The sequence below is a fragment of the Halichoerus grypus genome, chromosome 9 (genome assembly GCF_964656455.1).
Source record: "Halichoerus grypus chromosome 9, mHalGry1.hap1.1, whole genome shotgun sequence".
Lineage (NCBI taxonomy): Eukaryota > Metazoa > Chordata > Mammalia > Carnivora > Phocidae > Halichoerus > Halichoerus grypus.
In genome coordinates, this window is record NC_135720.1 from 144,240,299 (window position 1) to 144,310,964 (window position 70,666).

At 46.0% G+C, this 70,666-nt stretch overlaps 14 non-coding genes across 14 annotated transcripts; 7 read left to right on the top strand and 7 right to left on the bottom strand.

Annotated features, from left to right (window-relative positions):
• Window positions 1-1,400: 1,400 nt before the first annotated feature.
• On the bottom strand, window positions 1,401-1,472 carry TRNAA-CGC (transfer RNA alanine (anticodon CGC)). The gene has a single exon. It is a non-coding gene; the product is annotated as a tRNA-Ala (tRNA).
• Window positions 1,473-13,942: 12,470 nt separating this feature from the next.
• Window positions 13,943-14,015, bottom strand: TRNAK-UUU (transfer RNA lysine (anticodon UUU)). The gene has a single exon. It is a non-coding gene; the product is annotated as a tRNA-Lys (tRNA).
• Window positions 14,016-18,619: 4,604 nt separating this feature from the next.
• On the bottom strand, window positions 18,620-18,691 carry TRNAA-CGC (transfer RNA alanine (anticodon CGC)). The gene has a single exon. It is a non-coding gene; the product is annotated as a tRNA-Ala (tRNA).
• A 9,128-nt stretch (window positions 18,692-27,819) lies between these two features.
• Window positions 27,820-27,890, top strand: TRNAA-AGC (transfer RNA alanine (anticodon AGC)). The gene has a single exon. It is a non-coding gene; the product is annotated as a tRNA-Ala (tRNA).
• Window positions 27,891-30,726: 2,836 nt separating this feature from the next.
• On the top strand, window positions 30,727-30,798 carry TRNAA-AGC (transfer RNA alanine (anticodon AGC)). The gene has a single exon. It is a non-coding gene; the product is annotated as a tRNA-Ala (tRNA).
• Window positions 30,799-43,138: 12,340 nt separating this feature from the next.
• On the top strand, window positions 43,139-43,211 carry TRNAF-GAA (transfer RNA phenylalanine (anticodon GAA)). Its single transcript has one exon. It is a non-coding gene; the product is annotated as a tRNA-Phe (tRNA).
• Window positions 43,212-43,640: 429 nt separating this feature from the next.
• Window positions 43,641-43,713, bottom strand: TRNAF-GAA (transfer RNA phenylalanine (anticodon GAA)). The gene has a single exon. It is a non-coding gene; the product is annotated as a tRNA-Phe (tRNA).
• A 1,708-nt stretch (window positions 43,714-45,421) lies between these two features.
• TRNAT-AGU (transfer RNA threonine (anticodon AGU)) lies at window positions 45,422-45,495 on the top strand. Its single transcript has one exon. It is a non-coding gene; the product is annotated as a tRNA-Thr (tRNA).
• A 1,336-nt stretch (window positions 45,496-46,831) lies between these two features.
• Window positions 46,832-46,904, bottom strand: TRNAF-GAA (transfer RNA phenylalanine (anticodon GAA)). The gene has a single exon. It is a non-coding gene; the product is annotated as a tRNA-Phe (tRNA).
• Window positions 46,905-49,116: 2,212 nt separating this feature from the next.
• On the top strand, window positions 49,117-49,188 carry TRNAA-UGC (transfer RNA alanine (anticodon UGC)). The gene has a single exon. It is a non-coding gene; the product is annotated as a tRNA-Ala (tRNA).
• Window positions 49,189-51,585: 2,397 nt separating this feature from the next.
• Window positions 51,586-51,657, top strand: TRNAA-CGC (transfer RNA alanine (anticodon CGC)). The gene has a single exon. It is a non-coding gene; the product is annotated as a tRNA-Ala (tRNA).
• A 3,550-nt stretch (window positions 51,658-55,207) lies between these two features.
• On the bottom strand, window positions 55,208-55,278 carry TRNAA-AGC (transfer RNA alanine (anticodon AGC)). Its single transcript has one exon. It is a non-coding gene; the product is annotated as a tRNA-Ala (tRNA).
• A 5,448-nt stretch (window positions 55,279-60,726) lies between these two features.
• On the bottom strand, window positions 60,727-60,799 carry TRNAR-CCG (transfer RNA arginine (anticodon CCG)). The gene has a single exon. It is a non-coding gene; the product is annotated as a tRNA-Arg (tRNA).
• Window positions 60,800-63,410: 2,611 nt separating this feature from the next.
• Window positions 63,411-63,483, top strand: TRNAK-UUU (transfer RNA lysine (anticodon UUU)). The gene has a single exon. It is a non-coding gene; the product is annotated as a tRNA-Lys (tRNA).
• The last annotated feature ends 7,183 nt before the right edge of the window (window positions 63,484-70,666 follow it).

The following is a 70,666-nucleotide window of genomic DNA, read 5'->3' on the forward strand; positions in this document are numbered from 1 at the left end:
TTTCCACTTAAGTTAACCATATTCAGCGTTTGCTTTTTGCAACCAAGAACACTGACTGATAGTCCAAAACCCTTGAAGAGCTATATAGTCCTACATTTCCTACATTTCCCTATAACATCCTGTGATCCAGCCATATGTAATTACCTAAATTTTCTAACATTGTGTGTCAAGTCTTCATGCCATGTCCATGTTTATTATGACTAGAATCACACTATGATCCTCATTTCCAGCTGCAAACCTCCCACTTATTCTTTAATACACATCACTAGTATCTTCTTTTGTGCAGATTTTCCTGACCTACCTCCTCAAGAAGAATTGATCCTACCCTCTGCTGTGTTCCCAGTGCGTCTCCTACAAACCTCTAGGATGCTAATTATGATAAGAGTCGCAAATACGGTTTATAAACTGTCTCTCCTCCTTTCAGTTGTTATCTCCTGATTTAGCACAGTTACGCAATAATATAGAAAAGCTACGTAACAAAGGCTTTATTAAGTAAATTACTGGATTTCCTTTTAATAAGGGCAGACAAATACATGCTGCCATTTTACTTTATTTTTTAATGTGAACAGAAACAGTAAATTATTGTTATTACATTATCAATATGTCAAAGCACTGAGTTGAATTAAGGAATGAATGTAAGTGCAATTAGAAACCACATAAGCCTAAAACCCCATCTGGTGAGACACGGCCAAGAATGGGGCCTCACTTGGACCTCCAGTGCTGCCAGGCACTCTCCTGCGGGTTTCTAACCGACTCTGCCTTCCATGTCCATGAGCTATTTCTAACCTTAACAATTTTCTCAAACCTCCCGCACTGGACCAAGACCAGCTCTCCTGCACAGAATCCGTCAGGACAGCCAAAGAAGCAGTGAGAAATAAAACGGTAACTAGGTTAGTAACCGTGGCCTATGAAGAAATTCCCCTAATGGTCTTAGGATGGAGCCTTGAATATTGATATGCCAACTCCCACCTCAATACCAAAAATCCTACCCTACCCGCCCCTTAAAACATTACTAGAAGATATTTTACTTTTACTGATTATTTTCCAGGGGAAGTGAGACTGAATGGGCCCTCATTTGAGTTAAATCATTCTGTGATGTGCAGCTGTATTCCCTCTTCGTGGGTGCTTTCAGAGGATGAATTTCTTTTGCATTGTCCCTCTGGCTTTGTCTTCTCTCTACATAATAAAACACCCCAGGGAAATTTCCAGAGAGCAAATTTCCAGGAACATGTGTCGGTTCATCAAATGTTAGAGAAATAAACATACAGACAGCAAATAGCTCTACTGAAAGGGAACGATAACGGTTAAAGATGAGAAAGGACTAACGTGTCTCATGTGGAAATTCTAGAGCAGAGGCCCAACTAGTTAATAGTTAAAAACAACCGGAATAAAAAGGGCTCTGGAGATGCCGGGGATCGAACCCGGGGCCTCATACATGCGAAGCATGCGCTCTACCACTGAGCTACATCCCCTGGCGAGGGGCCCCAGCCGGGCAGCTTCCTGTCCTGTTCAAAGCGCGCAATTATTCGGCGCTATTTCGTCTTGGACCTGCGCGCGGCGGTCCGGGGGGGAGAAGCCCACCTGCAGCCCCGTCGGCCGGGCCAAGCGGCCTCCTTCCCGCCCGCGGCTGCTCTCAAGCCCGCTGCCAAACCCAGCAGCAGGCAGGCAGAGGGCAGGGATCCTCCCGGATCCTCTGGACAATGTTCTACCGGCCACAGGCTCGTGGCAAATGCCACCCCCAATTCCCTGCCGCTGCGTCGGCTGGAGGACTGGCTCAGTCTCGGGGCGGCCGCGCCAACGGGATGCCGCTCAGAGCCCAGCCAGCGCGGACGGACGAAAACGCGCACATCGTGCCCTGATCTGGGTCCCGAGGCAGCGGCTCGGCCCACACACACCGCCGCCGGCACTCGAGCCCTCCCCTGTGAAGCCCGCTCCGGAGACTCTTAGACTCAGAAGCCGCGACTCCTTCCTTCCCTCTTTCCTTGATCCACCGGCCGGCTTCTCTTTGCTCGCGTCCCCGAGGCCCCGCGCGTCCGCGCCGAGGGAAGCCCGCACCGGCCCACCCGGACCCCGCGCGTCCGCGCCGAGGGAAGCCCCCACCGGCCCACCCGGACCCCGCGAGACCGCGCCGAGGGAAGCCGGCACCGGCCCACCCGGGCCCCGCGAGTCCGCGCCGAGGGAAGCCCGCACCGGCCCATGCGAGCCTCCCTACAGCCGCCATCCACTGGAAGGTTGACCACCTCAGACCCCGGGGCAGGCACAGAAGTCATACAGGAGAGAGCAGCCGTGCAGAAGTAAAAATGACAGCACCAAAGGCACACGATCCATAAAAAGAAAAAAAAAAGTCATTGATAAGTCGAACTTCATTAAAATTAAAAACTTCTGCTCTGAGAAAGACATTCTCAAGACAGTAAGAAGACAAGCCAAAGACTGGGAGAAATATTTGCAAGGCACAGATTTGATAACAGAATGGTATCCAAAATATACAAAGAACTCTTAAAACTCAACAGTAAGAAAACAAACAACTGATTTAAAAAACAGACAAAATACCTTAACAGACTCTCACCAAAGATACACAGATGCCAAATAGGTGTCTGAAAAGATGGGCCACACCAAAAGTCATCAGGGAAATGCAAATTAAAATAATGAGATACCAGGACACACCTATCGGGATGGTCAAAACCCAGAATACCAAGAGCACCAGGTGCTGGGGAGGGTGTGGAAGGACAGCAACTCTGATTTATTGCCGAAATAAGCCATTAAACGTGATACTATTAATGGTGGATCCATGTCCTGATACATTTGTCAGAACCCACAGAATGTACAACACCAAAGTGAACATAATGTAAACCATGACCTCTAGGTGATAATGAGCTATCCAGGTCTGTGTTCCTTCTTTCTGTATACCCTTGATTTCTTCTCTTTTGTCTTATTAAATCAGCTAGTACTTCCAATGATATTGAGAAGGAGTGGTGGGAGGGGACATCCTTGCTTTACTCCTGATCTTAGCCAGAAGCCTCCCGTTTCTCACCATTAGCAGTTAGCTGTAGGATTTTTGTAGATAACATATTCTTTATCAGGCTGAGGACACTCCCTTCTATTCTGAGTTTGCTTAGAGTTTTTATAATAAATGAGAGTTGGATTTTGTCAAATGCTTTTCTGCATCTACTGATATGGTCATACGATTTCTCTTCAGCCTGTTGATATAATGGATCACATCAACTGATTTTCAAATGTTGAACTAGCCTCCCATACCTGCAGTAAATCCCACTTGGGCATGATGTATAACTCTTTTTTTATACATTGTTGGATTTGATTTGCGATTTTTTGAGGATTTTTGCATTTATGTTCATGAGAGATATTGGTCTCTAGTTTCCTTTATTGGGAATGTCTTTGGTTTTGGTGTTAGGATAAAGCTGGCCTCATGAGATTATTCCTGATGCTTCTATCTATTGAAAGAGATTGTTGAGAACTGGTATAATTTCTTCTTTAAATGTTTGGTAGATTCCCCAGTGAACCCATCTGGTCTCAGTGCTTTCTGTTTTGGAAAGTTATTGCTTATTGATTCAATTTCTTTAACATAGATTTATTCAGATCTTCTATTTCTTTCAGAGTAATTTTTCCTTTTCCTTTTTATTGTAGAACATCTTAACATATATGAAAACAAAAGGAATACTGTTATGAATTTCCACATATCCATTCTCAGTTTTATTAATTATGAACTCATTACCAATTTTCCTCATAATCAGAGTAGCTTTGATGTACAATTCTGTTCCTATGAATGAGTTCAGGCATCTTTTCATACATTTCATATATTTAAGACCCATTTCTATTTTCCTTCTGTGAACCATCTTTTCATATTTGCCAAATTTTCTGCTAAATTTTTGAAATTTTTCTGATCGATCTGTAGGTTCCTTTTATATGTATAGGAGCATAGTAATTGGTATTTTCCCAAATATGTCCCTTCTCCATTTCTGGATACATGCTCTGAACATGTTTTTCTGCTCCCTTTAAGTTAGGTGTGACCATTTTTTTTTCCACCCCAAAAGCATGTGGCTTCTCACTTGAACTTTAAAAGGCATGTGCATAATTCTTTAGAGCTCACTTTCATAATTCTTGCAGTGCTCGCTTTCCCTCTGAAATAGCAACTGACAACATTCTAGGTAGAAGCTAAAATACAGGGGGGTGGGAGGATGGGTTAGCCTGGTGATGGGTATTGAGGAGGGCATGTTCTGCATGGAGCACTGGGTGTTATGCACAAACAATGAATCATGGAACACTATATCTAAAACTAATGATGTAATGTATGGGGATTAACATAACAATAAAAAAATTTAAAAAAAATGGAAATGACTGAAATGTCCATTGACAAGAAAACAGATGAAGGTATCCAAGAAGGTGTCTGGTACATAGTAAACACTCAATAAACAGCAGCCTGTTATCTCCAAAAAAAAAAAAAAGAAGCTAAAATACGCTACCCCAAAATATGTCACTTTGGCAAAATGGTTATTTTGAGTTGGAGGCAAATGAGAATCAACAGATGCAAAAAGAAGCTTTTCCAGAACTTCCTTTATCTAAGTAAAAGCAAAACCTTCTGAGAAATGAGGACTGTCACAAATTCCCTCTCCTGGGGAGGTTTTATGGCCACGAAGAAGTAGAAAGCTGGTGCTGAGATGGATTCGCACAGACAAGCCTCACTCCATTGGTTTCCCCCATGTATTTACCTTCCCGCAGTTAGCTGCCCTTGAAAGTCCAAAGCCCTTGTCCTTTATTTTGTCACTTCTCTACAAATTCATTGTTCTTTGCTAAGATGCTATATAAGCCCAAGTTTGAGCTACCGCTTTTAGTTACTCATCATGAAGTACTCCCATGTGACTGCATGCATTAGTAAACTTCTGTTCAAATTTCCTCCGGTTAATCTGGTTTTTGTCAGTTTAATTTGCAGGGTCCCAGGCAATGCATTTAAACTAGGTAGAAGAAAAAGACTGTTTCCCTCCCCTACACTACTTTATCGTCCTAAATCCCAGATTGAGAATACTGGGGAGGAAAGCCATCAGCCAACCAGTGAGGAAAAAAATGTCATGTGCTAAGAATAAGTTTTTATTGTTAAGTCACTGAGATTTTGTGGCTGTTTTCTCTTACACTCTGATCAAGCCTACACTGAGTGACACGGGGAATCCTTCTGGTGATATGAATAGCAATTCTATTTTCCTAGCCTGAGATTTCTCTTTGACTTTGCTTGTGGATTTTTACTCTGTCATACAGGAGGTTTTGTTTTACTCCATGATTATTCCAATAATACATATCTATTGCATAAAATTTGGAAAGTAGGAGAAGGGTAAATATACTAAGGAGAAATTCGCTATACTCTTACCACTCTTTCAGAAGTTCTCTTGAAATAAAATTTGTCAATATTTTCCTTTAAATAATTCCGGATTTTTAAAAAGATTTTATTTATTATACAGCGAGATAAAGGGAGAGAAAGGGCAAGCAGGGGGAGGGCCAGAGAGAGAGGGAAAATCCCAAGTAAAGTGCAGAGCCCCATCCTGGGACTTGGTCCCAAGACCCTGAGACAAAATCAAGAGACGCTTAACGGCTTAACCGACAAAGCCACCCAGGCGCCCCTAATCTTATGAAACACCATTTGGAATTCATCCTGCTTTATGTTGTGGAATATGGAATCAATTTTTTCTTCCTACATAACTGATGAGGGAGCAGAAAGCTAGCTGATACCCTGCAACCTTGCCCCACCCCCCACTCCTGGGGGGGACGTGTGTGACGTTCCTCCAGGAATCTCCCAACTGTCATCACGTTACTGCCTTGCTAGAGGGAAAAACAACCTTGACTTGACAATGGCAAGGCCCCTGGTATCTGGTAGGTCCTCTTTTGCATAAGAAAGTCCTTTTGAAAACCTCCCTTTGCCTCAGTATATAATCAGCCTCCCCTCCCAGCCCCGGGGCAGCAGCTCTTCCTGCCCACCGGTCCTGTCTCCGTGCTTTACTAAAACCACCATTTTGCACCAAAGATGTCTCAAAAATTCCTTCTTGGTTGTCGGCTCTGGACTCCACGCCACCAAACTTCACCTATATTCCAAAACCACATCAATACCCAGATTTTTGCCACATCAATTATTAAACAGCCTATCTTTACCCAGAATGGAAGATTATAACTCACTAGGCTTGTAGTTATAAATCTAGCGGACAGAAATAAAGTATGGATATAGAATAGTTGAGCCTAGTTAACTAGTTAATGACAATTAGCTAGTTTGATCGAACAAATGTATGCAGAACTCCTGAGAACAAAGTTCCCTCATGATCAAAATAACATTATACCAATTACAGAGTCTAAAGCCCAACTAAAAAGTGTTTTTACCTCTGTACCTCGTTTTCTTCCCCTAAAAGATACTGTGACTATCTTTTCAAATGTATATCTGAGTTTCCTTTCAGATGTGAATTTTACCCTTGTTTATAATTTCCTTTGTTGCAAATATGTGTATCTGAATCTCTTTTCAAATATATATCTTTTTACTGTTACACATTCTGTTTTTAAAGCATATACATACTTGAATAGCTTTAAAAATATATTATCAACATTTTGAAGGTGATTTTGTGAACACAAGAATTTCTCTCCCCAGTGGATCACAAAGTAATTTCTGGAACACTAAGGGATTCAGAGGGTTGTGGAAAAAGCGCCACAGACTTGGAAAATTTAAATATGGCTTTCTGCCTACAGGAAGTAATGGAGGGAATAACCATGGGCAGAGAGTCAGTTGGCTCCTTCCTTTCTTTTTTTTTTTAATTTATTATTTATTTATTTATTTATTTATTTATTTATTTTTCGGCTCTTTCCTTTCAAATCTTAACCCATCCATTTTGCAAATGAATGATTTGGTTAGAAGACAGTCTTTTGTCATTCACAGAAAAAATATATCAGCCTTTAGGTACCAGAAAGAAAAAAGATGGTAAAAGAATATGAAATATGAAGCACTTTATCAGAAAGAATTCAGATAACTTTTTTTTTTTTCAAAGATTTTATCCATTTATTTGTGAGAGAGAGAGAGCACAAGCAGGGGGAACGGCAGAGGGAGAGGGAGAAGCAGGGTCCCTACCGAGCAGGGAGCCCGACGCGGGGTTTGATTCCAGGACCCTGAGATCATGACCTGAGCCAAACTGACTGAGCCACCCAGGTGTCCCAGATAACTTTAAATCGTGGCAATTTACCAGTGCCTAAGGATCGCCTCACAAAAATGAATAAAAATTTGCCTACAGATTTTGAATGTGAGTTATGGATCGGCTTTCATTTGTGAGCACTTTGCACATTCCATATATTTTCTTCTCTCTGTTTAAATGTGTTAGTTCTTAGAACTCTGCTGTCCAATATGATAGCCTGGTACATGGAACTTCTGAGCACCTGAAATATGACCAGTCCGACTTGAGATGGGCTGTCTGTATAAAATATACACCAGTTTCAGACTTAGTATGAAAAAAAGAATGTGGGCGCGTGGGTGGCTCAGTCGTTAAGTGTCTGCCTTCGGCTCAGGTCATGATCCCAGGGTCCTGGGATCGAGCCCCGCATCGGGCTCCCTGCTCCGTGGGAAGCCTGCTTCTCCCTCTCCCACTCCCCCTGCTTGTGTTCCCTCTCTCGCTGTCTCTCTCTGTCAAATAAATAAAAGCTTAAAAAAAAAAGAAAAGAAAAAAAGAATGTAAAACAAATATCGAGGCAATATGTTTATATGGATTACTTGTTGAAATGATAATATTTTGTATATGTTGAATTAAATAAAATGTTATTCATTTCACCTGTTTCTCCTTTTTTCAATGTGAGTATTAGAAATTTTCAATTCTATATATGGTTGGCATTTGTGGTCACGTTATATTGGGCGGTGCATCCCAAGAAAACTACCATGCTTTTGCTTAATGTATTGTCCAAGGTGACAGAGCAAGATGTTTTATAATCTTTAACATTCAATTTTGCAAATCAGTGATTAATCACACGAGCTCTAGGATGGACCACATTCTCCAGACTGCCCCCTCTTGGCACTGCTGTGGGCCTTGGTTTCTGGTTTCTTTCCTTCCAGAGGACTAACTCCTTGCAGTGACTAACTAGCAAAGGACCAAACACATAGTGTGAGTTCTAGAAAGATTTGATTTCAGGATAACTTTTACAGCTTTTTTTTTCTTATTTTAGAAGAAATACATGTTCTTTGCAAAAAAAATATGGAAAAATGCAGATAAGCAAGAAGGGTGAAATAAAAATCAGGACAGATTCCACTACGTCAAATTCAAATCTGTTAACGTTTTGCTGTATGTGATTCTGGTATTTTTCCCTGTCTGTGTCTGGGTATGTGTTTGTTTCATTTTTTTAATAAACTGGAAATACACTGTCATATATTTTTTCAAATGTATCTAGGTAATTGTACTTTCTGTCAGGCCCACAAACCTGTGGGTTCCTTCATGTTGGGAACTCTGTCTTATTCACCTCTGTATCTTCAATGTCTAGAATGTCATTTTTAGTAGTTGTATAATATTATATTAATGTACTAAAATTTATCTCTGCAGCAGTAAATGAATACAAACAAGCAAGAGTACAATAAAGCAAAATAAAAGCAAGAGGTTTAAATGATTGGGAAACAAAAAACAAGTCATTGTTCACAGACAAAAATAGCCAAGGAGAATTAAAGTCAAAAAAGACCTTCAGCGAACAAATGGAAAATAATGTGAATGACCCGTATCACTGGAAAATCTTTCAATAGGAATTCTTACATAACGCAACTGAATGGCTGTCTCAACTGTCCCTTGTGTTTGAGCTTTCCTGTGTCACAGTGCAAGCTAGTATGCGTATCCTTGTTACAAAGGGCCGCACTGCCTTCCAAGAATTAAAAATTCTCATTTGAAACACTGAGTGTTGCAAAACTTGAACAGTGATGATTACCATCTTTTCATATTGATCAGTAAATGACTGTGATAGAAATACTGGAATGCAGTGTAGATGCCTGGGTCACCAACGTGAAAACAGGAGACCTCACCGTTTGGTGGAGAGTTGCCCATAGTTGGTCAGCTAAGTTCAGTAACATGCAGTTTAGCGGTTGGTCTTACGACTTCCACAGTTTCAACTCACAATGAATGTAAACCACATCTGTGATTTCTCTTGATGACAAAACCACGGATGCTGCCCACACTTCTGTGGGTTGCTGCCTATATTCATTAAAGGAATAATAAATTATGGTTGGAGGTAAGTAAATATAAATTTGTAATTTTTTCCCATCCAAGTTCTTAAGCCCCTGAAATCTATCCATAGACTCCACTGGGGATCATTGGGCTCTGGGTTTACAATCTTTTTATTATTTTATCCTTGTGTTAACTTATTTAACCTTCATAAAGATCTTATGCAGTAGATACTCTTATTATCCTCATTTAACTGCCCAGAAAATGAGAGACTAAATATTCTCTCCAAATCCATATGACTAGTAAATGGCAGAGCTGGGATTTGAACCCAGGATAAGGGACTCCAGAGTATATGTCTTATTTTTCATTTTCCTTTTTTAAGATTTTATTTATTTATTTGAGAGAGAGCAAAGCAAGAGAGAGCATGAGCGGCTCATGGGGAGGGGCAGAGGGAGAGGTAGAAGCAGGCTCCCCACTGAGCAGAGAGACCCTCCCCGGCACCCCTTATTTTTTATTTTAAGCTAAGAGTTTATGTATATTTAGTCCCATATACTTTTAGCAATATCACTGATCTTTCTGTCTATTCCTGATTCATTTCCATTTTAATTATTCTAGATTTATAATATGTTTAATATCTACTAAGGCAAACCGTCTCTTACCATTCTGACATTTTTTTCAATATTCAAACTAATTACATCTGAATTTTGAGGAAGGAATTTTTGATTTATAGGCTAATATGGGGAGAACTGATATTTGAAAATACTAAGCATTCTGACCTAGGAACAGGATATTCCCTCCATGCACTAAGATAGATACATAAGCCCCTCATTAAGATAATGTTGCTTTTGGGGGCACCTGGGTGGCTCAGTCAGTTAGGCGTCTGACTCTTGATTTCAGTTCAGGTCATGATCTCAGGGTCCTGGGATCGAGCCTATGATGGGCTCCACACTGGGCGTGGAGCCTGCTTAAGATTCTCTCTGTCCCTCCCCATCCTCCAAAAAAGATGTGGCTTTCTTTATATAACTGATGTACTTTTAGTTTAACTTATTATTAGTTTATACTTTTATTACAATTACAAATATCTATTTCCCCTATATTTCCTTCTAATTGATCACTGCCTGTCATGGTGTTTTAAAAATGTATACAAAAGGGGCGCCTGGGTGGCTCAGCTGTTGTCCATCTGCCTTCTGCTCAGGTCATGATCCCAGGGTCCTGGGATGGAGCCCAGCATCAGGCTCCCTGCTTCTCCCTTTCCCACTCCCCCTGCTTGTGTTCCCTCTCTCACTGTGTCTCTCTCTGTCAAATAAATAAGCAAAATCTTGTACGTAAGTAAATAAATAAATGTGTACAAAATATTTAATACTCTTCCCTTCAAGAAAAGGAAACTAATTTCCCTTCCCTTGAACACTGGACTTAATGATTCTCTTCTAATGATTGGAACGAGGCAGAATAACTGTACAATTTGAGAGACCAGGTCGTAAAAGATGGGGTAATTTATTATGCAACAATAGATAACTAATACACTGGCATATATTTATTTCCTGCTTAGTCTTTGTATTAACTTTCTTTTATATGGGTTTTTAGCTGCTTCTATCTCTTGATATAGCAAACTGTATTATCAGGACATAAATGTAATATAAATGTAATTGTATTATCAGAAGATAATGTAAGGGGCGCCTGGGTGGCTCAGTCGTTGGGCGTCTGCCTTCGGCTCAGGTCATGATCTCAGGGTCCTGGGATCGAGCCCCACGTCTGGCTCCCTGCTCTGCAGGAAGCCTGCTTCTCCCTCTCCCACTCCCCCTGCTTGTGTTCCCTCTCTGGCTGTGTCTCTCTCTTTCAAATAAATAAAATCTTAAAAAAAAAAAAAAAGAAGATAATGTAATATCTTTCTGATATGATGTCTCTTTTTTCTTATGTCATTCCTGTTGCTCCTGACATTATCCAGACAAATTATTCTTCCAAGTAACAATGACTACGGTTTTTAAAGCATATAATTTATCACACTAAAAATTTTTCTTCCCTTGCTATTTTTCTATGATGGCATGTGTAACAACGGGAATGAAGATCAATTTTAAGAAGTGAATTTTAGCTTCTATGATAGCATTATAAAGTACTGGATAATATAGTCTCTAAAGTAAAACAAAATCTTATTTCAGTCTTGAGTTCAGTATTTACTCTTGGCTACTGTTAAAATCAGATACTCCACGGGCAGCCTGTGAATGCACGACAGGCGACCATGTGTGTGTATGTGTGTGCAGATGTCACTTAAATATCATATGTAATGTTATATATGTATTTTCCTGTAACTGGTAAATAAGGAGAAGACAGATTCTGAAATATTTTCCCAAATAAGTCCAATGAGAAAGTAATCCTTGAGTTAATGACCACGAAGAAGATAAACAAATATGATTTCTTATGACACACTTAGTTCCTGCCTCAGATTTCTCCACCTCAAGTCTCATCTGCACGGCTACTGATTTAGGCAAGAGCAACCTGAAGAACCATATTACCTTCTGTCCTCTCCCAGCTCATTACTTGAATAAAATAGTTTTCAGGTTTCCCCTATATTTCCTCCCAATTACTATTAGAAAGTGTTTTATTTCTTCCTTTAATATTGAAGGCGTTTTATAGGGCGCCTGGGTGGCTCAGTCGTTGGGCGTCTGCCTTTGGCTCAGGTCATGGTCCCAGGGTCCTGGGATCAAGTCCCGCATCGGGCTCCCTGCTCCGCAGGAAGCCTGCTTCTCCCTCTCCCACTCCCCCTGCTTGTGTTCCCTCTCTCGCTGTGTCTCTCTCTGTCAAATAAATTTTAAAAAAAAATCTTTTTTAAAAAAAGTGTTTTATGTCTTCCCTTTGATATTGATGTATTATAAGGGATCCCTGAGAAAATTGGATTGGACAGGCAAGTAACAGAGAGTTCTTCTTCCACTCCCCCTTACAAAAGGGAAGTGAGAACATTCTGGCACAGGATGACCACGTGTCCTAACTGAAAAGGCCTCGTATTCCTCTACCTCAGTCCCTCATGATTACTCTGTTCTTTCTGGTACTTCTTTACTCCAAATAGCAGAAATGAAAAAAGTTACTTGATTTAACTTCTGACAATTGACCTGTGATGTCATAGTGGGGATTTGTCAGTCAAAGATCCTAAGGGAAAGCGGGAACATCATTAAACAAATATTTGAATGCCTTCAATGGGCCTGGACTCCTTCCAAAAAGGCATAAAAGGCTTCTGTTTTCCCTCAGGACATAGATGGGTTAGACATACGCTTTATGTTTGGGGGTTTTCTTTTTTAAGATTTTATTTATTTGTTTTGGACAGCACGAGCAGGAAGGGCAGAAGGAGATGGAGAGAGAGAATCTCAAGCAGACTCCACACTGAGCACAGAGCCCAATGCAGGGCTCATTTCCAGGACCCTGAGATGATGACCTGAACTGAAACCAAGAGTTGGACACTTCACCGGCTGTGCCACGTAGGCGCCCCACATTTGGGCGTTTTCTGAATAGAGTATATTGGTCATGGGTGTGTTCTGTCTTCTGATTAAAATGAGTTCCTCAGTTTCTCAAAAAATTCTGTAACTTAAGAGTTAATCCCACAGCCTTCCATTGAGTAGATGTTTCAGTAACATTGGCAAAGAAAGTTTGGACACTGCCACAAAAATTCAGGGAAAATGTTTGAGGTCTAGCTGGAAGTAAATGGAGAGGAACCCCTCCATGTCAGGAATGTACAACAGCCCACTCGGGGACCAGCTGCAGCCGAGGTGCAGAGTAATGACTTACCAGGAACGCTGGGCATGAGCCTAGTTGCGCTTTGCACCAGGACACAGAACCAAGTTAAAACAGCCCATCTCCCTCAGCTCACGCCTCTCTCTTCCTCAGAGTCTCGCAGCCTGATGAGACAACTGAGAGACAAGCCCTGCAGACAAACAAGATCCTCAGAAGTTCACCATCGACTGCAGGGGACTTCTGGGAACACGAACAACTGTCTCTTATGGGCAGAGGAAGGCAAAGAGGAGATAGCAATAACCTTGCCTCGATTTCTAGGCACTTCCTGGGATTTCTAAGGAAGTTCAGGAGCATTATGCTACCTAGAATGAATCCAGAGCCCAAGATCACTCTAGCTCACAACAGGGTTTTCCATGAATACAATTAATGCGTTCCCAATCTTTAAATCACCATGAACCCTTCTCAATTCTCACTCTATGTACTGTCCCTCTCCCCTGTAGCTACATAATTAATATTTTTTAATATTTTATTTATTTATTTGACAGAGAAAGGGAACAAAAGCAGGGGGGAGTAGGAAAGGGAGAAGCTGACTCCCCACTGAGCAGGGAGCCCGATGCGGGGCTCGATCCAGGGACCCTGGGATCATGACCTGAGCCAAAGGCAAACGCTTAATGACTGAGCCACCCAGGCGCCCCATAATTAATAATAATTTTTAAAGAAAATCTTAGAATCAGAGATTCTTACAGAATAGCAGTTTTCAGGGATCGCTGTGGTTGTCAAATATTTTCACAAGACTGCATCTTAAATGTGTAGGTATCTTAAATTAATCAGGTTCAAATCCAAGTTCCTCTCCCCTTCTGGAGGAAATAGAGCAACCTTCCAACAAGCCGGAGAACATTCTTTTCATATGGTAAAAGGCACCTCCCTCTTACACAAGCAAAGACAGAGTACCCACTCTCCGTGCCAGGATCCAATCCCCTTGACCAGGGAGGGAAGTACCGTTAACACTTTTTTGGACCTGAGAATATAGGAAGAAAAAAAAAAAAGAGGGACTTCTACGCCCGAACAGGGACTTGAACCCTGGACCCTCAGATTAAAAGTCTGATGCTCTGCCAACTGAGCTATCCGGGCTCATGTGCTCGGTTTCCTCTGACAGCCCAGTAAAGGTAAGCGTATTAGGCTATTGTTGACTTCGTTCTGCCCCCTGGATATGTTGAAAGCAATCACTTGCACACGCAACTCATACACTCAAACAAAGCAGCCGCGGACCCCGCTCCCACCCTCACTAAGTGCTCCCACCACAACCAGACTCCGGGGTGGAACAACTGGGCTTCCCTCAAAACCCCAAGCACAGGGCGCGCTCCGAAGGGCTCAGGTCTGGAAAGAGCCTCCACGACGCTCTCAAGTCCCACCGTTTGGGTAAAAATGAGTGGGGTCTTCTCGTGGGACGAAAGTTTTCGTCTCACCTCCCTTAAAATACACGGGACTCCAGCATTTCCTTGTACCTAGCGGATGCAGAGAAAAGATGCAGAGCTGGACACGTCCCTCCTACCCATCTACCCAAATCCGCTTCGCGTTTAAAGATCCATATTCAAGTTCTCTTCTCCCTACTCTGCTAACCGTGTCAGGGTGGGCAGTTAGGGAGGCTCTAGCGGGATGCCCGGAGGCCGGCAAGGAGGCGGCCGTGGCCGGCTGTGGGGAAGCTCAGGGGCCTGTCCCGGCAGCATCCACGAGAGGCCGAGAAGCCGGATCCCACCAGACAGGCCCACGAGGGCGGCGCCACGACAGGAAACCCCTGAGCAAGTGAGCAAACCCTGCTTCCAGCCCCAAGTAATAAATATTCCGCCATGTAGTTAGCAACTGTCAATAAAAGGTAGAAACCCAACCCCCAGGGGCGCATCTCGGCGTCTCTCTCTCACCTGCTCTCACACCACGAGAGTGTACTTTTGCTTTAAAAAAAAACCTTCCCGCTTGTGTCGCTCATCACCCGTGCTGCGCTCTGTCCTTAAATTCCTCTCCTGAGACTCAGAACCTTTCTCGACATCTTCGGGCCGGGCTGGGTGGAGGCCCCTGGGCCAGGGTCTCTCTAGTTCACCCGGCGGCAGCCCCAGCCGGCCTCCTCCCTCGCCCCAACCACCCAGCCTCACCGCCCCCCCCCCGCCTGCTCCTACGGGAGGCCTGCCCAATTACGCGGTCCAAACTACCAGGTTCTGGGTTCCCAGCCCTCGAGGTCTGGGCTTCCCGGACCTGCCAGATTTTCAATCCGGGGAGCTTCTCAGTAGTATAAATTTCTGTGCATCCCCGCGTGACTGCCACACAAGGGGGCCGAAGGCGGAGAGCGTGGCCCTCGGCGCCCCGGGTCTGGCTGCAGACGCGCTCCGGGCGCACGGCGCACCCGGCTGCACACGCGGGACCCGGCGCACCCGGCTGCACACGCGGGACCCGGCGCACGGCGCTCCGGCTGCACACGCGGGACCCGGCGCACGGCGCTCCGGCTGCACACGCGGGACCCGGCGCACGGCGCTCCTGGCTGCACACGCGGTACCCAGCGCACCCGGCTGCACACGCGGGACCCGGCGCACTTGGCTGCACGCACGGTACCCGGCGCACGGCGCCCTCGCGCGCCCCTGACTCCGGGGAGTTCCCTCCGAAAGCCGTTTTGGGTCCGACGAGAGCGTTCTCCCTCCTCCGTCCCCACTCCCATCGGCCCGAACAGACCCTCCGCGGGGAACGGCGCCGCTTCCCCGGGTTGGCGGCACTCACCGTCGCCGCGTCCGTCCCGCCAGGCTCCGTGAAGGCTCCCCGCGCCGCCGCCTCCCCCGGAAGCACCGGAATCCCGCCCCCGGGCGCACGGCGCGGGCCTCGTCCTGTATCCTTCCGCAAGACCCTCGCCGTCCTTCCGACGGCTTTGAAGGCAGAGGAGGAGGAAGCTGGGGGAGAGTAGGCACTTGAAGCCACACGTAAACATCCCCGTCCTGAGACTTGTCCCGGCTGGAATGGAAATGCTTTCCCGAGAATTAGCTGAGGAGCGGGACCTTGCAGCGAGCTGAGAGGAGCAGGAAGAGCCTTGAAGCACAAACGACGAATCCCAGGGTCCAAAACCGGTCGCAAGCCCGCCTTTCCTTTGTTTCCCAGAAATACAAACCAACGATTCCTAACTCTCCTGTCCCAGTGGGTCTCCCTGGGCCCTCACGGTACCCTCACTTTCAACATCATAATACCGCCTTCTCTTTGAGAGCACGTGAAATTCCAGGTCCTGGATGCGAGCCCTCTGCAGAATTCCGCCCAGGGATGACAGTGCTTGGCAGACGTTGTCATCATCCTCCCGAAGACGCTTCATTGACGTTTCAAATTCATTCTGTCCGAAGAGCGCCAGAACAGGGATTGTGGCAGACCCTTCCCCTTTTCCTTTAGTAGCTGAAGATCTTCTGTCTTCTCTTTCCATCTGGACCTAGATTTTCAGAGACAACTTTTTGAGTGGTTTTGGTTTTTGGTTTTTGGTTTTTCCTTTGTGCCCACTCCTCTGCATTTTCCGACAGGTCTCTGGTAGTCAGGAGCAGGGACCCTGGGGTGATGGTGTGGGAAACCCATGCTACCACGGAGATTGACCAGACCAGGTCGGATCTGGAGGTCCAAGCTCAGGGCCACTTGACCTCTGCGGCCATGTGGGGGCCAAAGATGAGGTTTAGACACCCTAGGTCTAGCTATTTCCTTTCCCTGAGAAGAGTGCCCAGCATGTGGAATCCCTTGGATACTACAGTGGCCAGACTCCCAGTGCTCTTTTGAGACTTTCTTTCATGGTTCTGCCCCACTGCCATACTTGAGGCCATGTAGAATCTTCATATTTAATCCAGTGAGAATAGGAAGAGTAAGAGGAAAAAGACACTTTGGTGCTCCTGGAAGGGAAAATATCAAGCTCAGCCTTTTGTTCTCTGCCAAGTTACCACAGGAAAATTCAAGAGAACAGCCAATTCACCCCAAAAGGAATTTAAAAGCAGTGTTTACTTGGCATCTACCCTGAAATAGCCACTGCTTTCTAAAAGTAGTTCTTAGCTGGGAGAGTCTAAAAGCAGCACCCTTGAACACCTGTGCTTTCGGTGGTTCTAGCACCTGCTGTGTAAACAGGGCATCCTGAGTCTGAGTCTGGAGTCCCGTCTGTTCCATTTTCCCGTGTGAACGGCCAATCCCACCCTTTCCGGCCCAATTGCCTTTGAGAAGGGAGATCTTTTGTGTGTACACATGAAGCAAGCCTTGCTCTGTCTCTTGAAGCTCAGCATTTACAGATTTTCTACACCTTTGATACACAAACTGGCATCCAAAAGGAAATGAAAATAGAACTCATTCTGATACCTCCACGCGGCGTAGAATCATGCTTAGAAACAAAGTAGTTCTATAATTTTACTGGCTCCTCGTTTATAGGACAATGTTTGTTTTAGGAAACACAAGAAACTCACACATCTATCTATCCTTACCCTTCCTCCAATCCCCACAACCCCCTCTGCGCCGCCCCCCCCCCCTTTGGGCCGCATCTCTCTCTGGGATCTTTGGTGTAGCCTTAATTCGTGGATTCCACTTTATGACTTTCCTTAAACTTCTAAAAACAAGTGTTAAAAATGATTGCAGAAGAAAATTGAGGTGATGCAAACTTTAACACTTCATGAAGTGGACACTCTCAGAGGACTGCAAAATGGGGTAGAAGGCAGGAAACTTTTATAGGAGAAAGAATAAAGAACAAGGAAGTGACAAATAGAAAATTGCTGATTGGCTGGGGCCACATCAACCCTGTTTGGGGCGAGGAGGCCCAGAGCTGGCTGGGCATTTGGGGAATGACTGGATACTCTGCAGGTCTGGTCACGCAGGTCATTCACAGGGACGTGGAAGTTACCTAAGTCTGGGTTTGCTGACACGGCACCCACACACGCCCCCACCCCCGCAGAAGCTGCTCTGTCTTGGGCCTGGAAAATTATTTCAACCCAAGAGACTAGAATTCAGTGCGCAGAGGGAAGACGTGTGGAAGGGAACCCTAACCCTTGCGATTTTATTTCAGCTACGTCTGGGTACAGATTTGGGTGTTTTCTACCACGTGGCATGTGGAAATCTCCAATGAGACTCAATTTACCATCTACAAGAACAACCGCTCTGCCGAAATCCGGCGTCGAACGAAATGCCTTTAATACCTTAGGCCTAATTTCCCAAATCGAGCTTTTCCTGAGGGCTGAGAACCTCCAATTGTCTTTTCAACGTTCGCGCTGGGGTTGCCCCGTGTTTTCCCAGTCGCTCCCCCAAAAGGTTTGGGATCCGCCCCTGCACCCCAGCTGCGCGCCTGCGGTGATCGGCGGTGCTTGCGCGCGGGGGAGGCGCAGGGCGAGCGCAGGGGAGGCCAGAGCGCCAAGGCCTGGGGGGCGGCGGTCCTCCTCCTGCCGGACACCCAGATCGGATGAGCACAGCTGACGCAGAGAACTGGCACTGAAAGTGTAGATTTCCGTTTCCCCTCGGTCTGTCCTGTTTCTGTCCTGCCCTTTCTGGATAGACCCAGTAAAAGCCACTTAGAATGTGCGGGTTGGAGTGGCTTCGGAAGGAGGAGCTTCTGGTGGCTTGGTTCCTTCTTCTGAGCCCCCTCCCTCTCGTCTTCCTTTTGCAGCTGCGGGTGCCGGGAGGCGTAAGCCCCAGGGGAAGAAATGCACGAGCAATAAAAGCAATCCAGAAGATTTCCTAATCCTGGAGAAAATGGAGGCTGGAGGTGCCGGGGATTGAACCCGGGGCCTCGTACATGCGAAGCACGCGCTCCGCCACTGAGCTACACCCCCTTGCTCCCTTCCGCTTCTCCTGCTTTGTAAAATATTACTTCTATTTTCCCATTTTTCAAGCTATAAGAATTGGCCTGCAGACTGTCTACTGGGCTAAATGTCACTCTTTTTGAAATTACTAAAGTGGGTAGTCTTTACGGGCTTCACCGGGTAACTAGATTGTAATCCGGATAGCGCCTTTTCGCGTTCTAAGACTGCCCGCTTGGGTAACCTGCTCCAGGGTCCGCCCCCCAGCAGTGCTGGGGGAAAGCTGCTTGCCTCCGGCAGGGAAGTCCCAGGACCGTCTGCTGCACGGGCCGCAGCGGTAACGGGTCGGATGGGCGCGCCGCCGGGCTCAGGCCGCCGGGCCTCGGTGGGTGGACCGGCCACCGGACTCGGCACCTGCGGGCTCTCGCGTCGCACGCTCCGCGCTCGGCCTCGCCTGGTTCCGCTCTCCCTCTCTGTCCCTCTCTTGACGATTATGTCCACAGAAGGTTTTACAAACAACAACTGCAACTTCAAAACGCTCTCCACTTTAAATCAAGTGACTTTTCCCCGCGGACTGGAGGAATGAGCAGGGGCGACGGCAGGCGCAGGGCCGCGGAGCAAGGCTGGGGGACCCGGCGAAGCCGGCAAACTGCCTTCGCTCTGAAACCCGCTGACACAGCGAGGAAGCCTGCGATAGATGTGGATGTTTGAAAGAATGAAGTCACAGAGCCCTGGACACCTCCAAGTGGAGCCATCGGTGGGTTGGAAAATTTGGGGTCCTGGACCCTCAAAGCAAGTAGGACGGCTGGTCTGGGAAAGACAGAAGAAAAGCCATTTGCTCTGGAATGCTCGCTTTCAGCTTAGCGTGTCCACCCAGCATCTACTCACTGACTTCAGAACCTAAGGCTTTTCTTCATCCAACAGCCTGGTGTAATATTGACAAACGTATTTTGGGCAGATTTTCATTTAAAGACTTGAAAACGTTAAGTGTTTGCTAGTGAAGGTAAGGAAAATGAAAGAGTCCCAGTTCTGATTCTCGTCCGTGAGTCCTGAAAAATTTACTGGAGACAGTGAATGCAGAAGGATGTTTGCCGTCAGCTGACATGCTGTGGGAAGAAGAATTCCTTGATGTCGTTTGTGGGCCTTCCAAGCTGGGGATCTGGGACTTGTAGACCTGTAGTCTATGGCTTTCCTGACTTATTTCCACCACTCCTCTGACTTCGTGGACACTAATAGTTTTCTCAACTCTGTTCAGAAAGCTCTGCATTCTTGGAGAAAGGTCTTTCCCTTGCTCCCTCCCTCGGAAGTTGGGATCTATATCCTGCCACATTTGGTGATTGATCTGGCCTACTGACATCTCTCTCTCTCTCTCTCTCTCTCTCTCTCTTTCTGTGTGTGTGTGTGTGTGTGTGTGTGTGTGTGTGTGTGTGTGTGTGTGTTTAGACGTAAGGAAAATGAGGGAAGAGAAAAATCAGTGGGTAGGTTTTCTGTTCCTCAGCCTTCACACACATTCAATTGAGAATACAAAAGAAAATTTAACAAACATTGCACAAGGGCCTGTTTTTCTCTCCTTTCCTCTTTCTTTTTTTTTCCTTAAGATTTTATTTTTAAGTAATCTGTACACCCCACATGGGGCTCAAACCCACAACTCCAAGATCAAGAGCTGCATGCTCCACCAGCTGAGCCAGCCAGGTGCCCCTGCTCTTTCTTTCTCTTTCCTGTTCCTTGGTGAACTGTGAAACCCATGGAAGGAGCAGGAGCTTATTCATGTGGCCATAACATGCTTATTCCTCTCCTTCCCAGAGATCCCAAGTGAGCATGATCTTTCTTTCTGTCTCATGCCTTCTTGTCTTTCTTGGGCTGATGCAACTTGGATGTGTACAGCTTTGAAGGGGAAAGAGAAGGCTGTATTGAAGGAACCCAGGAAAAAACCTGGACTCTCCTACGTGTTGAACCTCTGTCCTCCCACGGAGCTGCGCACCTGGAAAGACCCTATACTACAGTAAATCCCTACAACGGATGACTGTCCTTAGTTCTGTACTATTACAGGATCAAACACTTGGTAGAACAAGGCTTACTGTATTTAACTTGCCTATTTCACAAAATTCTAGCCTGAAACTTTTTTCAAACCTATGTCAAGAGAAGGCTATCTGACCAAATAGCGTTTCTGCCACTAAAAGTCCCCCAGCCTAGCCCACTCCACGGTCTGCTCACCAAGAGTCCACCAGAGCACCAGTTCTAATTCTGCACCAGGGAGAATCCCAGCTGGAACATTCACTTGTCTCCAATTTCCTTTTCTTTCAACTTCTGTCATGACTACAAGGCAAGGGAGACCCTGTTAAAATTAAGTACAAAATAGAGACCAGACTGGAAAATTGCCTGAGCAGACAAAACAATTTAAGCCACATAAGACAAACTAAATCTAGCTTATCTCAGGAACACAAGTGAAACTTAGGTTATTTCTCATAAACACCTCTGATGATTGTAAAAGAAACAAGTTATCTTCCTAAAACTGGTGTAAAACAATCACTTTTATTTTATTTTTTTTAAAGATTTTATTTATTTTTCAACAGAGAGAGAGAGACAGTGAGAGAGGGAACACAAGCAGGGGGAGTGGGAGAGGGAGAAGCAGGCTTCCCGCTGAGCAGGGAGCCCAATGCGGGACTCGATCCCAGGACCCTGGGATCGTGACCGGAGCCGAAGGCAGACGCTTATGACTGAGCCACCCAGACACCCAAAACAATCACTTTTAAGCAATCCTCAACCATCAGGAACCCCCCACTGCAATAACCAATCACTATAAAAATTAAACAACTTCCTCATTTTCACGTTATAAGCCATCCTGTAATGTCATGCCCTGAGCTTCCTATCAGCTTTAAATTTGAAAGCTCCCAGTTCATGAGCTATTATTATATGCACAATAAACACTAAGTACTGTTTTATGGATTTGGTGGTTTTAATGTTGCTATTCTGAGTTTTGATAACCCATAAGATAATGCAGCTATATAGAAGATTAGCAGTGTGTTATCTCAGGGAAATTAGGTCCAGGTGGGAGAAGAGAAAGAAGTTGGAATAAAGTAATAATGTTGGTGAGAAATGAAGCATGGTAAGATGGGTGACATGAGCGCTGATCTCAAAATTTAGGCTAATATGGGGGAGATTCGACAGAAGAGGAATGAATTGATCACAAAACTTGGTCATAAACGAAGAACAGTGTGTTTTACCATCAGTGCTCTAGTCATCCCGGTGTAGACCCAGTTAGTGGATGCTTCGGCTCTGGGTCCAGGAGACCCCTTACAAAGAAGAGGGAAGAGAAAAGGAAGGAAAAGCTACAATTTATTATGGAGACTTGTTTGGACAGAATTCTCCCCTAAATAAAGAAAGCTCAAAGAGGCAACATGTGAGCTGGGACACTAGGTTTTGTAAAGCTTTTGCAAAAATCTAAAACCTTTTAAAACCTCCATAGGCCTAGAGAAGTCCTCAACTGCATCACATAAGACACAAAGAGTAGCCCTGAGTTTGGCCAATACTTTGTGTGACAGTCAACTCCCACAGGAACCTTGTTGTTGTTGTTTTTAAGATTTATTTATTTATCTTGAGAAGAAAGAGAGTGCTCATGCCGGGGTGGGGGAAAGGGCAGAGAGAGAATCTCCAGCAGACTCTCTACTGAGTGCAGAGCCCCACACCCCAGGCTGGGCTCAACACAGGGCTCCAAGCGGGGCTTGATCCCATGACCCTGAGATCATGACCTGACCTGAAACCGAGAGGAGAAGCAGTCAATAATGTCTGTGATTTTAAAGTCTCCCAGGTAATCCTGTTAATCAACCAGTTTGGGAGCCACTAGCCTGGAAAATCAAGCACCCAGAGATTGGATTGGATTAATTTATTGGCAAAATTTCATCCAAAAGGAGATGTATCTAGAGGTGGTCCACTGTATCTTTCTCCCTAACCTCTGAACACACACATACACACACACACAAAACGGACAAGGTCTCCTTTCTCCTAGAGAAAGAGAAGGTGCGGGGGACGTTCGTGCCACAGGAAGATCGGACTGGTCTAGCCCAAAGTTGTCATGGCCTTGACAGGGCCCAGCTGCTGGGTACACAAGGTGAACATGTGTGGGCTGGTCCGGGGTCCCCCCGTGCAGGAGCTCTCTTATGGGCAGCTCCCACAAGAACCACAGGAAGCCACTTTTCTGAAACCCTGTGTGTAGTTATGTTGGGAGCAGTGTTGAGTATTTGATTGGGGCTTGAACTTCTCAGGTGTAAATGGGAGCAAAATCAGTGTGGAAACCTGGAATAAAGAGAAAGTATGAGGCAAAAATCCACTTGATTAGATTTCTATGATTTCTTTGCCTATGAAGCAGCATAGCTCCACGAGTGATGGTTAGTCTTTGAATGTGAGATTTCAGAATTTAAGCTCCATGTTAAAGCTAGTCTTTCCTTTCACCTACATATTTCTAATTCTTAGACAGAGGCTAATTGAAACCTGGCTTTCTCTTATAGTGTGCACTTCCTTCCATACATGTTCCTATTTTCTCAACTGGCTTCTAAAGTCAAGACTCTGAGGGAGAAATCCCAGAGTTGCAATCGAGTAAGAAAACCATTGGTCAAACGTAGGCAACCCAGCAGGTTTTTTTTCTATCCTCCCACTGTAGGCAGGAGGACAATTTTAGAGACTCTTACAAGGTTTAGATGGGTGAACACATGAAAAAGGAAAGACAGATATGAGAGTACAAGAAAAATGTAGATTGAAAGTAGATTGACACAGGATTTAGAGCCATGTTTGGATTTGGGGAGTGAGGGATTCAGCTAAGAAAATCTTCAGGTAGCTTACCCAGACTTATATCGACCTAGTAAGTACAGGGGGAAGAATAGGAATTTGTCTAGGTTTTTGTTGTTTTTAGGTTAATTTGTTTTTATATTAGAAGCAAGAAACAGAAAATTCCTGCCACCATTATGTGGTTTTAGGCTTTGTGTTAGCATTGAGAACACTTGGGCATGAATTAACAATGTAGCTTAAGACAATAACGATAAAACACCTAGTTCCCAACCAGCAGATTAAGAGCTCACAACTAAAATTGGAACAACACCCTAAAACCTCCTTATCTTCTGATATGGATGGATAATTTTGAGCCCTTCCCACTATCCATTCTCCAAGGACCCTCCTCTTCATAGCCTCATGAAAATGCAAAACTCAGGATAAGAGTTCCTGACTCAGAGATTAGAGCCTTCTGAAACCTCTATAAATTGTTACTTAGATGTAATAGACTCTAAAATGAAAAGAAGTGTCATGGTTCCTGCCAATAATGCCCACCTCGGTCACTAATAATGATGACTGGGCTTAGGGTGGAGATGTCTGGTCTAGGAGATAAAGTGTGCAACGAGGCGTACGGACTACAATAGAGAACAGCAGCAAGGACAGACAAGGAGTTCAGAAGTGGGCAGCCTATTTCTTGGCATGGGCTTCTTCTTCCTTTTTTTTTTCCCCCTCATTTCCATCTTCCTTTCCCTTCAGTAATATTGCAAAATGGTAGTTCAGGTGAAAAAGCTGATTAATCTAGTGGCTACTTGTTACTCATTTCTCTCTTATGTGGTCCCAATCACCCTGCGTAGGGGCAGTCCATTGTTGTCAAGGAGCAGAAAATAGCAAGAAGAAGCGGGTGAAAGGAGACGATTCTATATTACCAGGGTCATGGGAAGACAGAGCAGCCCTAGATCCACCAGGAACTGAACCCAGAACTTTCACACATGCAAGAAACACAGCCTCCCATTGAACCACACCCCTGACAACGGCAGTTTCTTGCAGCATCCTGCAACATATATACATTTCACCTATTTTCTGTGGGTCTTTGAAAGCCTAACTTTTTAAAGTAAAAGTCATTGTGTTGGGGCACCTGGCTGGCTCAGTCGGTAGAGCGTGTGACTCTTACTCTTGGGGTCATGAGTTCAAGCCCTGTGTTCGGTGTGGAGCTTGCTTACAAGAAAACCCACAAACCTGGATTTAATAAAACTTGTTATGAAAAGAAAGTCCATGTGTTAAGCTCACTATATCTATAACCTCTAAGCTAGATCCCTTTTTTGCACCGACATAAAGAAAGGATAATACTAATTCTAGATTGTATGACACCATTCCTGCCCCTAGAATCTTGCCTGTGTGGCCAGTCCTCTCCCAGATCCTCTCACTGGCCTAAATCCTCTTTTTATCTCATTTTCCAGCCACTTCCACTGAAGTCCCAAGATGGAATTTTCACTTCTTCTCTACAGTTTCTTTCTCTTGTGGTGGAAACCAGTTTCAACCAGTCTCTCTAGACCCTCTCGTCCACACCCCTGAGTTCAAGTATTATCTGTCTGCGGTTAACGTCTGGCTTTATTTGCTGCGCCTGGCCCTGCCTGCTCCACCTGCGACCAATGAAGCCCAAGAACGATCTCCTTGCAAAATCGAGAAGCACCTCAACACCAACACATACAAAATAAGAAGCATCTCCTATTTCCAATTGTCTGTTTCCCTCAATGCTGTGTCTTATGAAGTGGCTACAGCTGGTAAGACCAAATAGTAGGTGGTTACCAGGAAGTCTTGCGGGTTTGAGGTATTTGCCTTCTGACCTTATGTACTCCCAGCTCCTTGAGGTCGGGGACTACTTCATTCACTTTGAGTCAAGTGATTAACCCAATAATTGTTTCATAATAAAGAGCGGATACATGACTTTGATTAAAATTGTTGCCGGGTGAACTGGGGAGCACACCCCCCTCCCTGCCCTGTCCTGGGTCCTCCACCCAGCCAGACCCAAAAGAGTCACCTAAGGTTCTTGGTTGTGTCACGAGAAGGAATTCAAGGACAGACACGCAGCATGGCGGACAAGCGACACAAGAGGGAAAGTTTATTAAAGTGAAAAGTACAATCTCCAGACCTGAGAGCAGGCAGCGAGAGAGAGAGAGAGAGAGAGAGAGAGAGAGAGACAGAGAGAGAGACAGAGAGAGAGAGACAGAGAGAGCTGTGTGTCCTGGGGGTTGGGGTTTCTGTCTTTTATTGACAGTTGTTTACAAGGGGGTGGAATACTCATTATTTGGGTGGGGACTTCTTGGAAGCAGGGTTTGGGGGGTTTTCTTCCTCACTTGCTCAGGGCAGGGGTTTCCTGTCGTGGTGCCGCCCTCGTGGGCCTGTCTGGTGGGATCCGGCCTGTCGTGAATGCTGCCAGGACAGGCCTCTGACCTTCCCCACAGCTGGCCACGGCCTCCTCCTTGCTGGCCTCCAGGCATCCCATTAGAGCCTCACTAACTGCCCACTCTAACAATATGAATGGAAGATAATGTGCACGGCTACTGTTTTTTTATTCTTCTTGAAGGGAAACAATGACTGCATAATATTTTTTTTCAAAACAATAATCACCAGTAATTTCTTTGGTCTAGATTTATAATTCTCCTTTAAGGACTGAGGAATTATGGCTTCAAATCTCGAAAGTGCTAGGATAATTTAAGTACTGTTGAGGTTTCTACCTCTTCTAGAGCTTCATCGGTATCATCTGGCTTCTTCTAAATCTGTGATTGCCATTACCTCCTTCAATGGTAAAGAAATTTCCCATTTATATTGAGAAGTTCTCCCTTTCCTTCCTCTTTCATTTACTGCTCCTTTTCTTCCTCCTTCTTCTCTCTCTTTTTCACTCCTGCTCCCCATGAAGCCACCTTGGGCCCTCCTGCCAATCTAGTAGTCTTTATGTTGCAGCAAGTACCCTTAGCCCATGTGACTGATGAACTTAAACCTTTCTCTGTATATGTGTAGATCATCATTCTTTCCTGGGAAGAACGGAGCACTCCTAGCCGTCACCAGGCTCTCCCGCACCGTCCCAGGCACCAAGGAACCCAACCCTCTTGCAGAACCCTGAGCAGCACAATAACGTCTGTGGCTAGCACCATCATAATCAGGAACTGTCACAGACCAATGCACCCCCTTAACTGATTAACTAAATCTCTTTAAAAATCCCTGGACCAGGCAGAAACCTTAGAATTGGCTTTTGGACAAGAGTCTGCCTTTTCTCCCCAGGAGCCTGGCCTCCTGAATAAAGCTCATATTTCTTTCCAATCAAAACTCTTGAGTACTGGTCTTTCAAGCGACGGGCAGCTGAACTTGGGTTTCGGCAACACTCTCTCTAAACTTTTCTGTACTTTCAATCTCTGTCTCCCTCCAATGCCTATGCTAAAAAAGGGGTTTTTGGGGGGTTTTGTTTTGTTCTGTTTTAATATCAGGTAAGTTTTAATGAAGGTCAGCCCTGTTTCTTAAATAATATTGCAGCTTATTTGGCACCCTCACACGCCTCTTTAAATCATATTTAACTTCCATATAAAGAAAATACAAAATCCCATTAAGCCATCTTTTGGTGATATTTCTTTTTGTCCTAAGGTACACTCCCCTTTTGGTATCCTGTTACCCAAATTCTGAGACATAAGGAGAACTGTAATTAATACATCTTATGTTAGAGGGTGGTTGTGCTGAGCTGATGGTGCTCCTCCCTCCAAATTCATGGGCTTCCTGGAACCTCAGAATGTCACTTTGTTTGGAAATAGGGTCTTTGCAGATGTAATCAAGTCCAGATGAGGCCATGAGGGTGGGTGCTAATCCAGTATGATTGGTGTCCTTGTAGGAAGAGGGAATTGAACAGACACACACAGGGAGACCGGTGTGACCACAGAGGCAGGGTTTGGAGGAGCGCGGCTGCAAACCCAGGAGGCCGGGGAGGAGGGCTCCCAGCGCTCACAGTACTGGGTCTGCCCCTGCCCGGCCTTTACAACTCTCCCCTCCACCCCCGCTCTTACTCCCGTCCCACCCGCAAGCTCCGCAGCCGGCTGGAGCCTTGTCTGGCAGAGGGAGTCAATCTGCACGGCTGAGTCCCCTATAATTGCAGGCTCCCTAGATCAGGTTATTATCCTTCCCATTGACGTTAATCACAGTGCATGAGATTATTAAAAGCTACCCCCAGGAAATCTCCTTGAATCTTGCGCATATTCCTTTGTAACCCGGTTGCACAGTAACGCAGCGTCTCTTCTCTGGAGGGTCTCCGAACAGCAGAGTTGCCCGGAGCGGACCCCGACCCGCTGGCTTAAATCTTGGCGCCCCTGCGGACAACAGCGGCGGCCGGTACGGCGGAGAGCGGGGCTCTTACCGCAGGGGGTGTAGCTCAGTGGTAGAGCGCGCGCTTAGCATGCACGAGCCCCGGGTTCGACCCCCGGCACCTCCAGGCGCGCCCCTCCCCCGGGTTCGACCCCCGGCACCTCCGGGCGCGCCCCTCCCCCCGGGTGGCGTTTGCCTTTCCAGGAGCCGGTGGCCTTGACTCCCTCCGACGTGGCTGCCTCGGCGCGAGCAAGTCAGGAGGCGACCCGAGTGCCCCCCGGGCAGGCCACCAACACGCGAAGAGCCGTGCTCTTTTCGCTACGTCAAGTGCTCGCAGGGCGGTGTGGACGCGGCCGGGGTGGAGGAACCGACGCCCTCGGAACTGCAACGAGTTCCTATTAAATTCTCACCTGTGAAAGGGAAAGAAAAAGAGCAACGGAAAGACTTTTAAAGAGAATAAGAAGCCCTCGGACAGACCCGCTAGGTTTCTTCCCTTTCTCTCGCGCTGGTCTCCTGTCACCTCCCAGGCCCTGCTCCTCCCTGTCCGTCCCCACACGCCCGCGCGGAGGCGCCCGGGGCGGGAGGGCCTGCTGGCATTCCGGTCCGTGTCTCGGGGCGGCCGGGTCCGGAGGACTCAGGCCCACGGAGCTCTTGTGGGGGTCGGACCCCGTGGGGGTGCCGGGATCGAACCCGGGCCCCGTGCACGCTGAGCGCGCGCCCTCCCGCTGAGCTACCCCCCCCCCCCCGGGAGGCCTCCGCTGTCCGCAGGGGCGCCCGGCTTCAGCGAGAGGGGCGGGGTCCGCTCGGTGCAGCTCTGCTGTTCGGAAGCCCTGCGGAGAAGGGACGGCGCGTTCCCGACTGCAGGCCGCTGAGCGCGGGGAGCTCTCGCAACGGTCGGCGCTCGGGGCTGCTCGAGGCCCCCTTCCTGCGCTCCACCGGGAGTCTCCGGACGGAGTGTGCCCCGGTCCTTCGGCTTCCCGGTCTCCCAGCCACAGCGCTCGCAGAAATACGGGCAAGGTGGTGCAGGGCATGCAAGGACCAGCCCCCGCATAGGACCGAGTGAGAGAGAGAGGAAAGAAGAGAGAGAGAGAGAGAAGGAAGGAAGAAGAAAGAAGGAAGGAAGGAAGAAGAAAGAAGGAAGGAAGAAGGAAGGAAGGAAGGAAGGAAAGAAGGAAGGAAGAAGAAAGAAGGAAGGAAGAAAGGAAGAAGGAAGGAAGGAAAGAAGGAAGGAAGAAGAAAGAAGGAAGGAAGAAGGAAGAAGGAAGGAAGGAAAGAAGGAAGGAAGAAGAAAGAAGGAAGGAAGAAAGGAAGAAGGAAGGAAGGAAAGAAGGAAGGAAGAAGAAAGAAGGAAGGAAGAAGGAAGAAGGAAGGAAGGAAAGAAGGAAGGAAGAAGAAAGAAGGAAGGAAGAAAGGAAGAAGGAAGGAAGAAGGAAGGAAGAAGAAAGAAGGAAGGAGAAGGAAGGAGGGAGAGAGAGGGAGGGAGGGGGGAGGAGGGGGGAGGAAGGAAGGAAGGAGGGAGGGAGGGAGGAAGGAAGGAAGGCAGGAAGGAAGAAAGAAGGAAGAAGGAAGGAAGGAAGGAGGGAGGGAGGGGGAGGGAGGGGGAGGGAAGGAGGGAAGGAGGGAGGGAGGAAGGAAGGAAGGAAGGAAGGCAGGAAGAAAGAAGGAAGAAGGAAGGGAGGGAGGAGGGAAGGAAGGAAGGAAGAAGAAAGAAGGAAGGCAGGAAGGAAGAAGGAAGGAAGGAGGAAGGGAGGGAAGGGGGAGGGAGGAAGGAAGGAAGACCAGTACCACAGAGGTGCTCGGGCAATTCAGGTCCAGGGGAGGAGATAAGACTGCAGTGTAACTACTTCACAATATTGGTGTGAAATGAGGAGCAGAGAGTGTGTCGGTCACCACCCTCCTAAGTCGCTGCGCCCCACGTCTCTGGAGAGGGGGCGTCCCCACTCTGTCCCAGGCACTGCTTCTCTGGTTCTGAGAGCCCCAAGGACCGGACACAGGAAAGGGGATTAGGAAGCGCACTCCTGTGGACATTGCACCTCTTTCAGAAAAAATGTTTCCGAGGAACTTGAAGGAAGAGAAAGAGCCCATTCCTAGCACAACACACTAAAAATCAGTCCCTTCCAACCCTAATGACGTAGGTGTAGGTGGATCTTTGTTTGAACTCAGGGCTACTTCCACCAAAGTCACCGGAAACTGAGGGGCATACCGTTGTAAAGAAAACTTCCTCTCCCCCCTCTTCCTTTCTTATCGGTGTAGACTCAGGCATTCTTATTTTAGCCATTAAATTCATTTACTTATTTTTGTTTAAGTGGGCCCCACCCCCAGCCCATCGCGGGGCTCGAGCTCGCCCCCCTGAGATCAAGGGCCGGACGGGTAACCAACTGAGCCATCCAGGCGCCCCGGACTTTTGTTCATTGTAATGCTCAGTGCTTCCAAGATTTGTCTAGTAGACCCTGCGTCCTTCTAAGTGGGCCGGCATCTGTTGAGCATTTCTTACATTCTGGCAGGGAGAGATGGTCCAGGCTCCTCTTGTGATTTCCCTGCCCCAAGCCTCGGGGACAGCAGATCCTTCCGGCAGCCTTGGTTCCTGCTGGTGGGGATCTGTATTAGGAAATTAAGATAGGACACCGGCTCTCCTCGCTGTCACCAGGGTGTCGCTCTTTCAGCAGACAGAGCTAGGAAGGGGCTCTTCCCTGACGTCTTCTCTTAAGGCTTTGTGTGTGGCCCCAATTTAGGGTGGGCTGACCAGCACGAACGGACCTTGGGAAGGGTGCCTTTCTGTCCAGCATCACTGCCTTCCTCTTTATGCAGCCGGAAAGGGAATGCAATCTAGGGGGCTCAAAAATAAGGGAGCTGTATACAAAGAGGCTTTGTTAGCAGTCTCAGGTCCTCGGGACTCCCGGGGAGGTAGATGGCTGTGATTCAAATGCTTCTGAAAAAAAGGGAGAAGGGCGAGCAAGCGCGTCGGGGGTGTAGCTCAGTGGTAGAGCGCGTGCTTAGCATGCACGAGGCCCCGGGTTCAATCCCCGGCACCTCCACCTCCCAGATCCCCCCAAACCTCGGCTACAGGGATCTTTTGGTCTCTGGATGAAAAACCCCAGGTTTCGGTCTGCAATTCTCCTTTGTGTTAGGAGGATGCTCTCTTAGCGAACTGCCTAGATAGACATTTTGGAATACAAGGTGATAATTAATGCTCGTTTACTCAAAGTCGGCATTTTTATTATCCATCCACCATGAGCAACCGCTGCTGCGTTCTGTAAAGTCTCACACTCCACAGAAACTGCGTTGTGTGGAAAATCTGAGTTCCGAGAGCAGGAACGTCTCCAACCTGGAAGGGCAGCTCCTAAGACAGTTAAACCACACCCACCTCGTCTTCCATGCGCCCCAGACTAGCATCCGGGACCAGGTCAAGAGGGTTTTTCCTGGATGGGAGGGAAAATTTAAAATTAAAGGCCTAGAAAATCTGAAAAAGTCAACCTGCTCTAGTACTTTTGGGGAGGACAGTTTCTCCTCTGGAACGAAGAACACGGGAATGCCCAGTAATGAGAGGCTGCATAATTTGCTGGGTCCTGAGCCCTGCCAACCGTGCTGGTCACTGTCCCCTGCAGCTGGCCCTGATGACAGGTCAGGTGACAGGTCGGGGACAGTCCATCCCAGCCGAAGAAGCAGGCCGCTCTCTGTTCCCTTGCCATCTCTAGAAAGACAGAGATTCAAGGATGCTGGGTGTGAGCTGAGAAGGCAGAAGATGCTCATTTACTACAGAGACCTGCCACACTGCCCTGCCCTGTTTGGATTCCAAAATTAAAGAGGTGACCAGAGCTGGGAGAACTTCCCTCCCGCTGGTCCTGAGCTCAGACTCTGGGGTAGGAGCCCTGGGTACTTGGGAAGCATCAAAGAGCACAGACACAGCTTGTCTCCCGACTTAGGGCAATTGCTTTGTCCTTGTGGGACAACTCTACCTTCCTCCAAAGGGAGTTTTGAATCCACAGTCCCGATAACAATAATAACTTTGATGAGTCCTCGTGAACTTGATCAGACCACCCAGTTCATAAAGTAAAATAGTTTTTATGTCTGACTTAAACCAGGAGAAAATATTGTACAGGGAGACCTGAGTGCAAAGCAAGAGAGCTGAGTGAAAGAGAAAGGCTATTCTTGATCACAAAAGAGGTGACTGGTCTGGTTTCTGTTAATTCAGTGTTTGTCGCAAATACTGTGCCACTTTCAGGAAACCAAACCACTGCATTAATCGAGAGGCACTGTGAAGGTTTTGCTTCACGAGTTTAGGAGCCTCTCATCTCTCCCACCCCATAAATGTGGGCCACATTGGCAAGTCATGCCCAATCACCAATTGTTCAGTGAATTAACCTACACCAACTCGAGGGGGCGTGCTCCACCCAAAGTAAACGTTCCTTTCCTGCAAGAGGAGTCGCCAAGCAATTCTGCGCCTCCCGGGTTCCACACAGCATCCAAGCCACGGAAGACACACCTTGCTCTCTTCCCGAGACCTACCTCTACCATCCCTCACACCTGGTGATTCCATCAAACATGTTCTAAGATTACACTCTTATTTTTCCTCCAAATATCTTCACTACTTAATTTGAATTCTGTACATATTGTAAATATGTAGTTATTCATAAAAGAAAAAAAATTTTGTTGCCACACTACAATCTGTAAACAGTGTGGTTTTTTCAATTTATTATGAGCACAGGCAGGGGGAGCAGCAGAGGGAGAGGGAGAAGCAGGCTCCCCGCTGAGCAAGGAACCCGAGGCAGGGCAGGACTCTGGGATCATGACCTGAGCCAAAGGCAAGTGTTTAACTGACTGAGCCACCCAGGCGTTCCTGCAACACACTTTTGAACTCACTTCTACCTTGAAGTTTTCTATGTGTGTGCATGTCGTATGAGGATCAGTCAAAAGACACCGTGAAATGGCCCATAAAAGAAGAATCTCTATTTTGTGTGTGTGTGTGTGTGAATGTGCTGTGCATGTTCTTATGAGAAATTATTTGACATTAGGCCATCTTGATTTCTCTGGTGACATGGGGAAAATTATTGAACATCTCTGGTCATTTTAACTGAGCCTTTTAATTTTTCTTACTGCCAAACAGCCTTGCCAATGACAGGCCGTCGCTGCTGGGTTTGCACCTGTCTGGAATTTCTACATTTTAAGGGCTCCAGGAAAGAACAACACTAAGCATTCTTAAAGGAAGGATAAGGTCACTACTGAGATTAGAATACTAAAAACTGAAAGCAGAATAAAACTAAGGTCATAAAAATTCAGATATGAAAACTCAATTTCATCAATAACTTCTTTCTTGGTATTCCTTGGGTGGAAACTAAATCACTATTTCATTTTATTTTGCCATATATTCATTCACCATTTCTAGGTCAACATCTTTGATGCAACCCTTCGCTAATGTCTTGGCAATCACAGTTTTTGATAAAGTACCATTTTGTAACAGCTTGGATCACTAATGTTATTATGTACAATATTGAACATCTGCTCTTGGATTCAATCTTCCTTTCAAAGAACTCTTTTTGTTTTGAATATATTTCATGTTTTGGTGTTAATGTAACTTAAGTTTTAATGGCTTTGTTGCTTGATTAACCAACACATTTCTGCAAATACCCCAGCATGCATTAGCACTTCACCATCAGTGAAAATTGCAAAACTAAATTTAACCTATGAAAGATCACCTTTCCACCTAAAACCAGTAGGACCAATTTTGGTCTTCATTTTTTGCAATCATTTCTATCCTTATCATATTGAGATACTACTGCTTTTTTGACAAAAAAAAAAGTCAAAATAAATCTAGTTTAGTCTTCAGTAAATTAGGTTTAAAAATAAATGACATAGGGGCACCTGGGTGGCTCAGTCGCTTAAGCGGCTGACTTCTGCTGAGGTCATGATCCTGGGGTCCTGGGATCCAGCCCTGAGTTGGGCTCCCTACTGAATGGGGAGCCTGCTTCTCCCTCTCCCTCTGCTGCTCCCCCTGCTTGTGCTCTCTCCCTCCCTCTCTCTCTCAAGTAAAATAAATAAAATCTTTAATAAATAAATGACATAAATTTATTTTTTGAATTTTCTTTTTTTTAATTTAAATTCAATTAATTAACATATAATGTATTATTGGTTTCAGAGGTAGAGGTCAGTGATTCATCAGTCTTTTTTTTTTTTTTTTCATGAGAGACAGAGAGAGAGAGATGCAGAGGGAGAAGCAGGCTCCCAAGGAGCGGAGAGCCCGATGCGGGACTCGATCCCAGGACCCTGGGATCATGACCTGAGCCGAAGGCAGACGCTTAACTATCTGAGCCACCCAGGCGCCCGATTCATCAGTCTTATATAACACACTGTGCTCATTACATCACGTGCCCTCCTCAATGTCCATTCCCCCAAACCCCTCCCCTCCAGCAACCCTCAGTTTGTTTCCTATGATTAAGAGTCTCTTATGGTTTGTCTCCCTCTCTGGTTTTGTCTTGTGTCATTTTTTCCTCTCCTCTATGATCTTCTGTTGTGTTTCTTAAATTCCACATATGAGTGAGATCATATGATAATTGTCTTTCTCTGACTGACTTATTTCACTTAGCGTAATACCATTTAGTTCCATCCACGTCGGTGCAAATGGCAAGATTTCATTTTTTGATGGCTGTGTAATATTCCTGTGTGTGTGTGTGTGTGTGTGTGTGTGTGTGTGTGTATGTATGTGTGTGTATCTTCTTTATCCATTCATCTGTCAACGGACATCTGGGCTCTTTCCATACTTTGGCTATTGTGGACATTGCTGCTATAAACATTGGGGTGCATGTGCCCCTTCTTTTCATACATCTGTATCTTTGGGGTAAATACCCAGTAGTGCAATTGTTGGGTTGTAAGGTAGCTCTATTTTTAACTTCTTGAGGAACCTCCATACTGTTTTCCAAAGTGGCTGCACCAGTTTGCATTCCCACCAAGGGAAGAGGGTTCTCCTTTCTCTGAATCTTTGCCAACATCTGTCATTTCCTGACTTGTTAATTTTAGCCATTCTGACTGGTGTGAGGTGGTATCTCATCAAGGTTTTGATTTGGATTTCCCTGATGCCGAGTGATGTTGAGCGCTTTTTCATGTGTCTGTTGGCCATTTATATGTCTTCTTTGGAGAAATGTCTGTTCATGTCTTCTGCCCATTTCTTGATTGGATTATTTGTTCTTTGGGTATTGAGTTTGGTAAGTTCTTTATAGATTTTGGATACCAGCCCTTTATCTGATAAGACATTTGCAAATCTCTTCTCTCATTCTGTCGGTTACCTTTAATGTTTTGTTGACTATTTCCTTTGCTGTGCAGAAGCTTTTGATCTTGATGAAGTCCCAATTGTTCATTTTTGCCCTTGCTTCCCTTGCCTTTGGCGATGTGTCTAGCAAGAAGTTGCCGCAGCTGAGGTTGAAGAGGTTGCTGCCTGTGTTCTCCTCTAGGATTTTGATGGACTCCTGTCTCACATTTAGGTCTTTCATCCATTTTGAGTCTATTTTTGTGTGTGGTGTAAGGAAATGGTTCAGTTTCATTCTTCTGATGTGGCTGTCCAGTTTTCCCAGCACCACTTGTTGAAGAGACTGTCTTTTTTCCATTGGATATTCTTTCCTGCTTCGATAAATGACAATTTTAAAATTCTAATTTAGCTACCAATGTTAAACTGTAAATTTTTAAAATGGACTTAATTGAAAGCATTTAAATATAACAAGATACAGAAAGACATACTTGTAATTTCTCAGGTCTTCATATGCTTTGGGGTTAGCTGACAAATTAACCCTAAAATATCACCTGCCATAACATGGTCCCACTACACATGATGAGTGAAGGGAAGGAAGCCAAAATTTGTCACCCAAAATATACCACTTTGACATAAAAATTACTTTGAGCAGAAAGCAGTTAAGAAGCAACAAACACAAGAAAAACTCTCTCTACCCTCCCCCCATTTCTGCCTAAAGTCAGGACATAAATTCTCCTTTTACAGGAGACTGACACTTACCAGCCCAGACAGGCACCAGAGGGATCTGCAAACAAGCCTTCCTCCATTACTTTCTTCCCGTGTATCTGCCTTCCCACTTTGCCACCCTTAGAGCCTAAAACTGCTTTCCTCTGTCCTGTCATTTCTCCGTAAATTTACTGTTCTTTTTCGGAGATGCTGAGAAGTTCTAACCTGCTGCTTTCAGTTACTGTTGATTTAGGTTAATCCCATGTGATATGTGCCGCACGTGTTAATAAACTCTGTTTTTCTCTTGTTCATCTGCCTTTCTGTTAGAGTCCCCACTGAAAACCGAAGATGGCTAGAGGTAAAGCTTCGCCTCCCTGTACCAGCCTGCTCTCTCTGCACTGTATCCACTGAGCAGCTGGACAGCCCGCACCAGACCCACACTCGGTTAGATGCCTCGGGTCCTCTGGTCAAGCACTTGGGGGTCAAAGCTAGTAAAAGATTCTACAACATTTTTAAGTCCTTATCTCCATGTCTACACTCATTTCATGGAGACCAGGAGCAAATAATGGAAGTCAGCAGGTACAGTATTTTCTGAACTTCTTGGATTATCAGAGAGCGTAGCTCAGTGGTAGAGACCATGAAATGAAGTGCTGGGTTCAATATCTAGCTCCGTCATTCCTGCCCTTCCCCTTCAGTCTCTTAAACCATTTCAGACAAACCTTTCTCACTTTCCTCTTGTTGTATTAATTTACTCACTTTTTCCTGCTCATGTCAAAGTTAGATGCATACCCTCTATGGGTTGCCTTTGCTCTTGACCCATTTCAACTCCATGGGCCTCATCATTACTGATGGTGCCTGTCCTCCCAAGGAACATTTGTGTGAGGGACACAAAAAAGAGAGATCTGGCTCCTGCAGGATCTCCTGAACCAGAGACCCCAGACACGGAAGATTCAGATCAAGCTTGAGGACTCTATTCCATTGGCAATATGTGGATGTGCATGAAAGGAAAAGAACAGGAAGAGAAAGAAACAATAAGAGATTATTAGCCAATTATCTCTGAAAGGGCATTATTTTTTCAACTGTGCCTGGGTCAACGCTGTAGCTGCAGATCAAGGAGAAGCAAACCTGCCCGGCGACTGCCCTCCCCCTTCCTCTCCACCCTCTACCTCCAAGTGCAGATCACCCCGTACAGTCACCCGTGGAGGGAGCCACGGACCGTGACTCTTCCCAGGCAAGTAAACTGGGATGCTCCACAGAAGAGAACTAATCACTCTTTCCATCAACTCGGTGCTTCCAAGGTTGAGGAAAGTGGAGTTGGAAATTAGGGGGTTACTGAATCCACACTGTCCTGGTGTAACCAACATAGGTCTCCCATCCTTACTGGATGTGGGAAATGTGCTCAGTTCTTGTCATAAAGAACTCTCATCCCTCCGCTCGTTTACACAACTTAACAGACCACATCCTCCTCCACTCAGTTCCTGAGGTGAATTCTTCAGAGACTGGCATAGGGAATGGAGGGATTTCATGTCTTCAAGTTCTCCTTGGCATCCCCCTCTAAGACCGCCTCCCCAGCTCTTTTTAACTCTAAATAAAATCATGCCTGTTGTACACAAGTTCCAATCACACAGAGAGCACTGGAAGAAACATGTAAAGGCTTTGGAGTCAGAATGAAGGTTATCAGTGCCATAGACAGGAAGCACAATATTCCTGCGGCCACCAGCTATGAGAGCAGAGGGCCTCGGTCCCATTTCCTCTCTCTGATTCCTGCAACCATGAATCCTGATGAGAGAGTCACAGTGCCATGTACCGGTCACTGATTCAGAGCATTCACCACCTCCTGGAAGTCACTACCCTAGCTCCCAGGACATGTTGTCTCTTGGCTTGTGCCGTAACCAAGTATTTGAAGGTCATTCCACCATCGTATCAGGTCAGTTGCTTGCTTTGGAGTGATGCCAACGTGGTAAGACCAGCCAGCTCCAGAATATTAGCCCATTGCCATACTCCATTTGCTATAAAATGGTTCATCATCTCAGAAACAATGCTGTGGAATGCTGTGGAACATAAGATATTCCGTAAATTCATGGATGGTGGTTTCACAGGACCACTGTGAGAGGCAAAGGCAAATCTATACCCAGGGTAAGTTTCTATTCAGGTGAAAAACACACTGACCCTCTAATACGGACGGGGTCAATTGTAATGAACCTGACACCAGGGGGGCAGCTGGCTCCCCCGTGGAATGATAGCAGATGGAGGCTCAGAGTTTGTCTGTAATGTTGGTAGTTGGGTCATTTAGAGGAGGCTTGAACCAGGTTTATTTTGCTGTATAAAAGTCCACATTGCTGAGCCCATACATGACCTCCATGCCTGTCACCATAGCCACTTTGTTCATAAGCTCATTGGACAAGGACAGTGATGACTAAGGAGAAGCTTACAGACATCATCCATCAGAATGGGTCATCTTGTTCGCCTGCCTATTAAGATTCCCCTCTGAGGAGGTTGCTCTTTGGGGAGCATTCACGGGGAAACAAATATCCTTAGATTCTGCACATTTGGAGAAATCTATCCATCTGCCTCCTTCCCAGACTTCTTTGTCACCACTTTACCAATAATTTCCCTTCCAAACTTCCACTCATCCAGCCAAACTATTAGCTATTTCTCATTAATTAGTGTAGACCTCTACCTCACATCCGTCCTTGCAAGCAAAGCAGCCAGGTGCCTTGCTTGAAGCTACGCCCAGTGGGAAGATTTGCCTTTACCACCGGCCTTCAGGTACTTCGGAAGCTGCTAATTTCTGTGTGGTGCCAGCATATGATGCGGAACCACCTATAAACCAGGCCTGGCCTTGTTTTCTTCTTCAGTTATAGGAAATGCCCTATGAGAACCCTCCTACACTGTTGGTGGGAATGCAAGCTGGGGCAGCCACTCTGGAAAACAGTATGGAGCCTCCTCAAAAAGTTGAAAATAGAGCTACCCTATGACCCAGCAATTGCACTACTGGGTATTTACCCCAAAGATACAAATGTAGTAAAAAGAAGGGGCACCTGCACCCCAATGTTCATAGCAGCAATGTCCACAATAGCCGAACTATGGAAAGAGCCCAGATGTCCATCAACAGACGAATGGATAAAGAAGATGTGGTATATATACATTATGGAATATTACTCAGCCATCAGAAAGAATGAAATCTTGCCATTTGCAACGACATGGATGGAACTAGGGGGTATTACACTAAGTGAAATAAGTCAGTCAGACAAAGACAAATACCATATGATCTCACTCATACGTGGAACTTAAGAAACAAAATAGGTGAACATAGGGGAAGGGAAAAAGAAGAGAGAGGGAAGCAAACCATGACTCTTAATGATGGAGAACAAACTGAGGGTTGCTGGAGGGGAGTGGGTAGAGGGATGGGGTAACTGGGTGATGGGCATTAAGGAGGGCACCTGCTGTGATGAGCACTGGGTGTTGTATGTAAGTGATGGATTACTGAATTCTACTCCTGAAACCAATATCACACTATCTGTAAACTAACTAGAATTTAAATAAAACTTTGAAAGAAAACCCCAGAGAAACACCCTATGAGGCTGTAGATGTAGGCTGAAGAAATGTACCAAGTGAAAGGGCCGAGACAATGTACGCTGTTTTCTCATGCAAATTACTCCTGCGTGGAGACCCGCTCAGATATTCTATTTCTACTTGATGAGGAACTGATGTTATGCATGCCCAGTGTTCCAGCTGCACGGATTAGGGAAGACCTCCGTCATGCCCGGAAGCCCTGTTCTCATGGTAACTTAGTGACTCAAGCTCAGCCATTCGCGCTCTCCTGCACCCAGTAGCAAGCCAGAAACTTTTTTTTTTAAAGAGGATAATACTTTGCAGAGGATGCCATAGTTTTGCCATCGAATCCCAAAGGTTTGTCCTGTGAGTCACTTATAGAAGAATGCTAAACTATTAGCTATTCCTGTCTAAATGCCGTCTCTGTCTTTCACACACTTCCGAGTACTCCGGTGGGTCATAGAGTCAGGTGTCAGTGTGGCCTTCTACAGCCTGGACCTGTTGCACAACTTTCTTTTTTCTGGGCTCCACACAAATGGGTAGCTTTCCTAGATACAGAGAGGAGATTCTTAGTTACTAGAGGCAGGGCTGGGGGTCAAAATGGGTGAGAGGAGTGATTCCCATTCATAAAATAAATAAGTCACGGGGATGTAAGGTACAGCATAGCGACTACAGTTAATAACACCGTTTTGCATATTTGAAAGTTGCTAAAAGATTACATCTTAAAAGTTCTCATTACAAGAAAAAAACATTTTGTAACTATGTATGGTGACGGACGTTAACTAGACTTACAGTGGTGATCACTTTGCAATATACACAAACATTGAATCATTATGTTGTACACCTGAAAGTAATATATGTTATAGGTCAATCATACCTCAACTTAAAAAAACTGATAGCTTTCCAAGCTACTTGGTAAGTTAGTCAGAGTATTAGGTCCAACTGACTCTGTATTGCCTCTAAAGTTCAAAGAGGCCCACTGGACATTTTACTTCTTTCCTAGCGGTAGGAGCCTGAAGCAGCAACTCAGTCATCACCTCTGAAGGGCCACCTTGACATACTCCGTAGAAATTTTACTGAAGGTGACCCGCTACTGAACTTTTGTAGGGCTCATTTCTCCCTCTGCCGCTTGCATGTATTGTACCAAGGAGTGTAAAGCACCTGCTACTTTTAGACCAAGGAGTCAAAAGCAGGTCCAATAAGCATGTTATTATCAATATAATGGACCAATGCCACATCCTGCAAAATGGAGACGTGATCAGTGTCCCGTGACTCGATTATTAAAGGCTGGAAATGTTGAATGTCCTCAAGTGAGAGCAGGAGTATCTTGCTGGCCCTGCCAGCCAAAGACAAACCATGCTTGATGGCTGTATTAGTTTGCTAGGGCTGCCTGAGCAAAGTGCCATGGACTCGAGGCTTACACAACAGAGGGTTACTCTCTCTCAGTTCTGGAGGCTCAAAGTCCAAGATCAAGATGTCAGCAGGTTTGGTTTCTTCTGAGGCTTTTCTCCTTGAAGCAACCTTCTTGCTGTGTCTTCACATGTCTCTCCTCAGTCTGCATGTTGCATGCATGTCCTTGTCTCTTCTTATAAGGACACAGACCTTACATAAGTCATACTGGATTAGCGCCCATCCATAGGACCTCATTTTACCTTAATTATCTCTTTAAAGGTCCTATCTCTAGGGGCGCCTGGGTGGCTCAGTCGTTAGGTGTCCTGGGATTGAGCCCCGCATCGGGCTCCCTGCTCCGCGGGAAGCCTGCTTCTCCCTCTCTCATCCCCCTGCTTGTGTTCCCTCTCTCACTGTCAAATAAATAAATAAAATCTTTAAAAAATTAAAAAAATAAAGGTCCTATCTCTAAATACAGTCACAGTCTGAGGTCCTGTGGGTTGGAACTTCAACATATAATCTTGGAGAGACAGTATTCAGCCCCAAACAGTGGTCAGTGTCTATCAGCATAAAGAATAAACTATTTTCTCAGCAATTGCTGCACGTAAGTACGGTGGCTGTGAGGATTTGTTCCAGCGAGGAAATCATAGCTGGGACAGCAGCGAGAACTGAAGTCACCACTTCCTTAAATTCACAAAAGCACGCTGCCACTTCCCATGATGATTCTGTCTTCTGCCCAGACCGATAGGCAAGCTGAATGGAGATGTGGGAAGAACCACCACCGAGCACATCTTTCATGTCCTTGCTGATGGCACTTGTCTTGAGAATTCTTCCAGAACTGCAGTATCCTTTGTGTCTATTATTTTGGCGGGTAGAGAGAACTCATGGCTTCCAGCTGGCCTTTCCTCACTTCATATCTCACATGTCAGGAGTCCAATCTAGATCTTCTTGAGTGAAGAGGAGGCTGGCTCCATGTGAGAAGGGAACTTGGTACACAGCTAATAATGTACATGGCAAATATTTCTTTTCTAGCCTTCCCCACAGAAAGCCCACTTACCGAGGCGATTGTGCCCTGGAGACAGAATGTTTGGAGACTACTGAACACGACTCTGAGCCAACATTAAATATTGGAACACAAAATGCCACTGTGGTCTACCAGTCAAGGGGTGGCTTATAGAGGTCGTGTGATCGATAGAATCAGGTCTGTTTTACCACAGGTCTATTTGAACCCCTGAATCCGCCCCATAGTACTTTCCCAGGACCCAGGATGCCTGGTTGGAATAGATATACACAGCCCTCCAGCATCCCATCACCACAGCTGGATTCAGGGAGTCATTTTAATTGTAGCCTCTATGACTGCCACTCCGGGGCAGCAGAGAACGGCCACTGCAGAGATTTTTCAGGAAGGAGGCTGTCACTCTCCGCTCCAACACATTTCTCAAGGACTTGTGAAGATAGTCCTCTAGACCAGGAGTTTCGGCAAACTTTTTTTTAAATGGCCAAAAAGTAAATATTTTAGCATTTGCAGGTCACATGGCAAAATCAAGGATATAGGTACTTATATAACAAGAGAGAAAAAATTTCCACTTTTAAAAATGAAATTAAAGTATAATAATAGTTGAGTACAATTATTATTACTACTAATCATTAGAAGAATGGCATTATCTTTGGGGATAACATTTTGCTTAATTGGGGTTCAAAGTTAGTGTTCCCTATCATCAAAATTTCTCAGCATTTTTGGAGGTAATGAGAGACGAAAGGACGAAAAGAAGAGAAAAATGACAAACCTCAAGAAGTATTACCTTTGGTTTCTTTTATTCTCTGAGCGGTGCCTGGGTCTACTCACAGGATGCCGCGGAGCGAAAGGCTGCCAGGCTTGACCTCACCACCGCCCTCCTCCGCCCCCTCCTCCACCTGCCACCCCCCCCACCACCGCCCCTCCTCCGCCCCCTCCTCCACCTGCCACCCCCCCCCCCGACCACCGCCCCTCCTCCGCCCCCTCCTCCACCTGCCACCCCCCCCCCCGGGACCACCGCCCCTCTCCTGATCCCCTCCTCCACCTGCCACACCCCCCCCGCCGGGACCGCCACCCCTCTCCCGCTCCCCTCCTCCACCTGCCATCCCCCCACCCCCCCCACCGGGACCACCGCCCCTCTCCCGCTCCCCTCCTCCACCTGCAATTCCCCCCACCCCCCCACCGGGACCACCGCCCCTCTCCCGCCCCCTCCTCCACCTGCCATCCCCCCACCCCCCCACCGGGACCACCGCCCCTCCTCCGCCCCCTCCTCCACCTGCCATCCCCCCGGCCGGGAACTGGATCAACCCGCGCACACGTGGAAGACGGTGGACTCCGAGTCTTTCTGGGTCGGCGAAGATATCGGACAACTAGACAGTCACACTTAAGAAATCTAAAACCACCCGAAACGAAGGTTGAACACAACCCGAGTATTGCAGAAGGGGGGCAGGCCAGAAAAAGCTGCGGGCAGACGGCCGAAATAGCTCAGCTGGGAGAGCGTTAGACTGAAGATCTAAAGGTCCCTGGTTCGACCCCGGGTTTCGGCAGGACGGGCTTTTTTGGTCCCTCTCCGGCGTCTTGCGGTTCCTGTGAGCTCAGGACTGTAAATGAGGGATGTGGCTGTGTTCGAATAAAACTTTATAGATGCACCCTGAAATTTGAATTTCATAAATTTCACCTCTCACTAAGTGCTCTTCTTCCTTTATTTTTTCCAGCGTTTGGAGCAGTAACTGGCGCCCGCTTGGGCCGCACACACACCCGCGCACTTCGTCCGGCTGCTTGCGGGCTGCGGCCCCGCGCTGCGCGGAGGCGGCCTGTGACGCCCCCTCCCTCCCCACGGAGTTATGCACAGCGGTGCCCTGGGCCTTCCGTGCAATTACCGCTGTAGCTCGGCTAATTGTATCCACGAACATCTTCAACGGTCCTGAGCTCACAGGAACCGCAAGACGCCGGAGAGGGACCAAAAAAACCCGTCCTGCCGAAACCCGGGGTCGAACCAGGGACCTTTAGATCTTCAGTCTAACGCTCTCCCAGCTGAGCTATTTCGGCCGTCTGCCCGCACCTTTTCTGGCCTCCCCCCCTTCTGCAATACTCGGGTTGTGTTCAACCTTCGTTTCGGGTGGTTTTAGATTTCTTAAGTGTGACTGTCTAGTTGTCCGATATCTTCGCCGACCCAGAAAGACTCGGAGTCCACCGTCTTCCACGTGTGCGCGGGTTGATCCAGTTCCCGGGGGGGGGGGGGGATGGCAGGTGGAGGAGGGGGCGGAGGAGGGGCGGTGGTCCCCGCGCGGGGGGGGGGAATTGCAGGTGGAGGAGGGGAGCGGGAGAGGAGCGGTGGTCCCGGCGCGGGGGTGATGGCAGGTGGAGGAGGGGAGCGGGAGAGGAGCGGTGGTCCCGGCGCGGGGGGGATGGCAGGTGGAGGAGGGGGGCGGAGGAGGGGCGGCGGTCCCGGCGGGGGGGGGGGGCGATGGCAGGTGGAGGAGGGGGTTTGGAGAGGGGCGGCGGTCCCGGCGCGGGATGGGGGCGATGGCAGGTGGAGGAGGGGGGCGGAGGAGGGGCGATGGCAGGTGGAGGAGGGGGCGGGAGAGGGGCGGTGGTCCCGGCGCAGGGGGGTGGCAGGTGGAGGAGAGGGACAGAGGAGGGCGGTGGTGAGGTCAAGCCTGGCAGCCTTTCGCTCCGCGGCATCCTGTGAGTAGACCCAGGCACCGCTCAGAGAATAAAAGAAACCAAAGGTAATACTTCTTGAGGTTCGTCATTTTTCTCTTCTTTTCGTCCTTTCGTCTCCCATTACCTCCAAAAATGCTGAGAAAATGGAATTCAAGGACGGTATACATTTGCTGAAGGAATACAATATACACGAACATTGCCAGGCTAGACACTCATCACAATATTCCCAACTCACAGGAAAGCAACCGTCCCCAAAATGAGAAACTGTAGGTTGGCAGAGCCCATCACAGACGAGGCGGGAGGAGGAGAAGGAGAAGCGTCTGCCATTCCCCTCCTGTTGTCCCCATTCGGTAGAAGACTCTGCCTACAACAGCCCAGGATTCGATGGGGGGGTCTCCTCTTTGGGGTTTTCAAACCCAAGTGTTAGACCCCCGCTGCAGGGTCCCCGACCACCCTGCTGGGCAGGAAGAAGATTGCGGCGCGGGGCCGGTCGGCCCGGCTCCCTTTAGCTCCTGGGGGTCTGGGGTTCTGTGTCCACGTGGGCCGCTCCCCGGGGCAGCTCTGCACACTCGCGTCCTTGCAGCCCCGCCGAGCGCTGGTGGAGGGGGCTCGGACCTCAGGAGCGCAGCAGGGCCCCCGCGCCACGACGCACGACCCCCGGAGGCGCAGGGCCCGGTCCGCAGGGACGTCGTGGGGCCGGGGACTCGCCGCCCGCCTCTGGCCACAGCGGAAGATAGAGAAGAAGGCCTGAGGCCCTGATGGAGTGTCGCCCGGCCCGGCCCGGGACAAACGGGCCGCGGTGGCTTCCCGCGCCGGTGTCCTGCGCTTTCGGAGCGAGTCTGCACGCAGCGCCTTCCCCGCCGTCTGCGCGAGCTTCCCCGAGGCCGCCTCGAGGCTCCGAGCCGAATGCAGTGAGCTTGTGCGGAGCGAGGCAGCGGGAAAACCACCGGACCGGTGCGTGGGCCACGGTTGCTCAGGTCCGGGTGGCTCTGGGCGGATGAAAGCCCGAGAAAGGGACGGGGTCCGCTCAGAAACAGCTGCAGAGCAAAACCATGCTCGGATGCAGGAAGTTCCCTCCGCCCCCGACGTGGGCTCCGTGGCTTAGCTGGTTAAAGCGCCTGTCTAGTAAACAGGAGATCCTGGGTTCGAATCCCAGCGGGGCCTTTGCAGCTCCCGTGTGGACACGCTTGCCTAATTCCGCCCAGGGGTATGCTGCCCGTTTTCTTAAACTTGGACTTGCAGTTTTTATTTCTACCATCGGCCTCCCTCCACACACTCCCCAACCCTCACCCCGCCACCCCCCGACTTCGGCCGTAACAGGTGGTATCCCAAGGCCTTGGACACAAAGTGGAGCTGATTTTGGTACAGCCACACGAAGCAAGACCATGTTAAGAAAGCAACGAGCAATAAGGTGATACTAGTATGTACCCTGTTTTCTCGATGTGTCTTTTTGTAAATACAAAGCACAGGTTCCCTTGGGGTTTTCCGGGCAATGTGATCTCGGGTATCCAATCCTGATTTCATACAGTTCATGAACGGACCAGTTGAAGTTCAGAGAGGGAACTCTGTGGGCATGAGCTTTAACAGGGTACTTGCCAGGGCTCTAGAGATTGTAACTCAACTGCAGGTGTGTGGGGGGCCTGGGGTGGCCGTGGAGGTCGATGATTTAATCCAAGAAATGTGTGAATGTTGCCTGAATGCTCAGCGCGGCTTACATCCGGCGGGGCCCAGGGCAGAATGAAAATGTAAGGTCCCTTATCCAAAACAGGAGGGGCAGCCTGCGGCCCCCGGACTCCTGGGCTCCGCGCGGCCCTTCTGCACCCGCGGGCTGCGTGCGGGCCGTCAGACTTGCGCCTCCCTCCGCGCGCATGAAATCCGGGCCGATCCTGGGGCGCTCGAGCAGAAACCCAGAATCTCCACGGCCGTGCGTGTGAGGCTTTAATTCTTCCGAAGTCAGAGTCTGAGGTATCATGCGGCCGCTCTTGGGGGCCTGTGCAAGCGGCCGTTTGTGGCTTGCGCCCCAGCATCGATTCTTCCTCTTGACTGTCCCTGTAGCCCAGCAAACAAATACACAAATAAATAATTTTTTTTAAAGGAGAGGGAAAGTGCCATTACAAGTAGTAATAGAATATAAAGTTTTTTCCCCTTTCTTCCTTGGTCTCTCTCGACCTTTAATGTATTTTTCATTTGCTTATTTGATGTCATTCTGATTAAGTGGAATCCACGTTGTACATTATCAACATGAATGTCACTGTCGACCTGGACTTCGCACAAGATTCACGGGGCTCGGCGATGGCTGTTTGCAGGAAGGGAAGCAAGGCAAGCCGGACGCGCACGTCGCGCTCACTCCCTTTGTCCAGACGCCTTGTTCGGTTGTCCCGTCGAACATCAATTACAAAACACAAATTCAAAGGTGTAATTATTATGGAGTTTCAGGATGGCAGATACGGGTCCCGGGGTGGCGGGAGCCGCCTGTCCTCCTCAACAAAAACGCTCCACCTGCCGAAACCCGGGGTCGAACCAGGGACCTTTAGATCTTCAGTCTAACGCTCTCCCAGCTGAGCTATTTCGGCTGTCCGAAAGCACAACTTCCCGATATTTATTTTTCAGTAGATTGTTTTCAACTTCCGTTTTAGGAGATTCTGGATTCTTCGTGCCGCTCTCTAACCGTCCAGGACATTTATGCACCCAGAAATTGGGGGGAATCTATTGTCTTCCGCCTATATCGCTTGGACCCAATTCCTGGCAGCGTGGGCCGGTAGGTGAGGGAGGAAGACGCGAGAGAGGTAACAGGGTTCCAACGGAAAGCCGCATCTCGCAGGTTAACCCAGACACATCTCAGAAAATTAAGGAAACTAAAGAAAAAATTTCGTGGGGTCCCACACATAAGAGAAAATCTTCGTGACCCTGGGTCAGACAAATATTTTGTAGATAGGACAACAAAAGCATAAAATTCAATAAATTTAACCTCATCAAAAAATGTTAAATTCTGCTCTGTGAAAAGTATGTTTAAAAGAACAGAAAGGCAAGTCACAGACTGGGAGACAAGCTTTGCAAACCATATATCTGGCAGAGGATTTACATCTAGAACACATACAGGGCTCTAAATAGTCAACAATAAGAAAACCTGATTTAAAAATACCAAAATATTTTAAGTAGAGATTTTGTCAAAGAAGTTATAAGGAGAGCAAATAAACAAAAGATGTTCAACATCAGTCATTAAGGAAATACGAATTAAAACCATAATGATATACCACTTATAACTGCAGTTGTAAGAGTTACTAAATTTTTTTTAAGATTTTATTTATTTGTTTGACAGAGAGAGACACAGCGAGAGAAGGAACACAAGCAGGGGGAGTAGGAGAGAGAGAGGCGTGCTTCCCGCTGAGCAGGGAGCTGGATGCGGGGCTCGGTTCTAGGACCCTGGGATCAGGACCCAAGCCAAAGGCAGACGCTTAACAACTGAGCCACCCAAGAGTTGCTAAAATTTAAGAATGCTAGCCATACCAAATGTTGGTAAGAATGCAGAGGAAATGAAACTCTCATACACCATTAGCAGTAGTGAAAAAGAATTTCTTTAAAAGTTGAAGATGTACCAACCTCATGATCCAAGCATTCAAATTCTAAGTATGTATCCAACAGAAAAAAAAAAAACAACTATTATGTCCATACAAATTCTTGTATACAAATATTCATATCAGCTTTATTTGTAATAGCCAATAACTGGAAACAACCCAAACGCTTATCTTAAATGGGTGAATGGACAAACAAATTGTGGTATATCCATACCATGGAATACTACTCAGCATAAAATGGAATAAACTATTGATACATTAAACATGGTGATTTCAAAATAATTATGATGAGTGAAAGAAGTAAAACCAAAAAAGTAAATATGATATGATTCCATTTGTATAAAACTTCAGAAAATGCAAACTAAACTACAGTGACAGGAATTAAGTCAGTGGTTGCTTGGGAATGGAAAGGCAGGGAGGAGTAGGAAGGAAGTTGAACTCAAACATTTTATTCCTCTCTCTTTCTCTCCCCTTCCCCACCTTTCTCTTTTTCCTCCTCTCTCCTTCCCCTTCTCCCACTTTCTTTCTCTTTTCTAGACTTGCCAACCATCTGTAGTGTGAAGACCATTTCTCAAGATATGGAATTGAGGGACGCAACACAATTGGAAATAAGCAATAATTATTTTCATTCAATCATTATTCATTCATTACATTCAAAGTGCTTCCTTGGTTTTCTAGAGCAAGATATCCTGGTCTTGAAGATGGCTGGTGAGCAGGCAAGGTTCACTGTAGAAAGTGAAGGAAGAGAGTAATTACAGACCAAAGACACTTGAAGAGGTGGGTACAGACAAGATGGTCAATGAAGATTAGGTAGAGTGATCTATGGAGGATAAAGACACCATAGAGAAAAAGAATGAAGACAAGTGAAACTCCCAACCTGAGATTTTCCGGAGAAGTGGTTTTCAAAAACAAAACAAAACAAAACAAAGCAAAATAAAACAAAATGAAGGCAATAGGATGGTAAGGAGCTCTTAGAGAAGACTGACCCCAGCTGGGAAGAACCTAGGAGCAGGAATGGTATAAATTTGGACTTGGAATTTACTATACTTGAGTCTAGCCAAAAAAAAAAAAAAAAAATCCAATTTAGAAATTGTAGAATTAGTGTCATTGACAGAATAAATTTTCTGACACACACAAAAATGGCCTTGCCTAAGAATACAGAAGATAGTCATATTTCCTAATATATCACAAAAGAAAAAGCTCTCACCTGGGGGGTGTAGCTCAGTGGTAGAGCGCATGCTTTGCATGCATGAGGCCCTGGGTTCGATGCCCAGCACCTCCAAGGGTGCTTCCCTTTTTCCTATTTCCAATGTGTTCCATATCCATACACTCCTTCAGGGATGCCAAATCTGGTTTTCTGTTTCTGTTTTTTGTTAATTCTTTTTTCTGCTCACATGGAAAGTAAAAATGATTGGTACGACATCAGAAGGAAGAAAGGAAAAGAAAAGATTTATTCAACATCCCTGAATGCAACCAGCTTTGTCACGTGGACTACCATTTTACAATACGACTTAAAAAAAAGAAGATCCAAAGTAAGAGGAAGAGAGAGAGAGAGAAGGGATGAGTGGAGGAGAGAAGGGGAGGGAAGAGGAGAAGAGGGGGAGAGAGAGACCCGTGCCATTTCTTTAGTCGGAACAGCTAATCCTAAAGACAAGGGCATGAGAAAAATTAGGGTGATGTGAGCAGGATTCCAGCTGTGTCTGGAAAAACACTTTGGACTGCAATCCGAGGGCCTTGGACAAACACCTATTCATGATCCTTTATTACATACCAGGAATAGAACACATGAACTCAAACACGGACTTTTGTTTCTTCAGTAAGAGCCTGGAAAATGACAAAGTAAGGAAAAGCCCATCATCTATCTGCTTTAATTTTGGAGACAAAGTAATGTTCATCCCCCACAATATAGAACGCTTCGCTTTCAGATAAATCCACGTAATGGAGAGGTCTTGGCTCCCAAGAAGTCAGCCATCTCCTTGTTTCCTTCCCATCCCACTGTACCTGAACAAGTTGAGAACCAGATGCTCTGCACTAGTGGAGGTAGGAGACCCCCCCTTCAATAAACCAGCCCCTGTGGACTATTTCTGCTCAGAGATGGTCCTCTGGGGACTAGAGGAACTGATGCTGTGTCCTTGCACAGACGTAAGTGATCTGCAGTTTCCGCTTCGGCTTCTCTTGAAATGGCCCCTCTCCGAAGATGCTCTGCGAGGAGTCTGACTACGGGGAGGTCACCTTGCTACGAGAAAGCCCATGCTAGAACCTGGAGAGAAAAGTGAGCAGGAAGCCACGTGGGGTAGTGCTGATGCCCTGGAGTGGAGCCTCCTCGGACCTTCGAGGCCAACCCTGCTGCCAGCTAAAGGAAGAGCAGCGAACAACCCCAACTCCAGGAGCAGAAGAGGGCCCAGCCAAAATTTCTGACCCAGGGAATTGTGAGCAAGTGTAATTAATTTCTGACCCAGGGAATTGTTTAAAGTCACTGAATTTCGAGAAGTATGATACATTGCATTATATAACTAAAATAGTCACAGATTGGCAAAGACGGACAAAGAAGAGAAATCACCTTATCTGGAAGCTGATGGTAGGAAATGGGACTTTTACTGGTGTTGTAAGGAAAATTTAAGACCATACAAGGAATATAATTTTTTTTTTTAAATGAGATCAGTTTGGGGGAATCTCATTTTTTTTTCATTTTTCATAAATACCAATAATAAGTTCTTTATCTACTGGTCTTATTTTTTTAATATTTTATTTATTTGTTTGAATCTACTGGTCTTAATGGATAACTTTGAGTCCTTACTCTAAGAAGCCCTGTCCTCCCAGCCACATGAATGTCTGAAATTCAGGTTCAGGAACGTCTGCAGAATTCCAGACTCAGATTGTAATGTGCTTGGGCAGACATCCTCAAGAGGCGATCATGTAGACATTTAAATTATGTCACATCCAAACCCAAACTATACATTCCCCCCTTATTGCTCTACCTATGCTCCCAAAGCAAAAACAAATCAACAGACCAATAAGAACAACAAACTAACAGAATACTCACTCCCTCCTCCTATATTTACTCTTCTTTGCACAAGGCATCACCATCTGCGTAATCCAACCTGCAGGCCTTCCTAAGTACTAAGTATTAGACTCCAACGAGAGTCCAAATCCAGTGTCAATCTACCTTGTTCCTCAAATTTCTCCCTTGCCTTTCATTATTAAATTCATTGTTTTATCTATCTAGCAGATCCCTGAAAGAACCTCCAAAGTTGCCTGCTTAGGTTAGGACAGAGCGAAAAAGTCCCTGGACCGTCCACTGCGTGGCTTTCTCGCTCTGCGGCAGCCTGGCCTGCCCCTGACTCCCGCTTCTCCGAAGCCAGTTGAGCCAACAGGCGGTGAGCCGCGGAGGAACGTCCACTAACGTGCTCTTGGGAAAGCTCCCGCTGGTTCCCACGTCAAAGCTGGAAATAATGGAGAGGACAAGGAAAACAGTTCCTCAACAGGCCTTGAACTGAAACTCTTAAATCTCACATTAAGAGGCTCAAACTCCACGGCTGACCTCTACCACTTTACAACAGAGGCGCTTCCTGAAACCTAGTCGGGCTGGACACATTTGGTTTCTCCAACAGAGATACAACGTGAGCCACAGATACAATTTCCAAATTTTATAGGGGATCCCCAGAGGGCTTCAGCGGTTGGGGGTGTAGCTCAGTGGTAGAGCGCGTGCTTCGCATGTACGAGGCCCCGGGTTCGACCCCCGGCTCCTCCAAACGTGCCTTTTCGTGCGCTTTACCATGTTTCCCCTGCCCCCGTTAAAATAACAGACAGTCCAATGCATTCCTTTCAACATTATGCCATTTGTACTCCGGGGGACTTGGTGCCACCAAGACGCAAACATTCACAGAAGAAGAGGGAAGAAAAGAAAGCCGCACTCGTCAGCCTGAACGCCGCCTGGAACACCAAGGTGCAGCCGCATCCACAGACCCAAGCACTTCAGGTCTCATTTGGCAGAATCCCTAAAGAGCAGGGCAGAAAAAGAACAGAAAAGAGAAAAAATAGATCTGTGAAGGTTCCTAGGTTTTGCGAGCACTGTGCGGTCCAAAGCGCAGGGGCCGGTGCTCCCTTCTCCCCGCCTCGGGGAGCGCGCCCGGAGCCGCGGCCTGCAGGCGTCAGGGGCAAGCGAGACCCGCGCCGAGCGCACGTTCAGAGCATCATCGGGGAGCTGGAGACCCCCAGCTCTGCTCCATGAGCGAGCGCCCCCCGACTGTAAAGGATAGATCCTGGAATGTGGAGCACGGTTACTTGTATTCCCTATTAAATGGACTTTCACAAGACGTTTACACAAAACGTATACTGGAAGGATCCCACTAACTCCCCACCAACCCCTTGCTGAAGCTGAATCTCAGAAACTCTGGCAAACGACGGATTTAAATTCCTTACCTTTGGCATTTCCCCGCTGAACTCTTTTGTTCCTAAATCTTTAAATGAATTAACACCTAGTGTGGCACCACACCGAATGTCCAGGAGGAAAATGTGGCCGAAGGTCTTTGGGTGGGAATAAGGACAAATATATAAGTTGCTTTTATTTAAACAAACAAATTAACAGCATTTGTTAAAGCGTCGGTACAAACTATGGAATATGGAATATCAATGCTCTGCACTTTGTTTTCTGTGCAAGTCACACTTTGGGTGAATGCACCAGAATCGTTCCATTTTTCTTTGCAAAGCCTTTTTACATGCTACCTTTTGTATTAGAAAAGGATGCTTTAAAATGGAAGTCAAAATTTAAAAGATGATGTCTAAATTCCCTCATTTGGAAAAGCTAAATGCAGTTCCTCCTAGTTCCTCTGAGATCACGAGAGGGAGCAGGGATCCATCACAAGCTCAGTTTCCTTTAGGACTCAAACCCCAGACTGCCATGTTAGCCAGCTGAGCCACAGAACCCCCTGCCAGGGCCATCTCTGGGCTACCCTCACTCGGGTACGTTGTTGTCACACGGCTGTCTAAATTATTTCAGGGCAGAGGCTAAGTGAATGAGCTTTTCTTCTCTTTGATTCTCATTCTCTTGCCTCCTGACTGGGACGCTGAGTAATCAGCATTGGAAAACAGCTTGGACCACCGTCTTCCATTTTGCCAAGCACCCATTCTTGGGGCATGATTTTCCTCCTGCTCTTTATGGCCTCACTGTACTTCCCATGGAGCCCTGAAACTGCCTCAGAGGATCTCTCAAGCAGCTGTTAAAAGCCATGAGATATAAGAAGTTGCCATAAATCAACCAAACACTGGCCACATAACCCACGAGGGCATCAGTATGTAGGATGCATTGTTCCAGGGGAAGGGAGTAGCTGACCCCTAGACCCTCAAAGCCTCAGGCAGAGGCGTGCATGGCCCACCCTAACTCAGGTGGCTTCTGCTTGGAACTCCGAATATGTCACTCCTTCTCCGGCTAGTCTGGCGGTATCACGGATTTCCCACATCATTACACCAGGGTCTCTGCACCTGCAACACTTCTGGCTGTCCCCCCAGCAGGAAATGCTGGAAGAAGGGCCCCAAAGAACAGGACCTGAAACGTTGCCTCAGGAAAGTTAGATCCAGATGGAAAAAGGAAACATCCCAAATAAAAAACAGTAATTGTATGTTGTCAGTCATTGCTATAGCAAACTCTGGAGCCCAGCATCCTGGCCGGGAAACCGGGCAGTGGTTTTGTCTGGAGGACTCTGTCTCTGGGACCCACAAAGAAGCACAGGGAGGCCTCCTGGAGGCAAGGCAAGAACTACTTCCCAGCAGCAGCTTTACTTTTATAACAACCTCCCCACCCCAACCCCCCTTGTGGACAAATATTCAAACCTTAGCCATCACAGGGGCGCAAGAATGGACGCTTCCCTCCTGTTGCAAGATTTGTGGTGGCCAAATATGAGTTTGGGGGAGTAATCCTAAATGACTGTGCCCTCTCTTTTAGTTTTCATTCGGATACTTTTCTCCCTGTGCGGAATCTGTACCTTCCTGAATTCCCAGTAAGTTGTAGATCAGCCCTCCGGTTCCCCGGTCGCCTCCCCTCCGCTCCCTCGAATCACAGGGCGAGGCTCAGTTGGCGCCAGGACGTCGCCGGAAGGGGCGCTTAGAGGCGAGTGGACATTCAAAAGTAACTTGGCGAGTAACGTCACCGCCCGCAAGCGACCCTCCAAACACAGAGGTGGAGACTGTGGGTCGGGACGCAGCGGTTGCCGAACCTGGGGACCGTCCGGGACACGGGAAACTTCCCACTTCCACCTGAAGGCTCCAGTGCGCGGACACCGCCGGCTGGGGGTAGGGGGGGGCGGCCTACAGAACCAAATGCCCCCCCCCCCGACGGTCGTGTCTCCGTCCAGGTCTGAGAAGCGCTAACCTAGAAAGCGCACCTGCGGGGCTGCAGGGCGCTGAGCTGCTGGAGCGCTGAGCTGGGAGGAGGCGATGCGAGCGGAGGGAAGGGGGGGTGGAGGAGAAGGCGACACAGGACGCGGCGAAGAGGGGGGGGCAGGAGGAGGAACCGGAAGGAGACGGGAGAAAGCCTCGCGGGCCAGGTCTGCGCCCCGAGGGTCTTCACCCGCGCAGGGGCTTCGGACGGCGGGGGAGGCAACTCGTGCGGGCGCTGCCCTGCGTCTGCTTCCGCCAGGGAGGTGGGAACCAGAAGGTTCTCTTCCTCCTGCGGAAAGTGGGCTTCCAGCCGGCCTCCCGCGGGAAGGCGTAGCCCCCTTCGCGCTACGGTCGCGGCTCGGAGGGCAGCCCGCGGCCCTTCGCCTCTGGGAATCACTGTTCCGACGATGGCGTGTGGAGCCTCCGAGTTTCACCAGAAGCACTTTTCCCCCGGACAGCATACTCAACACTTTTCACAAGAAAAACTGGGGTCGCAGCGCTCCAGGACCGGCGATTGGGCCGAACTTCTGCTGTGTAATCCAGATTGGGGGGGTGCAGGGCGAGTGCGGACGGGACAAGGGGAAGGACAAAGGTCTCCTGAGCCGCAGTCGGGCCACTGACATGGGCGCGGACGAGGGAAAGGGGTGGGGAGTCTGGAGGAGTGTTTCCAGGGGCCTCCTTCCCCCACTTTCTGTTCTTCTTCCCAGTCCTTAGTAATAATGAGAGTTTGAGCAGAGAGCACCGGCCGTCCCCGGGGGGAGCTTCGGGGGGGCACGCTCCTTCCGGCTCCGCCGTGCGCGCCAGTCCGCCTGGGAGACCGAGGAGCGTCCGAGCCACTGCAGACGCGGCGACGTGCCCAGCCGCCCGCAGGTTAAAGGGAAAGCGCGGGACCGACCGCCCGTCTCCGGCCGAGGCCCAGCGGCCCGTGGAGGTGCCGGGGATCGAACCCGGGGCCCGTGCACGCTAAGCACGCGCTCTCCCGCTGAGCCACACCCCCGCGGCCGGCGGGGCGCACCTTCCCCAGGCTATTTATTTTCAGCGGCGTCCGGACACGTGGCCGCTCTCCGTCGGCGGAGCGTGTGTCTCGCGGCTGCGCCTGGAGAAGCGGAAGCGCGCCGGGAACCGAAGACCGCTCGGCTCGCCCCGCAGGGCCGCCTGCAGCCCGCCCGCCCCGTCAGCTCCGGCCTCCGCGAGCCTTGAACCCGCGTCCGGCTTCACACCCTCCCGCCTTAAAAACCTCCTGCTCTGCGCGCCACGCGGCCCAAACCCAGAAGGTGGTGCGGGCGGGGTGCGAGGACGCGCCCGGGAGCGCCGCGGAGCGAGGGCGACGAGAGGAGACGAATCCACAGCCCTCGGCCGAGAGCGGCGACAAGCGTGCGTCTCGGCAGCGTCGCGCGCTCCTGCGACCGGCGGCGGTCGGCGACACTGAACCGCGCGGCACCGGCCGCCGACTTCATCAGGCCCCGGGCGCGGTCGCCACTTCCCACCTCCAGGCAAGATTGGGGGCAACTGTGAACCGACAGACGAATTTTGGAGAAAATCCTAAACCTTCTGGCCGGAGAGGGGCGGGGAGGAGAGGACAGGGGTCTGCATAGGTTCTTTATCACCAAACGCCAAAGGCAAGTGCCGGGAGCTGGAAGGGGCGGAGGGGCCACCGGGGAGGGTTGGAGAAGGGACAGTGGCCTGAAGACGTTGTCCAGTCTTCCATCCCTGGCAGGACACAGATGCAGCTGGTGGAGGAGAGAGGAAACAGCGAGGAGGACAAGGACAGGAGAGGAGCAGTTTGGGGACGGGTCTCAACGGACAGGTAGGATACGGACAGGACTGAAGGTAGAAAGTGACCAAGCCCCGACTTCCTGCCACACGGTCTCCAGGCCCTGAGAAGAGAAGGTAAGAGGTTTGAAAGGGTGCTTCCCACAGATGTGTCCTGTTTTGCAGAAGATGGTGTGACTCTTGAGTGTCTCCTGTCGCAGCAAACGGAGGCTGAGCATTTTCGGGGCAACTGTGGTCCAGCATCTGGAGTGGTAGCCCCTGTGTTGGAAGTTTTGGAAGGGCGAGGTTGTATGTACCCCATGTGGGAGCAGCGCTGAGTTCAGAAACACTCTACCCCTGGTTTTCTGCTTGGGCATTTCACTGGCAGCAAGGGATTGTTATCCTGTTTGGGTTTAAAATAGAGGGAGAGAATGAGGGGGAAAGGTGAAGCAGTGGCCAAACGCCTTGGGTTTGAATTCCCACTGAAACCATCCTACTCCTGGATGGCTCAGCTGGATGCGCTTCAGGCCTGGTGGGAGGATTCACCACCCAGTTCTGGTGGGGATTCTTTCATCTTCCCGTGACTTTTAAACTCACATACACAAAGGGCTGAATCCAGCTCCCTTTTGGAGTGGCTCTGGGAATATTTGTCGTGTACTTTACCGTTCACATAATTAGGATTTTGTTTTACCCCGTGTTGAATGTGACAAGGAATTCTCCATAGAAATCAGCGGCAGAGGTCCGGTAAGTCACCCTCATGTTCAGTGTGAGCGCTGTCCGGTCCAGGAGCTCTGTAAGAAATGCACTCACTTGGTAGCAGAATCTTTGCTCTAAAACACTTTCTTCTCTTGTATGTCTAAGAGAGAGATCGTTTTTATTTTGTAAACAGAGCTTAACTTTGGAACAGTAATAGATTTGCAGGGAAAAACTGAGAGGATATTACAGAGATTTCTTATATACCCTACATACAGTTTCTCCGATTAGTATGTAACATTAAGATGATACATTTAGGGGCACCTGGGTGGCTCAGTTGGTCATGATCCCAGGGTCCTGGGATCGAGCCCCGCATCGGGCTCCCTGCTCAGCAGGGAGTCTGCTTCTCCCTCTCACTCTGCCCCTAACCCCCATCATGCTCTCTCTCTCTCAAATAAATAAAAAAATCTTTTTTAAAAAAAAAGATGATACATTTATTAAATTAATAAAACATTGATACATTTTTATTTCATTTTTTAAAAGATTTTAAAGTAATCTCTGCACCTGGGAGGCTCAAACAGCCCCCGAAATCAAGAGTCACATGCTCCACCAACTGAGCCAGCCCAGCACCCTAATACATTTTTTAAAAAAGATTTTATTTATTTATTTGACAGAGACACAGCGAGAGAGGGAACACAAGCAGGGGGAGTGGGAGAGGGAGAAGCAGGCTTTCCGCTGAGCAGGGAGCCCGATGCGGGGCTCGATTCCAGGACGCCAATGACTGAGCCACCCAGGCGCCCCTCCGAGACATTTTTATTATATAAATTCCATAGTCTATTCAGATTTTCTTGGTTTTTAGCCTAGCAGCCTTTGTCTGTTCCACAATACCACATTACATTTAGTTGTCATGTGACTTTAGACTTTTTTGTTGTTGTTCCTTTTGGCTGTGACAGTTTCTTAAATTTTTCTTGTTTTGGATGACTGTATTAGGGTTCTCCAGAGAAACAAAACCAATAGGATATAAAGAAGCTGTCAAAAATCCAGAAACAGTAAAAATTAAAGCTAGATCAATGAAATAGTATTGACTAAGGGTTTACTGTGCACAAAAGGACAGTTTCTGAACTGAGAGTCTTTAGTTTCAAAACTGATATGAAGCTGGGGGGGCATGACATCACAAGATGGCTTGTAAAGTGAAAATGAGGAAGTTGTTTAGCCTTTAAAATGGTTATTACAGGGTGTCTGGGTGGCTCAGTTGGTTGAGCGACTGCCTTTGGCTCGGGTCATGATCCCGGAATCCTGGGATTGAGTCCCACATTGGGCTCCCAGCTCAGCGGGGAACTTGCTTCTTCCTCTGACCCTCTCCCCTCTCATGCTGTTTTTTTTTCTCTCTCTCTCAAATAAATAAATAAATAAAATCTTTAAAATAAAAATAAAATGGTTATTACAATGGAGGTTTTAAGACAGAAGGGGATGGTTAAAAGTGATTATCTTATACCACTTTAGGAAGATGACTTGTTTCTTTTATGATTATTAAAGACATTTACAAGCAATAACTTCAGTTAGGGTTCACTTGTATTCATAAAATAAGCTAGATTTGGTTTTGCTTATGTGACTTACATGGTTATGTCTGCTTGGGGGATGTTCTCCATTTTATTTTCTTGTAACAAGGTATATATAAGAATCAAGTGCTAACCTCTTCAAACACTCTCACAGATACACCCAGAAATAATGTTTTACCAGTTATCTGGGCATCCCTTAGTCCAGTCAAGTTGACGCAAAATTAGCAATCACAATGACTATGATAGTTGAGAGGAATTCTGGTTGGGTATGTTGTAGGATGCCCCTCTACTGGAATTCATCTGTTCTTTTTGTCGTGATTAGGCTGGGCTATGAGTTTTTGGGAAGAAGACCACAGAAATAAATATAGATATAGATATATTTATATTATATATATAAATCTATAGATAGATAGATCATATATATTTTTTCATCACATATTAAGGGTACATATGATCAGAATGACTTATCATTGTTGATGTTAACTTTTGAAAAAATTATCTTTGCGGGTCTTCCAAGCAACTGTTGGACTACACCAAATATTTTTCCAGCACTTTGTAGAAAAAAACCCAAAAGTAATGAGCTGTATTTGCTGTGTTCCGCATCTTTAATTAGCTCAAAAATAATTGTGATGCTTTCTGTTACAAATTTCACAGTTCAAAAAAAGAGAAAACTTAGGTTAATTATACAAATAATTATATATATAATTAATTATTACATGTAATGGGTAAATGTTTTTAATTTACACACTTTTTTAAAGCAGCCTCCACACCCAGTGTGGGGCTTGAACTTGCAACCCCTGAGATCAAGACTTGCATGCTCTACCCACTCAGCCAGCCAGCCAGATATCTCTAAATGTTTTAAAATTTAGATATGCTTCAGCTACTGTGTACAAATTTCAGATTGGAGTGGGAAGTTTCTTGAATCAGAAATGCCAAGAGAGGCTCTAGCTTAATGATTTCAAAATTAGTGGACTTTGCCTTTCAACTGTTAGGTTTTTCAAAGCCATCCAAAAATGACACAGATACTTTATGTAGAATGTGTAACACAAGCTGATTTTTATGTACTTCAGGACTGACATGCAAGGTCTTGAGTACAATCCCCTATAACTCCGTGTGTGTTCTTTCCTATGTAACCAAACCTTTCTTGTACTTTTTCAATCGTTCTCTCATGACTTCCCTGCCTACGTGACAAGAAAACCAATGATCCAGGGCATTGCCTTTGCAGCTGCCCGGTCCTACCCCATAGTCTTGGTACCACACGGAATGGCTGCTTTGGCAAAAGGAAGACAAGATGGGACAGGAAAAAAAGTGGGGGAGAACCCAGTTTACCCTAAATTTTCATCAAGAAACATGCCCACCACAATAGTTAAAAGTTCACCTTGAGTTCTATTTTTCAGTAACATCGAAGAGCAGAACAGGGGGGGAAAAAAAAGGAAGAAGAGGAAAAATAAAGAAACTAACAGATATCTTTGTTGCGTCTCTTCATTCTGAGTCAGGAAACAGACAGTAAACAGAGATCAGAGTTGTTCCGACGGAACTTCCCTACCTCTCTCTTTTCTTCTGGCTTCTTCCCACACACATCCATTCAGCACCACCGAAAACTGGATCCCAGATCTTTATGGGTGAGTGTAAGTGCATGACTGGACGGTAATAAAATGGCGATGCTTAAGGAACATGAAATCTTCCAAAAGTCAAAGTTAAAAATCTTATGAACAATTGAAGAAGCAGTTGAAATATTAATCCCTCTGAGTGGCTTGGAATAGTTCAGAAGGGACACCCTGGGGCTGACTTGATCCCTGGTTCAGAGCCAAGTTTTGATAAGATGACTGGCTGTTTTGGTCAACATCAACTCATCCTTCACAGGACTTTTCCACAAATCATGTGATGGAAAATGCCAACGCCCTGTGCTTATAGGAAAGGCAAATAGTGGAAAGATTAGAGAATAATTGACTTACTAGCTTTGAGTAAATTCTCAGGAAAAGTTGGATCCCGGATAGTTCAGTTTGATAAGCAACAGACACTATGGGGGTTCAGATTTCGAGTGCCTATTCTGGCTGGGCTCAGTATCCCCCACCCCCTCGAAACTCCTATTTCTAACTCTTAAATAGAAGCCCTTTGAAACCCAGCTTTCCAGAGAAACGTTTGTAGTTGGCTTTTCTACCCCTCCCATCTTTTCGTTGGCCTCGATCAGCCAGGTCTAGAGCAGGGCTTCGAGCCAGAAATCCAGGCTTGACACATTGCCAACAACCATTCATCGTCCTTTACTACTTTTATTTAGTGATTAGAGGCCAATGACAAAATGTAAGTTATTAGCAACTCAGCAGCACCCAGGCTTGCTCTTTTCAGGACTTCTGACTCATTTCAGGTTTCCAAAGACTACTCAAGGGTCCGCTGGTGGACGTCAAATGAAAGAGTTTGTTTCTTGGTTGACAAGAAAGAAGCGACCACGAAGGGACTCGAACCCTCAATCTTCTGATCCGGAATCAGACGCCTTATCCATTAGGCCACGCGGCCATCTGATAGACACATGTTTCCATACCTGGAAACTGAGATGAAATAGGTTTCTGTTTTCCAAAGTTTTAACTTTGCAACTGGAGGAAGATTTAATTATCAACACTTAAAAAAAAAAAGGATTAAAAGGAATAAAACTCCATCTGGAATCCCTAACAATTACTTAGAACTAGTGCATGGTGAGCTCGTGAAAATATTTTACTATAATTCATTCATACCAGAGGCTTTAACAACTTGACCGTCCACGAGGCAATGAGAAGAATCACCCCACGTGGGTCGGGGTAATGGGTCCTCAACCTCCTCAAGAGAATGGAGCACGTGGCCACCATGTCTGAGGTGGTGACTTCCAAAGTACTCCCAGGTGGGGAGGAGGTGAGGGCGACAGTAGCTTGGAGGAGCGTCGTCTGCCTCACTGACTCCTTAACGCCCCAAGCAGTTTGCCTAAAGGTGGTCTGCTTGCTCCACGAGCCCCCTCGGATTCATCCGTGGAACAACCCAGGGCCATGTGTCCATGAGTCCAGCGGACCCTCAAACTCACTCCCACGCTGAGATTGTTCTCAGTTGCGGTGGATTTTGTGCTCGAAGAATAGCAGACGAAAACCTCAAAATGCCACTGAATTTTTTAAAACTGGTATTTTTTTGTTCAGTCTGGGAGAGGAAAAAACTCACAGGTAGGCATAAGGGGCAGAGTAAGGTTGGTGGACTGAGCACAACCATCAACATTTCTTCTTTCCAGAGAAGGCTGTGGCAGGACAGGAAAGCATGGCACAGAGGTTCTAAGTGACACTAAATAGCTAATAAATAGCTTCTGAAAACCGTATAAACCTTTCTTTACATGGGTGATACCATTTCCCTCCAAAGCCATTTAGTGTTTCTTTCTCTGAGATTTTTATCTGATGTGCTCCAAGCAGCATTTCTTTAAAATTTTTAAATATTTTGAACAAAGTATTCCGTGAGGAATCCAAGGAAGATCGGAAAGCCTGGAATTCATCAGTCTGCCGGGGTATCTTACTCGAGGAAATGGGCGGAGGAGGGCGTCTAGAGTCAGAAGAGGCTTCTGTAATGTAGTTTTGAAAAAAGAGTTCTCCGCCCATGTTTTACTCACTCAGATGACCCGCCAAGCCATGACCACGTCTCACACTTGCACCTTAGAGCAGGAATCTCAGTGTGGTTATGTCAGCCACGAATCTTATTCCTTGAATTTGGAAAGCACAGCGTGTCCTGTGTCCCGTGAGCCTCGCCGACGCGGGCACAGCTGAGGGAACAGGGAGAGATTATCTGCCGTCGTCTTTTCCGAGGCTTCTTTTCGTTCTTTTTCTTCCTTGCGCTTTGATAACGCTGCGCCTGGAGCCCAGGGCGCTGTGCCCTCACCGCCTCCTGCGGGGGGACCCCGAGCGCTGACCGGCGTGTCCTCAATCTGGTGGCCCCGCGCGGCCTCAGTCACAGCTGAGGGAGCCAAGGCCCACGGAAACACCGTTACGTCCGATGTGGGCAGCAAACAGCGAGAAAAGACGTGAAGAAGGAAGAGATGGTGAATTTGGTGGGAGAAGAGGAGGGGGAGGAGGAGGGGGAGGAAGAGAAGGAGGAGGAGGGGGAGGAGGGGGAAGAAGGGACAGTAAAGGAAGGAGGCCTGGCTCAGACAGTCTCACCTTGAAGGTGAGGGCGGCGGTGCGGAAGGTTAACCCCAGGCCCTCTGCTTGCCGAGCGCTCCCTCCCCGGCTCAGGTGCACATGGTGGACACTTGGCTGTTCTAAGAAGTCCCTCATTAACGCCATTGTCTGTGAGTGTTTGGAGAAGGAATAGTTGGCAGAGCGAGGCTCATTGTGTTTAAGATTTATTTATTTATTTGAGAGAGAGGGAGAGAGCTCAAGCAGGGGGAGCAGCAGAGGGAGAGAGAAGCAGACTCCCCGCTGAGCAGGGGGCTGGTTGCCCGTGGACCCCACGACCCTGAGATCATGACCTGAGCCAAAGGCAGACGTTTAATCGACTGAGCCCTCCAGGCGCCCCAGCTCTACTCTTTCTGAAACCTGGAGGCCGTGACCATGCCGGGGAAGAGGCTCTGCATGGCAGGCTGACCCCAGGACACCTCCCTGCGTGGCCTCCGTGACATCGCTCAGCGCCTGGGTCTGCTGGTCAAGGGAGCGCTGGGGAGGCAGTCCCACCCACCAACAGAAGGGGGCCCGTTAGGGAGCATTTTCTTGCGTCTTCAAGTTCTTCCTCCGTCAACTGTCTCCCCCTCTGATACAAAGGCCGCAAGACAACGCAGAAACAGACAGAAGCAGTGAGCAGGGTGAGCACTAACTCGAACACCTTAGGTGCAGATCCTTGGCGAGAAGTGAGACCCTGTGTGTCTAGAACGTGGTCTGAAACCCGACGGCTTTATCTGGGAGACGTTGCATCTCTGGTTCTGAAAAACTAGAGGCGGGGGGAGACAACGAAGAGAGAAAAAAGGGAAAAGCTCCCAGGGACTGTAACATCTCTCTCAAAGGGCACTTTATTCACTGTGAATAGAATTCGAGCATGTTATTTGAAAACTAGGACATGAAACACAGTGAGGATTGGCCAAATAAGCAAAGCCTAGGTTAGATACTCACGGAAAGACAGTATTGTGAGAGCCTGGGTAGCTCAGTTGGTAGAGCATCAGACTTTTAATCTGAGGGTCCAGGGTTCAAGTCCCTGTTCAGGCGCAGCATCCTTTGTTTTACCCTAGGTAATGTCCAGTAAGTACACCAAGGGTTTGGGAGAGGATGGTTCTACTCACACCTTGACTGGGACTTTGTTTACTGTTCGGTTTCCAGAGATGATCTCTAAAAGGTTGCTGACCTGGAGATTTGTATTTGTATGTGGTTTTTAGAGAAGAGTCATCCGTTGACCAGAAAAAAGGCAATCAAAAAAGCAATCAAAACGTCTGAACTCTAAAAACAAGAAAAAAAAATTGAAACCAGAAAAATAATTTGAGTGACAGTGGTTATCTCATCAGGAACCACAGAGGTCGGGAAGAGTGGCACATTGTTCAAGTGCTGAACGAAAAGAATTGTCAGTCCAGAATACTGTATCCAGAGAAAATACCCCATGGGAATGAAGGGGAAGCAAGATATTCCAGATCAGGGAAAACTAAGATAATTGCGTCAGCAGAACTACCCTAAAACAATGGCTCCAGTAAGTTCTCCAAACAGACAGAAAATGATAAAAGAAGCAATATTGGACATCAGGAAGGAAGAAAAAAACATTTTAAGCAAGCAACATGGTAAATAAAATAAATTTTCTTCATCTTGAGCTTTCTAAGTTATGTTTAACAGTTTGAAGCAAAAGGTGTAACACTGATGTGGTTCTAATGTATGTGGGAGAAATTGCTAAGACAATTATGTTACGAGTGAGGAGGGTAGAGTGACAAGAACGCAGGGACACCAGCGTTCACGTGAACTGGCAAACTGTGGTAAGGTAAATCCGTGTGATGTAAAAACCTATGCAAAGAGAGACAGTCCAAAATGCTGTACACAAATGAATATGGGATACTAAAAGATGTACAAGCAGTCCATAAAAAGGCAAAAAAAAAAAAAAAAGGAACGAAGAGTGAAAATCACAGAAACAAGCAGAAAGCAAAAAACATAAAATGCCAGACTGAAGCCCTAATGTATCAATAATTACATTAAATATAATCTAAGCACACCAATTAAAGGATGGATAGTAATAGGATGGACCCAACTATATGCTGCTACAAGAAACTCACTTCAGATATAACTATAGGGGCTCCTGGGTGGCTCAGTCAGTTGAATGTCCAGCTCTTGGTTTCGGCTCAGGTCATGACCTCAGGGTCATGGGATCAGCCCTGGGCTCCAAACTCAGTGGGGAGTCTGCTTCAGATTCTCTCTCTCCCTCTGCCCCTCCCCCTCTCAAAAATAAATCTTTAAAAAAACAAATATAACTACGTAGGCAGGTTGAAATAAAGAGGGTGAAAAAAGATATGTCATGTGAACATTAATTGAAAGAAAGCTGGAGTTACTATACTAACATTAGTAAAGTAAACCTCAGAACAAAGGTTATTAACAGAGACAGAAAAGGACATCATAAAATGGTAAAAAGTGTCCATCCACCAAGATGTCAGAGCAATCTCTGACACGTGTGCACCAAACAACACAGCTGCAAAATATGTGAAGAAAAAACTGAGAACTGATAGAACTAAAAATAGACCAATCCACAATTATAGTGGGAAACTTCAAGACCTCTCTCAGAATAATTGATAGAACAACTAAACAGAAAACGATCAAGCATATGGAAGAACTGAAAATACCACCAGCCAACAGAAGCCCATCAACATAAAGCAGTTCACTCAATGAAAGCAGAATACACATTCGCTTCAAGTCTTCCAGAATATATAACAACATAGAACATATCCTGGGCCACACACCAAACCTCAACAAAAGATTTTTATTTTCTTCTCAGTTTTACTGAAATGTAACTGCCATACAGTGCTGTGTAAGTTTAACATGTACAGCATAATAACTTGACTTACAGATATTGCAAAATGATTATCGCAATGAGTTTCGATAACATCCATCATCTCATACAGATCCAAAAAAAAAAAGAAAAATGTTTTTCTCCTTGTGATGAGAACTCTCAGGATTTACACTCTTAACAACTTTCATATATACCAACAGCAGAGTTAACAGCAGACAACATGTTGTACATTACATCCCTAGGACTCATCTGTCTAGTAACCGGAAGTTTCTGCCTTTTGATCACATTCATCAGATTCCCTGCCTCTGGGACCATAAGTCTGATCTCTTTTTCTGCTAGTGTCTTGGGTGCTTTATTTGGTTTTGTTTTGTTTTGTTTTATTTGTTTTGTTTTTTTTAATTTTTATTATGGTTTTGTTTTTTAAACAGGAAGCACTTTTAAAAAAATTTCAGGCTTAGTTTATTCATTTATAGTATGCAGATAACTCCTGATTTGCGTGATTCACAAGCTTATTGTGAAAATCAAATGAGATTTTTTAAATGCACTAACTTCATGCTGCATGCATATAAAAGTTGCTTTTGTTATGTTATCTTATGTATGTGTCAACCGTTAGGATGAGTCATTTGCCAAACAATATTAACTGTAGTTTTTCAACATGGATCTTTTCTTCCCATTTAGCCACATCTTTCTTTTAATTTAAATTCAATTAATTAACATATAGCATATAATAGTTTCAGAGGTAGAGGTCAGTGACTCATCAGTTGCGTATAACACCCAGTGCTCATTACATCTGTGCCCTCCTTAACGCCCATCACCCAGTTACCCCATCCCTCCCCTCCAGCAACCCTCAGTTTGTTTCCTACAGTTAAGAGTCTTTTATGGTTTGTCTCCCTCTCTGATTTCATCTTGTTTTTTTCCCCTCCCTTCCCTTATAATCCTCTGTTTTGTTTCTTAAATTCCACGTATCAGTGAGATCATATCATAATTGTCTTTCTCTGATTGACTTATTTCACTTAGCATAATACCCTCTAGTTCCATCCACCTCGTTGCAAATGGCAAGATTTCATTTTTTGATGGCTGAATAGTATTCCATTGTGTATATATATATATATGTATATATATATATATATATATATATATATATACAAGACGGGGTGCTTTTCTTTTAATTCCACATATAAGTAATATGACACAATATTTGTCTTTCTTTGTCTGGCTTATTTCACTTAACACAATGCCTTCAAGGTCCATCCATGTTGTTGCAAATGGCAGGATTTCCTTATTTTTTATGGCTGAATAATATTCCTGTGTGTGTGTGTGTGCACCACAAGTTCTTCATCCATTCATCTGTCATGGACACTTAGGCTGTTTCCATGTCTTGGTTATTGTAAACAACGCTGCAATGAACATAGGAGTGCAGATATCTCTTTGACATAATGTTTTCATTTCCTTCAGATATATTCCCAAGAAGTAAAATTGCTGGATCATGTGGTAATTTTATTTTTTAATTTTTTGAGGAACCTCCATACTGTGGCCATACAGTGGCTGCAGCAATTTACATTCCCACCAACAGTGCACGACGTTTCCTTTTTTCCACGTCCTCACCAACACTTGTTGTTTCTTGTCTCTTTGATACCAACCATTTTGACAGGTGTAAGACAAAAATCTCATTATGGTTTTGATTTGCATTTCCCTGAGGATTAGTGATATTGAGCACCTTTTCATATACCTCTTGGCCATTTGTATGTCTCCTTTGGGAAAATGTCCATTCAAGTTCTTTGCTTATTTTTTAATTGGATTATTTGGGGTTTTTTGCATTAAGTTTTATGAGTTCCTTATATATTTTAGATATTAACCCTTATCAGATATATCATATGCAAACATTCTTCCCCTTCTGTAGGTTACCTTTTCATTTTGTTGGTTTCTTTTGCTGTGCAGAAGCTTTTTAGTTTGATGTAGTCCCACTTGTTTATTTTTTATTTTGTTGCTTGTGCTTTATGTGTCATATCAAAAAAATTCATTACCAAGACCTTTGTTAAGGAGCTTTTTTTCTGTTTTCTTCTAGGAGTTTTATGGTTTAAGTCTTTAATCCATTGAGAGCTAATTGTTGTGAGTGGTGTAAAAAAGGGATTTAGTTTCATTCTTTTACATGTGAATATCCAACTTACCCAACACCATTTTTGAAGAGACTGTCTTTTCTCCATTTAATATTCTTGGCTCCCTTGTCAAATATTACCTGACTGCATACACATGGGCTTATTTCTGGGCCCTTGATTCTGTTCCATTGGTTTATGTGTCTGTTTTTAATGCCAGTAACATACTGTTTTGGTTACTTTTGATTTACAGTGTAGCTTAAAATCAGGAAGTGTGATATCTCCTGCTTGGTTCTTCTTTCTCAGGATTGTTTTGACTATTTCGGGTCTTTTGTGGTTCCATATAAATTTTAGGATTTTTTTTCCTAGTTCTGTAAAAAAAAATGCCTTTGGAATCTTGATAGGGATTGCACTGAATCTATAGGTAGCTCTGGGTAGTAAAGATGTTTTAACAGTATTAATTCTTCCAACCTATGAACATGGGATACCTTTCCATTTATGTGTGTCTTCTTCAATTTCTTTCATCAATGTCTTGTAGTTTACAGTGTAGAGTCTTGGTTATTAACCACTACCTTGGTTAAATTTATTTTTAAGCATTCTATTGTTCTTGATGCTATGGTAAATAGGATAATTTTATTTTTTTCAGATAATTCATTATTAGCATATAGAAATGCTACTGATTTCTGTATATTAATTTTGTATCCTACACAACTTTACTGAATTTGTTGATTAAAACCTCAACAAATTTAAAAAAATTGAATCATACAGTGTATTTTCTGACCACACCAGAACCAAATCAGTAACAGAAAGATAACAGGAAAATATCCAAACACTTGGAAACGAAATAACAGAGTTCTAAATAATGCATGGAACAAAGAGGAAGTCTTGGTGGAAATTTTTTTTTAAATGGACTTGAATAAAAATGAAAATACAATGTATCAAATTTTCTGATATAATAAAACAGCCCTGAGAGGAAAATTTATAACACTCGATGCATACAAGAAAAGGAAAAAATCCTCCAAGTAATTATCTAAGCTTTCATTTGAAGAATCTAGAAGGAACAAGAGTGAAAGAAATCCAAGGCAAGCAGAAGGAAGATAGCAATAAAAAATGAGTAAAAATCAATGAAATTCAAAATAAAAACAAAAACACCTGAAACAAAAAAGCCATTTCTTTTAAAACATCAATAAAACAAACTTCTAACAAGACTGATGAAGAAAAAGAGAGGACACATATTGCCGATATCAGGAATGAAAAGAAGAATCACTATACACTCTGCAAACACCAAAAAGACAATAAGGGAATACTATGAACAACTCCACACATATAAATTTGACAACTTAGATGAAATGGACCAATTTCTTGATAAACTCAAACTGCCACAATTAACTCAATACGAAATATATACATATTTCTTGGGTACAAGGCTGGATAAATATTTTTAAATTAATCTATTGTAATCCATCATATTAACAGACTAAAGGAAAAAAATCACATGATCATATCAACTGACGTAGAAAAAGCATTTGACAAAATTCTACACCCATTTATGATTTTTAACACTCCAAAAAAAAAAAAAAATAGGAATAGAGAGGAACTTCCTCAATTTGATTAATGACATATGCAAAAAAAAAAAAAAAAACCCACAAAGCTACAACTAACATTATATTTAATGGTGAAAGGCAAAATGTTTGCACACTCAAAGAGGGGTCAATGCTGGGTTGTCCGTGCTTACTACTCTTATCAACATAATGCTGGAAGTTCCAACCAGTGTAATATAAGGCATGAAAAGAAATTAAAAAGAATACAGATAGGAAAGGAAAAAAAATTAAACTGACCTCAGGGAAAATGACATAATCATCCACATAGAAAACCCAAGGAATCTATGAGGGGAAAAAAAACCCTCTTAGAACTAAAAAAAATTTTTTTTAAAGATTTTATTTATTTATTTGACAGAGAGAGACACAGCGAGAGAGGGAACACAAGCAGGGGGAGTGGGAGAGGGAGAAGCAGGCTTCCCGCTGAGCAGGGAGCCCGATGTGGGGCTCGATGCGGGCTCGATGCGGGGCTTGATCCCAGGACCCTGGGAACATGACCTGAGCCAAAAGCAGACACTTAACTGACTGAGCCACCCAGGAGCCCCAGAATTAAAAAATTTAATTCAACAAGGTCACAGGATAATATAAAAACATACAACAATAAGTTGTATTTCTACATACTGGCAGTGAACATGTGGACAGTAAAACTAAATATGCGATACCAGTAAAGTAAATCCTTTGAATTCTCATCACAAGGAGAAAAGTTTTCCTTTTTTCTTTCTTTTCTTTTTATTGTATCCATATGAAAAGGTGAATGTTAGTGGGACCTACTGTGGTAATTATTTCACAATACATGTGAATCAAACCACCATGCTCTGTGCCTTAAACCTATGCAGTGACACATGTCCAATATTTCTCAGTAAGACTGGAAAAATATAATCCCTGACAAAAAAAAGGTAAATCTAACGAAACACATACAGGACTTGGATGCGGACACTACACAGTGATGTTGAAAGGAGTCAAGGGAGCTTAAATAAACAGAAAGACATACTGCATTCATGGTTTGCAAGATTCAGCATGGTAAGGATGTCAGTTCTCCCCAAATTAATATAAAGTTTTAAAAAAATGTTTATTGATTTATTTGAGAGGGAGGAAAGGACAGAGGGAGAAGGAGAGAAGCCGACTCCCCACTGACCACAGAGCCCCAGGCAGGGCTCGATCTCATGACCCTGAGATCATGGCCTGAGCCAAAATCAAGAGTCAGATGCTTAACCCACTGAGCTACCCAGGTGCCCCTCCCCAAATTGATACATAGATTTAACTAAATACCTATCAAAATCCCAGCAAAATTTTTTGTAGATATAGACAAGATTGTTTTTAAATTTATATGGAAATTCAAAGGAATTAGAATAGCTAAAACAATCTTTAAAAAATAACAATATAGGAGAAAACATAAGTCAACCTGATTTCTAAACTATTATGTAACTACAATAATTAAGAATGTGGTTGGTGAGTATTGGGGAGATAGACATAGATTAATAGAGTAGAATAGATAAATAAGCCCACACAAATGTTCCAAACTGGTTTTTGACAAAGTTGCAGAAGTCATTCAGTGGAGGAAAAAATATACTTTTCAACAACTGGCACTGGAAGAATTGGACATCTACCGGTAATAAATAAATAAAAATTAAAATAATCTCAGCCTAAGTCCCATAACTTATACAAAAAATTAACTCCAAATGGATCATAGTTATAGATGTAAACCTACACAACTTTCAGAA